Consider the following 72,089-nt stretch of genomic DNA (forward strand, 5'->3'; position numbering starts at 1 on the left):
ATTGCAAAATGGAGCTGGACACTGGCCAGCTAGTTCCCTGTAGTAAGAGCTATGCTCTGACAGAGAAAGAAAACGTACCTCTCAAAAAATACCTAGAGGTAAATATGGCTTAGGGGTTCATCAGTCACTCAGTCACCTGCTGCATTGTCTCTGGTCTGTGTGTCTGAAAAGGATGCAGCCTTGTGTACTTGTATCGCCTACAGGCCCTTGAATAAAATCACAATTAACATTCAATACTGTAAGGGGTCAAGATTAAGACTCGGACACAGTAGTCAGTTTGAATACAATTTTGATACGTCATTGGTATGAAAATAATAAGAGGGAATTCCCTGCCTCAACCAAACTAAGGATGTTAAACAAAAGAGCATCCTCAGTCCTGTGTCCAAAAACCCTAATCTGACCCCTGCGCTCTAAACTTAATACAATGTGTACAGGGAGGCTCTGGTGAGCTATATACTTGCTGCTTGCTTCGAAAGTTCTCAACATAAAGTTTTAAAGTGCAGAACAGAACAGTAGTAAAGGTTCAGCCGGGAAAGGGGTTCTTCCTTCCCTATGTTTTCTCCTCTGGTAATTTAAAAGAGTCTCCAGTACTCCTGGTCAATAATGTCCATACACAAAAAGATGGAGAGGGGTTTGGTTCCATCACCGGCATATTGTTCCACTCACAATATTTTATTTCACAGTTCAAAGGGGTGGGGGGGCAGTGAGAACTTCTCCCTTGAAGTTCCCAATTTTCTAACAATTCCATATTTTCAGGGAACTTATTTGTTTTCTTTTATGGAGTTCACTTTTAGCATTTAACACTCCAAGACCATTCCACTTAACAAGATGGGGATAAGCTTTCTCTTCCAGTTTCTTCACCTATATTTGATCCCAATTTAACGTTATTTCAGGGTTATGAACCTTCCCTTGGATTTGGTCAACCATGTAGTTCTTTACAAAGTTCAATTTCTTATGTTCGGTCATGTTTCTACCTCTGTTGCGCCTTTCTGGCAGGGTATTTGTGAATTTCTCTTTGGTTCTAAAGAAAAGTATGACTCTTCCCTTTTGGATCCACAATTTCAGGTTTTCTTATCTTCACACTCCTGGTTTATTCCCTTGACAGGATAGTTTCTTCACCTTTTTCTCATTCCGGACTTATTCCCTTGCCAGAATATTGTTTTGCTTTTCACTCCTGGTTTACTCCCTTGCCAGCATATTACTTCACTTCTCCCTCCTGGTTCACTCCTTTGCCAGGATACTGTTTCACTTTTTACTCCTGGTTTACTCTACTGCCAGGACACTGTTTCATCTCTCACTTCTGGTTTACTCTCCTGCCAGAATATATTTATTTCTTATTTTGATTGCCTGGTGCACTAATCTGCATGGGCTTTTCCTCTCTTCATGCACTCTCCCTCCTATCCACTTTATCACAGTACTCCAAAGTTGGATCACTGACTCCTTCTTGACAAGGTTCACATCAATATTATTTCCCTTTTTCAAGTATTGGGTCCTTGACCCCTTCTCAGCACTCTTCATATGTATTTCATTGGTTGGGCTTCTTACCCTCTTTCAGCCTTATTTATAGGTTTGCTAATTTCTCCTTTTAAACACTTGGCTTCTGCTCTACTTTCAATACTGTTCATATGTGTATCTCTTCCTTGTTTAACACATTGGGTCACCAACCCTTATTTCATAAAGTTCTCATTCATATCCATATTTTTAATATTCTCTCTTGGATTTCTGTACTTTTTCAATTTGATACAGCAAGCATTTGCAGACACTCTGGTAACCCATTCCCTTTTCATTGGGCTTACCGGGCGGCTCTAGCCGTCGCGTGTCCCTTTAGGCTTCTCCGCTGACTAGGCGTGCGTCCTGTGAGCCGATCCACCTTTCTTTTAGCTTCTTTTACTCCGGGCACCTTCCATGGTTCCTGGTCACCGGGAGACAGTGTGCTTTCGGCACAGTCTCTTCCCCCGCTGTCCTCTCTCGCCTCTGCGCTGCTGCTTACAGTTTGCATGTCTCTGGCATCTCATTCAGCGTTTTCACAAGCCGCCAACAGCCTCCGACTCTGCCACTCTCCCCCCTCTCCGGATCTGCTGTGGCTGTTTTAAACTTCTCGGCCAGAGTCTGCCTCCTCCAAAGACGAGAACGCAGTGTTGGCTTAACTCATCTAGTCATCTTCATTACTCAATCTCTCTTCTTCTGCTCAGTACTAAAATAGGGTAGGGGAGGCATATAGGGTAATTTATTGAAATACCTAGGTTTTCTTCTTCCACACTACAGTAAGTCATACAAGTGTGTTAAAAAGGTTTATGGAGATCAAGTGTGATTTTTACTGCCAGGGTATTTGGGTGTATGATTGTCCCATACCTCTGGAGTTTGTCTTCCCCTATTTGGTCCTCTCGTAGATAGTCACCCCTAGGGTCAGAGTCAGGTGGCTTCTGCCTTTCCCTGGCCAGATAAGAGAAGCTTCCCTCCAGAGAGTCTGTGGCGATATTGTCAAATTTGTCACAATACCCGCTTCCATTAATGTCTGTAATTTTGGACTGGATCGAAGGAGCAATAATATTCACCAAGCTAGATCTCCAGGGTTTATCATCTGGTGAGAGTTCAAGAAGGAGATGAATGGAAGACGTCTTTTAGGGCTACATACGGCCTCTGTAAGTATCAGGTTATGCCGTTTGGCCTCTGCAACTCGCCCACAGCTTCCTAGTCTTTTTATGAACTAAGTCCTTAGAGAATACCGGAATATGTTTGTGATGATGTATATCAATGACATCTTGATCTTCTGTAGAGACACAGAGCAACACGATGAACATGTCCAGCTGGTGCCTCAGAAATTGTATATGTCTTCTGGCTCGGGTTCCACATGACCGCCAAACAAACCCTGTCTTCAAAACCATCTGCTCATTGGATCATTATCCCTACTTGTCTTTTTATCTCTTCCCAAAAGTGTGTGATGGCCGGGCAGCTCCACCAAATAAGTTTCCAGTCTCTGTTGCAGCACACCCTTGCCAACATCTGTCGCTTGTAGCAGGAAACATTGCATGTAGTCTCTCCGGGGTCTAGTGTCATTGGAGAACCAATTTTCCGCCACATCTCTCTCAGCTGTATGGAGCATGTCAGCTTGGGAATTTTATTCCTAAGTCTTTCCACTGATTCCGTGTTATTGGTTCCCCCAGTGTCTTCTCCCACCTCTTCATGTATTTCCATTGGATTTCCTCTCCTTGTTCGTTTAAATGTTTGTATAGATTAGAGATCAGCTTGTGGGTACTCGTGTCCGTTGTTATGTATATTGCAAATGGGGTCAGTTGTCTAGTGGCAGCTTCTTTATTAGGTGGGTTCAATAGCCAGTGTCCTAGCTGTATGTATTGGTATTCCTGTGTGGGTTTTATCCCCACCTCTTGTGTACAGTTTTGGAGTGTCATAATGTCTTGGCATTTGTACATATCGCAGATTTTGGTGCACCCTGCTTGTATCCAGCTATGGTAAGCTTTTTGCTCCTTTTCAGGTAGGAAGTCTGGGTTCCCAAACATCGGGGTGAAGGGTGATGTGTATGTCGTAAGCACCCCTCTTTTGAATGCTGCGTCCCAAGCTTCGATTCCCTCTCTCATCACTTCACTTACTTTAGTGTTCAGATGCTTGTAGCATTTATGCAGCCATAACAGATTTGAAAGGGGGGCACCCACCATTGTTCTGTCATTTTGCGCCCAGATATGTTAGGTGGGGGGTTGCTGCACCCATTCCTTTAGGACTCGCAGTTGAGCTGCTTCATATTATCCTCTGAAGTTGGGGAGCGTGAGTCCTCCTTCGTTCTTCTGGGCTGTTGGGGTCGTCATTGCTATTCTTGGTGTTTTTGTGTGGCCATATGTCGGTGGACACCATTTTGTTGAGCGTCCTGAAGAATGTTCTTGGAATTTTTATCGAAAGCGTCTGGAAGTAATAGAGCAGTTTCTGGAGGACAGACATTTTTATGGCTGTCAGTCTGCCCCACCATGAAATGTTAAGGGGGTTCCACTTCACTAGCTCTGCCTTCAGCTTCGCTAGGAGCTTTGAGTAGTTGGCGGTGTATAGAAACCCTTGTGAGGGTGTTAGCCTTATCCCTAGGTATGTGATGCTGTCAATGGCTTTGTTCATTTGGGTTGTGCGAGCAAGATTCAGGATTTCCGATTTGTGCCTGTTGGTTGTTAGACCAGAGATGGACCCAAAGTGGTCTAGTTTCCTCTGAAGCACCGGGAGGGAATATTCTGGGCTCGACAGAGCTAAGAGAATGTCACCCGCGAAGGCCATTGTTTTGTGCACCTCTCCTCCCATTTGTATGCCTTTTTGCTGTGTCTCTCGTATTCTAATCATTAACTGTACCAGGAATATTGTATACAGAAGAGGTGAAAGTGGGCAACCCTGTTTCGTGCCTCTAGTCAGAGGTGCTTGGTTCGATAGGGTGCCATTCAGTGAAATCTGCATCAATGGTGTTTTATAATTAGCCTTGATCATCTAGAAGTAGGTCTGCCCGAAGCCCATACGTTACATTGTGTGGAGTAACTGCGTCCATTCTACTCGAGCACGCGCTTTCTCCACTTCTAATGAAACAAGAATCGCTGGGGTGCGGGTGTGTTCAGCATTTTCAATCAGTTGACTCACCCTACGTGTGTTATCTGCTGTTTGGCTCCTGGGGATGAATCCAGATTGGTCTGGGAGCACGATTGTCGGTAGCAGCGAGGTGAATCTTTCCACCAGAATCTTCCTGTAGAGCTTAGTGTCCAAATTAATTAAAGCTATTGGGCGGTATGAGCCCGTCAGGGTTTGGTCCTTTCCTGGTTTGTGGAATAGGACCCGTTTCGCTTCGTTCATTGAATTTGTTATGTTCCCTTGTGTTTTAAAGCTATTAAACAGGTTGGTCAGTCTTGGGGCCAGTATCTCTTGATATTTTTTGTAAAAAACCTCTGAATAGCCATCTGGGCCCGGTGCCTTATTTCGTGGGAGTTTCTTGATTGCTTGCTTGACCTCTTCTATTTGTATATTTCTATCCAGTATCTCTTTGTCTGCTTCTGATATCTGCGGTAGGGTGATATTGCCTAGGTAGGCCTCCTGCTTATCCGTCTCTGGGCGTTGATAGTAGGTTCTCATTATTTCCCTCCATTTCTTCATTGGTAGTTTTCATGTGACCTTCTGTGTCCCTTAATTTCCGAATGGCTGTCTTACGTCCCTTTTCGCAAAGTTGTCTCGCCAGGAGTTTGTCTGCCCTGTTGGTGCTGACATAGTACCTCTGTTTCGTTCTTAAGAGTGCTTAATCTGCTTTTTTGTTCTGTAGCATCCCTAATAGACTTGTATGTGCTTCAGGGGCTGTTTCGCTTTCCTGCTGGGGTTATTCACTAGTTTTTTTTGTACTCTCAACAGTTCCTCCTCTAGTTCTTCTTCCCATCTGATACGTTGTTTATCTCTTTGTGCCTTTAGGGATATTAGCTCTCCCCCCTGCCTTGAAAGCATCCCAAACCACACCCTGTGGGGTTGTACCAGTATCATTCTCTGCGAAGTAGAGTTCAATCTTTCCATTATTGATTTCACCAGTAGGTTGTCTTGGAGAATATCGGTTGGGAATCTCCAGGCCCACACCCCGCCACCCCCCGGGTTTGTTAATGTTGAAGGCTGCTGTTATCAGAGCATGATCCGAGAGGGTGATCGGAGCAATTTCTGTGTCTGCTGGTTTTTCCACTAATCCCGTGGATGCCCAGATGTAATCTATTCTAGATTGGGAATATGAGAGAAGTGGGTGAATCCTTGTGTGTCCCCTTTCCTGGCGCGCCAAATATCATTGAGCGCTACAGTCTCAAAGGCTTTCTTTAGTGCCTTAGAGGGCGCACCTGTGCCCATCTGAGTCTTAGAGCTTCTATCTAATCTGGGGTCCCAGGCTATATTCAAATGCCCCCCCCCCCCATGATAACCGTCCCTGTGGCGAATTCTTCTAGTGCCATGAGGGTTCCTCTCATGAATATGTCTTGCCCTGTTTTGGGTGTGTGTATTGATGCTAGAGGGAGATGTCTGCCTTCTATTTTTATGTTTAGAAAGAGGTAGCACCCCTCCTTGTCAGTCAGCGAGTTCTGAACATGTGCCTTCAGCCTATCTTGTATAGCTATGAGCACTCCCACTCTCTTCCCTTCCGCATAGGACAAACGCATTAATAAGTTTGACATCGCGATTCGCGATGACGAACGACTAATGAGAAAAAACTATTAGCGTTTAAGATAGCGGATGGCTCTGCCGAAGAGATGGCATGCAAGTATAAGGTTGTTAAGGGGGATTACAGGAATTGGTTAAAATGCGGGAGGTTATCAGTTAAGAATATCCATTGGCAACAGATGATGATGTCATGATTCACAGAACGGGCCCCTTTTGGACTTCCTGGTCCTTATCACAACGGGGCTTGCACTCATTGATACTCCCAACATGGACGTCTAACGTGGTATGCCTAGCACCAGACCCAACCCCGTGGTTGTGGACAATCAGCTGGAATATGAAGTATCCAGAATATGCGACTCCAGGTATAAATGGGGTCGAGTGGAAAGGATATCCTCCCAGTGAAATAACCTGGGAACCACTTTCTAATCTGAATACCCCTTCGATTGCTCAGAAGGTATCATCTCATACACCCGGGCAAACCTGGTGGAACAAGTTTTCGGAGGAGGCATGCTGTCATGATTCACAGAATGCGCCCCTTTTGGACTTCCTGGTCCTTATCACAACGGGGCTTGCACTCATTGATACTCCCAACATGGCCGTCTAACGTAGTACGCCTTTCACCAGCTTCCACGTCGGACGTAGCACATTGTACAAATAGACCATGCCCCTGCAGCCCCACACATCTCAACGCTATCGCTGGTAGTGACTAGACGTGTGCTCCGTAGTTCGCTGAACTAATCTCCTGTCCTTGGTTCCCGGACCTTCTATTTCCCAATTCCCTCCTCCCTCATCTCTTTACCTTGTTCCCGGATTCCGTGTACCGCTTTCGTGTACACTTCCTCGCTTCCTGGATGTCCTGAGCATCCGAGTATCCTGGAACGCGGAACGCACACTGGAGTCAGAGGAGACTCGCGCGGGCTTGTACAAAACCCGATCCGTGCGCAAGAAGACTTCCTCCAAGAAATCCTGCAAGGAGCGACCTCAGGTGAGAAGGGGGGAATTCCGTGACAGATGAGGGCCTTACATAGTCGTGACATCGGTGCTATTTGTCAGATTTGGGCAGCGGCCAAAGGTGAGAGGTCACAGACAATTGTAATCCCTATTAATCAAAGAACAATTCTGGATAAAGTATCTGAGGGATAAAGTCAGTACCCAGGCAAACGCACCAGCGCTGGAACGTTGTCAATCAGGCTGGCCACGACTAGCGACTCTGGACGATATTGAACTGACCATCTCAAAATTAAGAGTTCCAGGGCGCCGGGTCCAAATGGGCTAGCCAACATCAGGTTGAAACACGACCCACGGGTTTTAAAGGCTCTTTTTGACAAAGTGTGCCTTGCATAGAAAATCCCTACATCCTGGTAGCAACCAATTCTCGTCCCGGTGCACAAAAAAGATGACAGGCTGAGAACTACAAACTATTGTTATTACTAGATGTGACACGGAAAATCTTTGGGTCCTTCGTTTTGAAGGCCTTGCAGCCATGGGTGGGAGAAAACAATGTAATACAGTTTACCCACACAGGTTTTCAACCCGGATGTGCCACTAGACAGGTTGATCCAGTCGGCAGTAACTAAAGTAAGGCCTGCTCTGTATATTATATTTCTAGATTTTTTAACAACCTTTCACTGTGTCAACCGTGAAAAGCTGTGGCGTACGAAGGGTGGGGGTGGATGTCCGAAGTGGCTAATGTGCATCCTTAAGGGCCTGCATTCGAAGACTGTGAGGCGTGTGAGGCTTGATGATGTGGGCACCATGTCGGTGAAGGTGCTGATCAACACGGAAGTCAAGCAAGGTTGTGTGCTGGCTCCCCTGTTGTTTAACATCTACTTGGCAGACCTGCCGTTGTGTTTAGCTACCATGGCTGGATGCCATTCAAAAATTGGTGGGGTGGCAGTGCCTTGTATGTAATACGCGGACGGTTTGCTGTTGCTCAACCGTACCTATCGCGGTGCGAGGGAAATGTTTGAGGAGCTCATATCGTTTGCGACAGGCAGCGATTTATCGATTCATTTGGACAAAACCAGGGCAATGCTGGTTGGCTGCGAGGAAAGAGAACCGCCCCGTTTTCTTGATGAGTCTGGGGCCATTCGAGTACATAGAGAATTATGCCTACCTGGGTCTTGAAATGAGTGCTATTACTGATTACTTAGTCATTAAGGAGGCTACAAAAATGAAGGCCCATCAGTTAACATATATGATCGACTAATTTGCTAAACAAACTGCTGGCTACTCCCTGGAGGGCATAATTATTTTATATAAATGAAGTTTTTTTCCAATAGTGTTGTGTTGGTTTGAGGCAACATCTATGTGTGACTTGACCTGGTTTAAATCATTGGAGAGTTTTTTTGAGAAAAAGATTTTAAAATTGGCCCCTCAACTCTGGTTGAGTACTTGGAATTGGGCCTGTTATCATTGACAGGGAAGTCCATTCTGAGGTGAGGGCATTTACTTCTGAAATCCAAATCCAACCCCAAATATCCGCTGCTAGCAATGATGGGAAGAATTAGTTTGTAGGAATTGAGAGGATTGGACTGCAAATTCGTAGCACTGAACAAGAAGCTATTTGCAAAGTTGGGCAAAGGAACAAAAGAAGAACGAGGAACAAAGAAATTCTGAAGGCATCATGTAAGAGGAAGGTTGAGCAATACAACTGGGTTAATAATTATCAACATTTAGCAACTTTAGAGACATATAAGTATGTGTCAAATGTTACGCATCAGTATTTTAAAACACAATCTTACCTTTGCCAGAGTTCCAGCCCAGCCGTGCGTAACTTGATGATTAGATTGAGAATTAACCAACTTCCTATGTTAGTCTTAGGAGCCCAATCAAAGATGCCGTTAGAAAAAAAGGTTGTGTCACATCTGTAAAATACCACAATTGATAGACACTGCGAGACATGTTCTCACAGAATTCACACAACTGGGGGCAGCCTACATGAGTACACTCAGTCAATATGTGCATAGCTATGATTCCATGAAATCAGCAGCATTCTGGGACTATTGTCTTAATTCTGAATCAGAGAGTTTACACATTGCACTATATCGACTGGCGTACTATTATCAAATCTTTTACTTAAATCTGTAAATCACTCATACGTTTCATTTTACTTCTATTTCTAAAGGTGTTATAGAGTATTTTACTTCAGCTCATTTCAAGACTGTACATTTGTAATTTTATAACTTATTGGCTGTTCTACAAAAGAAGGTCTGCTCATGACATTTTAACAAATCTATTGGAAATTAAGTTATTTATTGATTATTGTTTGTGGTGTAATGTGATTTAATGTTAGGAAATGTATATGCATTTTAACGTTGTTTTTTTTGTGTAAAGTTTCTTTTAGAATCAAAACAAATCAATAATAATAAGTAATTTCATTTAAGAAGTGGGTTTTATACTGTGCCCTAAGGGTTAAATGGTCTAGTTCTTTCATCAGATTGAGTCTACATGCTAGTGCATTAGCAAATTCCGTAACATAAATACCTTGTCCTGGTTCCTCAATCGCTTGTCTATGTTTTGTGTCTTTAGTTACATAATAGTTAGCAGTTAATTCTTTTAATACCGGCTATCAGTCAACCATAACACTCATCAGTTAATATGTAAGGAACCCATGGTGACAACAGTAAAGACTGACACAAGTGATCACAATTCAAGGATGTTTATTGAACTTCATAATGGGTGTGATACCCGCCTAATCTAAACCTAAATCTATGATGGGAGCAAGCTACAACCATCAAATAAAAATAAGGCTGTCCTAGAGGCATCTTGTCAAACAAAAAAGAGCCTATACTAAAAAAGAACTATTGGCAATCCAAACCGCTAAATTACAAAATAGTGTGGGATAATGTTCACCAGAAAAGAAAGAAGTGTTCACAAAATGATAATTTAGGATGGTATAGCTGTGGTAACACACAGGTTCTTTGTTCATAAGTTCTTTCAATTCATATCATGATGCTGTTTGCAACCTTCGCTCAACACAGACTGGTTTACTATTGATTCTCCCCCCGGCACACGCGGGCTGTGCTAAACTCCTTGGCGTTTCTTGTCTCTGGAGTCGAGGATGGTACCATGGTAGTAAGCGCATCTCCCCACCTTGGTTATCAGTGCGGGAGGGCCCCAGGCACAGTTGACATCTTTTACACCACACGCGAGCTATAGTTCCCGGTTTTATGATTCCTTTCAAGGAAGCTTTGCAGGTCTGTGTGGAAAAGGGCAAGGGAACTAACCTCCTTGTCGTCCTTTCAAGTCTTGCCACCTTTCTCCTTCGTTTGAACTGCCGTCCTGCTGTTTCCTCATGCGTTTGGCCTTGCTCAAAGTGTGCTCTGCCTTTTATCCCTGTGGGGAAGAGAAAGGGCCTTCAGGTATGTGTAGTTATTGTCCATTGCCTGACTCTGCCTGACTCTTGTGTTGGGATATGTCAGGTAAACAGCTCTGGTTTTAGTCTGTTGTCTTTCACGGTGTGAGAAAGTGTTTGTGTCTGAAAGGAGCTTCTAAATATCCTACGGGGTAGGATGGGAAAAGGTGTTATAAGGAAGGGGATAACGCTTCCCACCCATCAGTGTCCCAATTCCACTCTCCAAAGACCCCCTATCCAGGTGATTCTCCCCCACTGGTCCACCACCAGGAACTGGATCCAATAGTGATTGCCATGTCCAGGCCACCTGGATGACAGATCTCTGGGGACTAGCTGGTGAGACACCTTCAGGTTTCACACAAATAGTATAGGTTTATCTTATCAAATGATTTCTATTATCTTTTGTTGCATAAATTGCTTATCCTGGTAGCGCACTGTGTCAAATGTCAATTGTCCTAAGAGTGGTCAGATATGTTCATAAGTAACATTTATGTCAATCCATGAATATAGAAAATCATTCAGTTGTATCACTGAGATGTTAGAAAAGTCACAAAAAATAATAAGTGATCGATGGGAGAATATTGTGCATGGGCCTAGAGTACATGGCGAATTCAAGCTCATTGATGACGTAGCTCATCCAAATGTCAACAAAATGCTAAGTTAATTGCTGGACTGGCTGGTTGGGTTTGACATATATGATTTGTATGTATGGTTGGCGTGTAGTCCTGGGCTAGATTCATGGCCACATTGATATGATGATATGATATGATAAGTAATTTATAACGTGCCTGTACACAAGTGTTTCTAGGCGAGACAAGACAAGGAAGGGGAAGACAAAGGGGAACAAAACAATCTTACTAGGCCATGTGACATTCAGATCATGCAAGTGCAAGGGGAAGGGAAGGGAAAGGAGAAGTACCAGGGGGAGGGAATGGGAGAGTTCAATAAGAAAAGCTCAAGTAAGTGCCGCCGGGGTGGCCGGCTCTAAGTAAGTCAAGGAAGCAGGGGACTGTAGGGTTGTAGATACAGTTCCTAGTGTGCGGTAGGCTTGGAGGCATTGCATGGACCTGCTGGTCGTGAAGGAGCCTGGTCCCCATGAGGTTCAGAGGGAGGCCAGGTAACCAGTTAGTGCAGCAAACAAGAACATCAGCAGGGGAGAGAGAGAGAGAGAGGAGAAGCGAAAAGGAAGGTCTTGAGTTGCTTCTGGAACCTGAGGTGGTCCTGGCCAAGTTTGAGAGAGGCAGCGAGGTTGTTCCAGAGGGAGGCCCCATCCAAGGAGAGAGATCTACCCCCGCTCTCTGCCTGGAGAAGCGTCTGACCCTCATTCGAAAGATTCTGCCTGACCCTCAGAGAGTTGGAGGTAGTTGAGCGGAGGGCTCGAGAAGGAAAGTGCTTAGGAAGAGAGAGTTGGATGTAGTGTGGACCCAGGCCCCAGAAAGCCTTGTGGACAAAGCAGAGGGTCTTGAAGTGGAACCTTGCAGCCACCGGGAGCCAGTGGAGAGATTTCAGGGCTGGAGAGATGCAATCCCTGGGCTTGAAGCAAAGGACATCCCATTCTGGATTAGTTGCAGAGGGCGAAGAGTAGAGACAGGAAGATTTAGAAACAGGCTGTTGCAGTAGTCCAGTCTATAGACAACCAGGGCTCTGGAGACAGTGAGCTTCTGTGGGAAAGTTAGAAAGGGGAGAATACCTCTGAGGAGGTGCAGCTGGTAGTAGGACTTCTTAGAGAGGTCTGTGATGTGAGGAGAGAAGGAGAGGGTGGAGTCGAAGATGACACCAAGGTTTTTTGCCTCGTAGGAAGGCGCAGGTAGAGGGCCCAAGGAGGGCGGCCAGAGTGAACGAGGGAAAGCGGAAGCAGGGTCCCAATTAGAAGGATCTCAGTCATACTGGCATTAAGGCAGATATCGTTGGAGGAACGCCATTCCCGAATCGCGGATAGTCAGTCAGGAATGAGTGAGAGTGGAGAGGAGGTAGAGGGAAGCCTGAAGGAGAGCTGAAAGTCATCCGCTGAAAGTTAGGAGAGAATGTAGAGATGAGGTTGGCCAGAGGTGCCAAGTAAAGGTTGAAGTGCCCAGGTGAGACCTAAGAGCCCTGGGGAAAACCACATGTGGAGAGAGAGAGGTGGTGGAGTGAAAGGACCCCAGTTGGTCCTGGGAGAGTCGATCGGGACCAGGCTAGGGTGTCATACGTGATGCACAGGTTGTCACATAGACAATTGATCAGGATGGCGTGGTGATCGTGTTGAAACTAGAGGAAAGGTCAAGGAGGATGAGGACAGAAGCAAGGCTAGAGTCGAGATTAGAGAGCAGGTTTTCACAGGTGTTCAGCAGAGCAGTTTCCAAGCTTGTGGCTGCTCTAAAGCCAGACTGATGGTCATGGAGAGAACCAACAGATTCAGTATGGAGAGTAACCTGGGAGATGGCCAACTTTTATTGGAGTTTGCCCAGGAAAGGAGTGATAGAGATCAGGCGGTAGTTTGCCGGAGAGGAAGGATCGACAAAAGGCTTAAGGAGGGGGTGCACAAAGGAGTGCTTTAGGGCAGAGGGGAAGTCCCAGTGGCAAAAGAGTGATTGAAGAGATTGGCAGGGCTGGAGCAAGGGTGTCAATGTGGTCCTAGATGGTTCTGGAAGAACAGAGGAGCACCTGCTTGGACGACACTTTCATAGATCAGTCTTGTCTAGAAATATCATTAGGAGTGAACACAGGGAAAGAGGAGAAAGGAGGTGGAGAGGATGAGGCGGCCATGAGAGATAGAGGGAGAGGAAGAGGAGAGAGAGGATGGGATGTCCTGAGCTTTAGTGGTGAAGTGAGAAGCCAGTGCTGTGCAAAGGGCCTGTGAGGCAACAGGAGAGGTGGTGACTGCAGCAGGATTGACCAGCTCCTTGCAGATTCTGAAGAGTTCAGCCGTGTTGTTAGAGGCTGCAGAGACGCAGGCTTGGATGTAGGCCCTCTTCTTGGACAGGACAGAGAGTCTGTATTGCCTTTGGAGCAGGCGGCAGGCTAGTTTGTCAGAGGATGCGCCTGATGCCGTCCACTTCCTCTCAGCCACCCTACACTTGCGTTTAAGGGTGGTGAGGTCAGAGTCATACCTAGAGTTGCATTTGCAGGTGGGCTTCAAATGGATTCTCATGACAGGGGTAAGGACAGCAAAAGTATTCGAGATAAGAGAGATGCACGTTAGAGAGGGCTGTGTCAGAGTGTGAGTCAGCCGCAGGCATAGTAGGAGTAGAGAAAGTGGCGGCGAAGGCCTCCACGGAAACACGTGACACACGCTTCATGGCTGGATGACCAAAAAGGTGGGTGGCAGTGCAGGGGTCAGCTTCACCTGGGGGACAGAGCGCGTCAAGTGGGAGGAGGGAAGAAAGTGGTCAGTCCAAGAGAGAGGAGTGGCGAGAGGGGAATGTCTGAAGAGATGATAACGTTCAGGGTGTGCCCGGCACAGTGTGTCGGGCTGGAGGGTAAAATAGAAAGAGAGAGAGAGTCGCAGAGATTGTGAAAGAACCCTGAGGACAGGTTAGAAGCATCCAAGTGGATATTAAGGTCTCTGAGGAGGAGAAGTTGGTAGGTAGAGGCAAGGAGAGAGGAGGAGGGGTCAGCCCACTCAGAGAGGAAGTGGGCGACCTGGTTAGGTGTCCTGTAAGTGGTGGCCACAGTAAGAGAAAGACCTGGAGAAATAGAGAGCCTGCAGACCAGGCATTCAAAGGAGGAATAGGCCTGCGTAGGAATGACAGAAGCAGGGATCCACTCCGGGAAGATCAGGGCTACGCCACCACCGGTACGGTTAGTTCTGGGTTCGGTGAGTATCTTGTAGCCATCAGGGAGGAGAGTGTCAAATCTTGTGACAGAGCTGGCAGTTAACCATGTCTCGCTGAGGCCAAGGACATCGAGACATCAAGTTCTTTGAGGAGTCCACAGATGTCTGAGGAGTGTTTGACAGCAGAGTTAAGAGTAGCGACGTGGAGCCGATTGCCACATTTGAAAGACTTCCGTGGAGGGGTGCAGGCATGAGGTGCACCTTGCACAGGTGGTAGGGGCCTGAGAGTGGACAGAGGAGGAAGAAGGAGATGGCAGAGTAGACAGAGAGGATGGAGAGGGTGCAAGAGAGGTGACAGAAGAGGGAGGTGGCGGAGGAGCCAGACGGGTGCAGGTTGGAGTAGCAGGACAAGGAAGGAAGTTGATACAACATTGGAAATGCCTATCGAAAACGAGGAGATTGGGCTGAGGGCCCTGGACCAAGACGGTGCCATTCAGATAGACATTAATGATGGCTTTGGAGGAGTGGAAGGGAGCCAGGAGGGCCTCCCAACGAGTGCCACCATTAATTGGAGAGGATAAAAAGGGGAGAGTACAGAGACCATATGAGGGGTCCATAGGCCTGGAGAAGAAACGACAAAGAGGATGTTGTTAAGAGACACAGGGCAAACCTTGAGACCACCCCAAGAGGGGGTGAGCGCAAACAAAGAATTAGGCGAGCTGAGAGACCACACAGCCCACTAGGGGCTGATCCAGAGAATAACCCAGAATTATCCAGGCAACTGAAGGGTCAGGCAGTCCACGCTGGACTAAAGGTTGCAAAAAGCCTGTAAAGGCTAAAAGACCCTGTAAGAGGGAACCAGAGTCTGAACATAAAATTAGAACCAACCAAACTCATAAATAATGTTGTTGCAGACAAGGACCAAGTTCAAAGAACCGCTGCTCCAATATGGAGAGGAACTTGTTGGGCTGATAAGAACGCTTGCATGGCATCCCACAAAGCCTCCTCTAAGAAGACAGGAGGACTTAAAGGCAGGACACTTGAAGTGTACCAGCATGCTGGAGCCTAAGAGAGAGAGAGAATCAAAGACACCATTGGGTGGGGGTCAGAGACCAGCCACCTACAGCCAAGTAGAGTGCGAGCAACCTTATTTAGGCCAAGTTTACACCATACTCTTTCATTTATTTGTGTTTGGGATAGAATCTCAATACCCTGATCTGCATCACCTCAGTGGACCCTGTCCCATGGACAGACCACTCCCTAATCCTATTCAGTGTTCCCCAAGACTCCACCACCACCAGCAAAGGGACTAAATAGTCCACCTTAACCTCCAGACACACTTGCAAACTCACTATGGAACAGCTAGAACCCACTATCCTGCCCTATTTCGCATCCCCACATGAAAGCAGCGATCCCTGATGCCATTATTTCCACATATAATGCGACTCTACTACACACTCTTAACCTCCATGCGCCTTTGAAAACCACCTTGCAGAAAAAAACTCCAGTAACAAATAGTTCTCTGAAACATTACTCACCCTTCGTAGACACAATGGCTGCCTTGAACACTTCTGGAGAAAGAACCCTTTTTTTTTGTATCTGGTTGGCTGATAAAATCAACCTTTCAAATACAATCACAAATAAACATTGACATTATTAAAGAACATATATCATTTTCATGTGCACAATTAACAAAAGAATAATTCATAATTATACAAAAACACATATATCATCACAAGAGAAATTACTATATAAAAAAGAAGAAAAAGAACAGATTGTATAATAATTAAGATAGGGCTACGCCAAAGTCCAAAATAGTGCTGATCAAATTGCTACACGGGTAATCACTCAAGTTCATTGTTGTCATTTGGTAAAACGGCATTTAGGTATTGTGTTATTGCAATCCTATTTACCAATTTCATGCTCCTGAATACTTTGATCCATATTTCATTTTCATCCATTGGAGTATACACGCATAACAGTTCACTAAAATAAGTTTTCATTGTTAAGGTTAAAAGAACCCTTCGCCAGCCAGGTGGGGACTGGGAGCCAAAAGAGGCCCTGGAAATAATGTTCAAAGTGGCCCCATATTATAGATTTTCAGCAAGCCTAGCCCTTTTCCTATGAGAACATTTGAAATAAAATAAGGTACATCACAAAAGAGGCCCAGAGTGCAGAGGCCTACTGGGAACTCTCCCGAGTTCCCTACAGGTCTGTCCACCCCTGTCTCCAGCTAACAAAGAAGCCTTCCTCTCTTCCACCAGACAATACAAAAAAGCTATGATCACAACCAAATCTAGTATGTCTAATGGTGTGCAGTCAAAATATCGAATGAATAATGTCGAAAGTCATAATATAGAAAACAATAATGTCGAAACAAAATGATTTTTTTAAAAAAATTTATATTTTTTTTTGGGGTCTGGGAATAAAATAAATGGGTAAAAAAAAAAAAAGGTGGGGTTGGGGGGAACCCCCCATTTCGAATAAAAAAACGTAATAAAAAAAAAATCGACTTTTTTGTTTTCGACATTTTTTTTTCTATATTATGACTTTCGACATTATGGTTTTCGATTTTTTGACTATAAACCCTACAATTTAAAATCCTGGAAGCCAGCTCCTATACAAAGGAACTATTCCAAATGTTCAAAGAGCTTGAAAACCTTAAGGTCCCGCTCAGCAGCATCCGTGACTTGGGAGAACTTGTCATCCTTCTCCTCCTTGACCTCTCGGCAGCTTTTGACTTGGTTGACCACAACATCCTCTATCAGAATCTCATCTCTACATTCAACCTCTCTGGAGAAGCCACCAGTTGGATAAAATCTTTCCTTAGTGAGTGTACCTCCAGGGTATTCAAAGGTACATAGGCTGCTGACCCCATCCCGGGTACCCTACGGCATACCTCAGGGCTCCTCCCTTTCCCCTACACTCTACAATATGTAAATGAGACACCTGTTTGACCACCTTGTCCAACTCGACTTACCATATGCTAACTTTGTGGATGACACGCAACTATGTCTGAAAATCACTGGGAACCACAGTTTAGACTCAGCCACCATCAACCGAGTCTACAGCATCATTCAGACCTGGATGGCCGAACGCCATCTTTGTCTCAATGATGATAAAACTGAGCTCCTTATAGTGGATTCCCCTCACCGGCTCAAACTACTGGACCCTGCCTGCGCATCTTTTTCCATCAACGGCATCACCTACCCCTGTCTCCAGCCATGTGAAAACACTGGGCATCTACCTCGACGCAGAACTATGCATGCAAAAGTACGCCAACGCCATGTCCTCATCTGTAGCGTACTCTACAAAACTAATCAATCAAAGCAGAACATTTCTTACATCGGACAACTGCTTCACCCTTGCCAGGGCCATTATTGGAAGCAAGCTGGACTATTATAATGTCCTCCTCTCTGGTACTTCCACCAGAAACCTCACTAAACTGCAACAGACCCAAATCAATGTTCTTCTTGCTGCCTGGGGTATGAAACGTGCAGACCACATCTCGCAAGCTAGGCGTCTTGCCCACTGGCTACCAGTCAAAGCCCAGATTGAGTTGAAGATCCTGTCAATCACACACCGCTGCACCCATAACGCTGCACCCCCCTTTCTCATCCAGCGCATATCCCAAAAATCTAGACTCCCGTGTCTTCGATCATCATCACACCCAGATACAACAGAAAACGAGCAGGGGGCGTGAGGCTCCCTGTCATTGCTCCCACCCCGTGGAACTCCCTCACGCCCTCTATCCTAGATTAACACTCTTATACCCTCTTTAGGAAACGACTGAAAACCTGATTGTTCAATAAATACGAATAAGGCTAATAACCGATATCTTGTAACTGCCAGCACTGTCCTTGTTTTTGACCAGAACCTTGCTTACTAAGTTACCTACTCTGTACTAGCGCCGTGATACCTCTGGGTCTGGGCGCTGCAAAGAAATGAAATAAATAAACACATAACTAAATGCATGTGGTCAGAGGACCCTAGTTTCGTGAGACACCCTGATGGTGCGCAGTAGTTTATTATTTTCTATAGTGTTTGGGGAACCCTTCAGCAGAGCTATAGGGTTAGTTGGGGTTCGTGGAACCATGTCTTCTGGCTCCAGGCACATAGTAACCACCGTTTCAGATGAGAGGAATTTCAGAAGTGAGCCCAAGCGTTGGCATCAAGACAGTTGAGATGGACTAATATTTTCAATGGAGCCAATCGCGGGTCTTTGGTATTTAAAACTTGATTTCTAGATATATATGCCAAAGGCACTCACCTGGCACTAATGTTGCTCACCCAGCAGATTGCATTTAGTTGCGCAGTTCCCATGGGCATCGCCGTCATGCATGCCAAGGGGGATCCAAATGAAGGGTTGATACTTAACAGAAATATATTTTTAAGCAGCTGTGTGCCAGGCATTAAGGGCTGGTCATTATGCCTGTCACATGATTGTTACAGACTGGGCTGCCCTGAGCTGGCACCCTGGGTGACTGCAGATGGGCTCCCCTGAGCTGGCACCTTGGCGGACTGCAGATGGGCTCCCCTGAGTTGACCCCCTGGGTGACTGCAGATGGGCTCCCCAGAGCTGGCACCCTGGGTGACTGCCGATGGGCTCCCCTGAGCTGGCACCCTGGGTGACTGCAGATGGGCTCCCCAGAGCTGGCACCCTGGGTGACTGCAGATGGGCTCCCCTGAGCTGGCACCTTGGGGGACTGCAGATGGGCTCCCCTGAGCTGGCACCCTGGGTGACTGCCGATGGGCTCCCCTGAGCTGGCACCCTGGGTGACTGCAGATGGGCTCCCCTGAGCTGGCACCCTGGGTGACTGACATTTCAATTATGCGGCTCATTTCATGAACTTAACTTTCTTCCACATTTTAAAACTGAACAGATTTTCTTCTGGTTTGGTCAAATTAATCACACTTAAGTCATGTTGATGCCAAATTATAATAGGCAGCACTGTCACGTGTAAGTAGTAATTTTTTTAAACTAGAAATGTGGCCAATATCGTCTGCTCTCACTACATTTCTAGGTTGTCTCCGGATTCTGTCCATCATTTTTATTGTGTTTCATGCAGGGACACAGCATGGAATTGTGGACTTTAGTGAAAACCCACCAGATGTGTGGAAGTTTCCAATGGTGGTCGAAGCCTTCCGTGCATCTGTAGCCTTGACGCCGTGCATTCTGGTACTTGATGGGGTTGACGAACTGCACGGAACCCATGGAGCTTCAGCACAACAGGTAATTTCCAAAAGTAACATTTTAAAAGGAATCTGTTTTATTCTTCCAAAGCTTTTATTCCAGGCGAGCGCGAGCGGTGGAGTCCCAAACGACTGGAGCAGGACTGGGGTACCCCGCATAACCCATAGAGGGTTTATAGACATAATTTCGAAATCAAAAATTTCGAAAGTCAAAAAGTCGAAAAAAAAATGTCGAAAAAAATAATGTCGAATTTATTTTTTATGACGTTTTTTTTTCGAAATGGGGGGGTTCCCCCCTAACCCGTTTTTTGTTTTTTTTTTGTTTTTACCTATTTTTTTTATATAAACTAGAGCCCAAAAAAAAATATCGAAAAAAAAAATAATTCGACATTTTTTTTTTCGACATTTTTGATTCGACATTCGAAATTTTGTATTCGATATTATGACTGGACACCCCCATAGAGCCCCCCTACTTGTAACCTATCGTAGTAGTAGTTTGTCATTTATAAAGCCCCTTTATCCCATTAGTATGGCCTCAATGCGCTTGTGGGGGTAATGCCCTTGGGAGACCGAAGTCCAAGGAATGGGAAAATTGTCAAAAGGGTTATAATGGGTGCGTGCGTTTGGCCAAATAGGAAATTGGCTGCGATGGCCGAGCCCCAGTAAGCTACCCATGATGGTCAGGCATGTGGATGGGTGCTGGGAGGTGGTCAGGAGAGTGCGCATGTGCAGGAGACTCGTTATATGTCCAGCTAGACTGAGTTTTTGTCGTGGGACTTAGCTGCATTCGTATATCAGATATGTTGTGCTTCATGGTTTTGTCTGTTGTATGGAGGCACATGCGTGCGGGTGTGAGGCCGTGCCTGCGGCTATTGTCCACTGATGTGGTGCATAACTACGAACCTTGAACTTCGGTTGGAATTTTGCTGTTGATGTGGCTGTGGAATCAGTTTGTCCTGTCTGCTCCAAAATGATACTTTACCTTGCTCTGGAGAATGTACTGGTGCGGGCCAAACACTGTCATGGCCCAGGTGTCATGAAGATAAACGTGAAGTGGGGAAGGTCCGTCGGGTCGCTGGAGGGAAGAGCCAGGTTTTGAGGGCTGTGCGGAACCAGGAGTGAGACGCAGACACAGAGACTCATGGTATCGGTTAAAGACTTTTATTGAACAGTAAAGGGGTTGGAAAATGCCTCACTGTCCCTGATCTAGGAGGTTTTTCTCTACCTCAATCCAAAACTAAGGGTCTGTCCTGTGTCAAGATGTCCAAATCAAACATTTCCTGTGTCTAAAATGCTATCTTAGCCCTCTCCTTCTAAATCTAACTCTAAGGTGCTTAGGGTATTGTATCTGGCTTTAAAAGTGCACACATGTTCAAGTTCAACAAAAAGATAATCCAACACAAGTTCCACATGGATAATGTTCACAGTTCCTGGGACTGGCTCCTTTCCCCAGGTTTCGCTCCACCAAAAACAAAAGTTCCAAAGAATACCCAAGTTCTTTCAGGCCCAAGAGGATGCCTCTCTCCTCCTGGTATTACAATCCATTGCAGGAGAAATAACACCCTTCCCCAAGTCTTTTCCACAAACACTGTAATTCAAAACCCCAAGGGCATGACTCTTGGGATTCTCTTCTCAAAGTAACACAATTTGGGTGCGGGTCCCACACTCGCAAGACACCTGGTATACTCTCCTGCCAGGCTCTCTCATTTAGCACCTTTACACAATTTGGGTGCAGGCCCCAGACTCTCCAGACACCTGGTATACTCTCCTGCCAGGTGAAGGCAAGTCCCTTTACGCTCATTCCAGAAATAATGCAACTTTTTAGGGAAAAAGGCCAAGAGATTGCTTGCAAGAATAACAAGTTTTAATTGTACAAAAGGTAAGGGGGCTAGCAGAGGACTCTGCTGCTGGCGAACGTTCTGCCTGAATTATCACAAACAGTACATTATAAGAGTCCACTAAGGACGTCATCCATAGGGTCAAAACCCGCTGATTGGTGAGACCACATAGAAGGTCCTGCTCCATAGGGGATGCCAGGCTGTGATTGGTTCTCATCTCTGCTATCTGTCTGGTTCCACGTAGGTCAGCTGGGCTCATCTCTCCACGGGCTGAAGCTCAGGCTCGTCACATGTGACTGGTCCAAGGCTACTATTGTGCGCTAATGCTACTACTACATCATTATGGCATGCACCTCGCAGGTGCATGGACTGGCACCAGGGGGGAGGGAAGGAACACAATCATGCTGACCCACACATTCTGTGCTATGTCTATATCGCACTTCTCGCACCCAAGGCTTCCACTCTCATGTTGATCTATAATGTATCCCTACCTGTACCTCGTACTACAAAGTGTGTCTTTATGGGAGGTGAAATGATCATGCATGTTCAAATCTTTTATGACTACTGGTTTTATCGCTGGCGGGCTGAGGTCACTCACTATCGTGGAATGCAGGGGTTTTTGGACTGGGTCAGTACTCCTGGTGGGCTGGGTGGGGGTTAGAGGTCTGCTGTTGGCCTGGCTGGGATGAATTGGCATTGCAAGGAGACTGGTGCTGTCTCATGGCCTTGCAGGGCGCATTCCTTTCTGCGATACTAAGTAATTTCAACAGTTGAGGGACAAGGGGAAGTTTCTGTGAGAATTAGCGGCGCAGGCTCATCTGTCCTCAGCGTTTGGGCCTGTTCAGGTTTCTCCGCCGGGCCTATGTTTACCGCGCAGCCACGTAGGGCGGAATGTGTCTCCCATAACTGTAAAATGGCGCCTCTTTATATGTGCGCACTAAGTCTATGCAGCAATAATTCCTGTGATATTGTGTCTGTGCCAGGTTTTTTGGCACAGCCCTTTCCCCCCTAGCACAGCGCGGGCTGCCTATGGAATTCACCTCACTCTAAAGCAACTAGCGGGTGGGACAGACTAATTTCCATCCCAACACAGGTTCTCTTGTAATCCCATTATGCAATTTGGGTGCAGGTCCCAGGCTCGCCAAACACCTGGTATACTCTCCTACCAGGCTCTCTCTTTATTCCTGTAGTTCTTGAATTCACAGACTTCCAATAGTCTGTATTGTTTTCATCAAAACGCAGGGTCTCAAACCCACTTTCATTCACTTTCTTTTTTAAATGTCCCAATGACCCAACCTCCTTGCTTGGGGTCACCCGACTCGTGTACCTGGCACTTATCGGTACTTGGTGGAGCTGCCGAAGCGCCCTGGTGACCCAGCTTCCCTTCTCAGGGCACACCGGCTTTCTTTGGCATTCTGCAGACCTCTTGCGGCAAATACACAAAAGCGCCCCGGCGTCCCTCCTCACTTCACTGGCTTACCAGCTTCATATGATAGCTTCCATGTCCTTTGCGGCTCCCTGTTAGGCCACTTACCTGGGGGGGGGGGGGGTCGAGACGCTGCTGGTCTTGGCGGGTCTATCCAAGGTTTCGGTTAGTGGGGAGAGGAGTCTCCCGACCTCCGAAACCTCGGATTGATTTCGGTGCGCGCATGCGTCGCAACACGCGGAGGCCGGCGGCTTGCGTTTCAAGCCTCGTTGTCGCTCCTGAGCTGGGTGGCTGCGCATGCGTGGTCCAGCCTGCGCTCCAGGCCTTGGCTTCATGCCGAAGGCCGTAAATAGCGGCTGAGTCAGTGAACGAATCGCGTCTTAACGCGGTTCATTCCTGACCAGCCGTAGCAGTGCTTGCCTCCAGTTTTGCCTTCCACTCCAGTTTTCTACCTTCCTGCCGGATTCCCTGGTTCTCTGGTTTCCTACCCTGTCTGCCTTGCCTGGTTCCAGACTTCCCCGGTCGGATCACTGGTCCTAGTCTCCCTTGGATCGCTTGTGGGGGTTCCCACCTGTGCTGTCTGACCTGGAATCAGCCATCCTTTGCCTACTTAGCTGGTCTCTGACCTTTTGCCTAGCCTTTTGGCTTCTCTCCCCTGTTTTCCCCTTGGTTCTCCAGTTGCCTGCTCCCCTCCTTCTCCAGTATCCTGATCACCACACTTCTGGTTTCCCCTTCGCCCTTCTCGCTGTGGCACCCAGACCCTGCAAGTACCACCTGTGCATTTCTCACTCCTTGGCTGAAGCATCACCTTGTTCTACCGAGAAGGATTGGTGTTGCTACCTTATAGACCTACAGCCAGTGACATTTCCACCAGTCTGGCCTCCCCAGTACGGATGCCTTCCAAGAGTCCTGCCTCCACAGGTGCTGCCCGATCCCAGGACACACACCTTAACAGATTAAGACGCCTACCCATCTGTACTGATCCAGGGATGGATGACATGGAGGATTTAAGGAGTGAGATCAGAGCTTTACGTGCCGAGATGACGGCACTTCATCAGGAGAATTTGGCATTAAGACAGATGGTGGCTCAAGGGGCCAGTGCTAATATTTCGCCAAAGACAGTGATGGTACAGACAAGCCCAGTGAAATTCGACGGAGATCACAGACGAGTGGCTGAATTTTGCAATCATTGCCGAATCCATTTCTTGTGTCGTCCAACCCATTTCAATCAGGATAAGGCCAAGATTGGATATATTTTGGGCAATCTGGTTGGGAATGCATTGGCCTGGGCTACGCCCCTTGAGCCCAATATTGGAGGATTTTGTAGCCTTTGAAAAGGCCTTTTTGGAAGTTTTCCAGTCACCAAACCTAGCAGCAACAGCTCAGAACCAACTAGTGGACTTAAAAAAAGGCTCCAGTGACATTATTACTTATATCAGTCGTTTCTGCCAGTTGGCCACAGATTCCCAATGGCCGGAAGTTACCCAGAAGACTCTCTTTCGTAGGGGATTAAGGGAGGAATACAAGGACGAATTGTTACATATTCCAGAACCTGAGACCTTGCAGGCACTTCAAGAACAAGTCCTACGTATCGACCATAGATTGACTGAGAGATGGAACGAGAGGCGTAGATCTGAAAAGACTTTTTCGAGAGTCCTACCAGAAATTCCTAAAGTCTCAAGTTCACAAGAATCAGCATCTGAACCCATGCAATTGGGAGCCCTGAGAGGACCCCTGTCTGACGCCGAAAGGAAAAGAAGGGGAGATCTCAGGTTGTGCCTGTACTGTGGGGCCTCCGGGCATTACCTCTCTAAGTGCCCTCAACGCCCTCTCCGTAAGTCGGAAAATGAAACGGCCTGTCTTATGTAGGGAAGGCAACGACAGGCCCCTCTTCCCTAATTACAGTCCTTCCCGAGGATAACCGGGAGAAACAGCCAATGCAGCCAGTGGTACTCATGGCCTTGAGAATCAAAGTTACGTGGGCAAGAAATGAACCTGTAGATGTCCTTGGTCTGTTGTATTGTGGAGCTTCCGGAAACTATATTGATGCTGACTTTGTATCCAAGAACGGGATCGCTTTGCTGCAGAAGAGATGTGCTTCCGTGGTAGAGGTTATCGATGGCAATCCTCTGTCTTCTGGACCGGTCCATCAGCATACTGGAACATTACAACTTCAAATAGAGGAGCATCAGGAACTGATTTCTCTTGATGTCATCAAGACACCTTCGTATCCAATTATCCTGGGTTTACCTTGGTTGTTGCATCACAATCCTAACATCAACTGGGAGACCAGGACACTAGAGTTTTGTTCAGCCCGTTGCAAGCAAGAGTGATTAGGCATCTATCATCCGGCAATGAAGAACACAACCTCAACCCAGACCGATGTAGGTAGTAGTACAAGCATTTACTCGGTCTCTACAATACCGTCAGAATACATAGAATTCCAGGAGGTTTTTTCTGATCCTAAGGATATCCCGTTGCCTCCGCACAGAAGCTTTGATTGTGCAATAGATCTTCTTCCAGACACTACTATACCACATGGCAAGGTCTACTCCCTAACAGCACAAGAAAAGGAAGTACTAGAGGAGTATCTACGGGATTGCCTACAAAAGGGATACATCGTACCCTCCATCTCTCCTGTGGGATTTCCTTTATTCTTTGTTAAGAAGAAGGAGGGCACCCTTCGGCAATGCATCGATTATCGTCAATTAAATGATATCACTAAGAAAGACCGGTATCCACTCCCCTTGATACGAACCATTATGGAGTCATTAAATGAAGCCCGGGTGTTCACCAAGCTAGACCTCCGAGGAGCTTATCATCTAGTGCGCATAAGATCTGGTAATGAGTGGAAGACCGCATTTAAGACTCCAATGGGCCATTACGAGTACCGCGTGATGCCCTTTGGCTTGTGCAACGCTCCCTCAGTTTTTCAACGTCTTATGGATCACATATTTGCTGATTTAATCGGAGTATCAGTCTGGGTTTACTTGGATGATATTCTTGTGTATTCCAAAGACCGCAATGAACACATAGTTCAAGTTAAAGAGGTTCTGAAGAGGTTACAGCAGAATCACTTATACGTCAAACCAGAAAAGAGTCTTTTCCATCAAGATCAAGTGGAGTTTCTGGGTTATGTCATCAGTGCTACAGGTATACATATGGATCCTGCTAAAGTCTGTGCCATCCTGGAGTGGAAGCCTCCCAGAGATCGGCGATCCCTACAGCGCTTCCTTGGATTCGTAAATTTTTATCGTCGATTCATTCCATCATTTTCCAAATGGGCAGCTCCTCTCTCTAACCTGACCAGTGTTAAGAGGGCCTTTTTATGGGGACCGGAGGCCGCTGCTTCCTTTCTACGGTTAAAAGAAGCTTTCAGCACCTCTCCCATTCTTCAACACCCACGGGAGGACAGACCCTTTATTGTTGAAGTGGATGTGTCGGACTATGCTGTGGGGGCTGTATTGTTACAACTTGATCCAGATTTGGAGACTGAGTTTCTCCTAGCATACTATTCCCGAAAACTCACCGCCAGTGAGCGGAACTATCCAATCATCGAGAAGGAGCTCCTAGCCATTAAGACTGCTTTCGAAGAATGGTGCCACCATCTATTAGGAGGGCGTTTCCCAGTAGAAGTGCGCACAGACCACCGAAACTTACAGTTTCTACATTCCTTACAATGTAGAACATCACGCCAAGCTTGGTGGGCCTTCTTCTTTTCACATTTCGATTTCCACATCACTTACATATCCAACAATAAGAATGTCAAAGCCGATGCTTTATCTCGCTCTCTGGAAGACGATATAGCGCAGGAAAACAAGGGAGAACCTGTGCTAGCCCCGAAACATTTCCTCCTAGCTCTAGTACCCTACTTACAGAGAGTAGCCCAGGAGACTGATGTGGACCCAAGACGTACCACCTTATTGAAGATTCCACAAATGAGTGAAAGAGATGGCCTACTGCTCTTTCGGAAAAGATTGTATTTACCAACTGAAGATCTCCGTAGAGCCGTATTACAAGGACTACATGATTCAAAAATAGGTGGACATCGTGGGGTCCGAGCTACACAGGAGGTGATTGCCCGTCAATTTTGGTGGCCTGGCTGGGCTACCCAAGTCAAGCAATATGTCGAGTCTTGTCCGATGTGTGCCCAGGTCAGGACTCTGAGACAGAGACCCGTAGGCCTATTGCATCCTTTAGAAATTCCACCTTACCCTTGGCACACACTTGCCACTGACTTTATTGAGGATCTTCCATGTTCCGAGGGCCAGACCTGCATCATGGTAGCAGTAGACTGATTTACTAAGATGGCCCATTTCATCCCTTTCCCGAAGATACCCACAGCTACTCAGATGGCACAGTCCTTTTTACAGAACATTTACCGTGTACATGGCTTGCCAGAGAAGATTATATCGGATAGGGGCTCTCAATTCGTTTCTGCCTTTTGGGGTCAACTCTGCCGACATTTGAGTATACATAGAGCTCTTAGCTCTGGTCATCACCCACAGACTAACGGGCAGACGGAGAGAACCAATCAGACCTTGGAACAGTATTTACGCTGTTTCACTAATGCTTCCCAGTCCAATTGGATGTCTCATCTAGCCCTGGCAGAAGTAGCTTACAACAACTCTGTGCACTCAGCTACTGGGTTTAGTCCCTTCTACTGTTCCTCTGGCCTACACCGCAAACTTCTAACTCTCTCTCCCGTAAAACCCAGTTCAGTTCCTTCGGGTGATCAGTTGATAGCCAATATACAAGGTTGTCATCGCCAGGCGACAGGTTCCTTGATTATGGCACAGGCTAGTATGAAAAAGGCTGCTGACAAGCATCAGAGTCTTGGTCCGGTTTTTCAAGTAGGAGACCTGGTGTGGTTATCTTCCAGAAATCTTCCAGCCCGAAATCTTCTGCTGAAATTGGCCCCTATGTTCCATGGTCCTTTCCGTATACTTAAGCAGGTGTCTCCGGTAGCCTTTAGACTGGCTTTGCCTACCTCATGTCGTGTTCACCCGGTCTTTCATGTTTCCCTGCTGAAACCCTGTCATCCCGACTCCTATGGTCGTTCCCATCCTCGACCTGCAGCCATTGATGTTCAGGGTACTCCAGAATTTGAGGCCCAGGAGATTTGTGATTCCCGTTTTTATAGGGGTAAATTACAATATTTAATGGACTGGAAGGTCTACCCCCCTGTGATTGCACCTGGAACCGGTTGTCAATGTTCATGCACCTCGTTTGGTTCGGGAGTTCTATGTCGCTCATCCCTGGAAGCCTGGTGCTCCTGGTCTTTCTGCGGGGGGTCATGGTGTTAGGCCACTTACCTTGGGGGGGGGCGAGACGCTGCCGGTCTTGGCGGGACTATCCGAGGTTTCGGTTAGCAGGGAGAGGAGTCTCCCGACCTCCGAAACCTCAGATTGATTTCGGCGCGCGCATGCATCGCAACACGCAGAGGCCGGCGGCTTGCGTTTCAAGCCTCGTTGTCGCTCCTGGGCTGGGTGGATGCGCATGCGCGGTCCAGCCTGCGCTCCAGGCCTCGGCTTCATGCCAAGGGCTGTAAATAGTGGCTGAGTCAGTGAACGAATCGCGTCTTAACGCGGTTCGTTCCTGACCAGCCGTAGCAGCGCTTGCCTCCAGTTTTGCCTTCCACTCCAGTTTTCTACCTTCCTGCCGGATTCCCTGGTTCTCTGGTTTCCTACCCTGTCTGCCTTGCCTGGTTCCAGACTTCCCCGGTCAGATCACTGGTCCTAGACTCCCTTGGATCTCTTGTGGGGGTTCCCACCTGTGCTGTCTGACCTGTAATCAGCCATCCTTTGCCTACTTAGCTGGTCTCTGACCTTTTGCCTCGCCTTTTGGCTTCTCTCCCCTGTTTTCCCCTTGGTTCTCCAGTTGCCTGCTCCCCTCCTTCTCCAGTATCCTGATCACCACACTTCTGGTTTCCCCTTCGCCCTTCTCGCTGTGGTACCCAGACCCTGCAAGTACCACCTGTGCATTTCTCACTCCTTGGCTGAAGCATCACCTTGTTCTACCGAGAAGGATTGGTGTTGCTACCTTATAGACCTACAGTGTAACGCTCACCTGATTCCCACGGAGGCGCGGGTCTTCGCAGGAAGGTGTCTGTAACACGAAACGTGATGTGCAGGATTCGGTTGGCTTCTGGGGTCGAACCTCACCGCACTGTGTGTCGGACTCGAAGGGTGAGGTTTCTGCAGGTGAAATAATATGGGGGTTAAAGGTCTGGGTTGTGAATGTCCCTATCTCTCTCCTCTCAGCCTGACTGTTGAGCCCCCCTCCCAGGTCAACGTGCTCACCTTAGATAGGTGAATGCTGGGCTCTCCATCTGCGTCTAGTGCAGGGTGCCATTGCCAGTTCCTTCACTGGTGAAACGTTGGCCTCTTGACTTCAGAGGATGGGTACCGTCGTTGTATGCACGACCGGTAAGCTTCTGGACACCTTTACTCTTTATAGTCTTTTTATGCGTGGTGGTGAAGCGCCTGGAATTGCGTAAGTATGGCAAGCGCTCTTACTGTCTCTTTCTTTGTCTTTGCAGGCGACGATGCAGAATGAAGAAATCCGGAATTCGCCGCGTGCCGGTAAGCGTAACACTGCTGTTTATCTTTGCAGGTGAAGATGCAGGTGAAGAATCCGGAATGCACAGCGTGCCGGTAAGTAGAATAATGCTGTTTCTCTTTGCAGGTGAAGATGCAGCGTGAAGAAGCCGGAATGCACAGCGTGCCAGTAAGTATGATAATGCTGTTTATCTTTGCAGGCGAAGGTGCAGCGTGAGACACGGCCGCTGCCGATGGATCAGGTAAATAAACACTGCGTGTTAAAGTTCGTGCTGCTAACCTGTTGTTTCTGGTCTTTTGCAGGTGCTGATGTTGATCGGGTACAGGAATGGTAAGTATAATTCTTGCAGGTTCAGGATCCAAAGAAGAAAGGCTGGAACAGACTCGGTGAGCGTTCTGCTGCAGATGCAGAATAACGCGAAGCACATTTCATCAATCGGGTGTGGTTTAAATTGCCTAGGAGTGATGAGGCATCTCCTTCCACGCCCCGCCTAGGTAAGAAAAGAGTTCCTGCTTCCAGAAGAGTTCCAGTGCTGTATCCAGGGAGTGGAGCTGCCCCACCCAGGTAAGGAAGTAGTCCCAGTTCACCGAGGACTTCTAAGAGTCTGGTAAGTAAGCAGCATGGTCTGCCACAGGTAAGTCCACCCAAGCACCTTCACACCAATGATGAGCCCGGCGCTTCCAGTGCCGGGACCGATGCTTCTGATGAGCCTGGTGCCACCGGCGCCAGGACAAGGTCCAAAAGGTCCCTGTGGGGACCGGCTGGTGCCTAGGATCAGGGTTAGGGGCCTGCTTCCAAGGACGTTGGGCTGGTCCTGACTCCTTGGAAGCAGTGATCATGACATACAGCCACTGACATTTCCCCCAGTCTGGCCTGCCCAGTACAGACGCCTTTCAAGAGCCCTGCCTCCACAGGTGCTGCCCGATCCCAGGACACACACCTTAACACTCCTGCCTCACTCCTGAGCCTTTCTCTGTGTTCGGGCAGCATAGGCACTGCTTATCGGTTCCCGTGGTTAACAGGAAGCCTCCTCTTCTATTCCTGCTGCGATCCCAGCCCACGAACCAGCTCCGGCAGTCCTTCCTTTCTTCTCTCTTCTCCGGCAGTAACTAGCTGGTTGCATCTCTTCGTTACCTTCAGCAGTTCCATCTTTAAACTCCTGCTTTGCCTGGAGCCAATTGCCTTCCTCCAAACACTAGTCTGCTCCTTCTGATTTTGCTTAGTATTCGACATTACTCAGCCCCTCGTCCTCGTCTTAGTCTTTATTATTCGGTTACAGAATATTGAAGGATACTATCAGTAGGCTTTAAGGGTTGTTGAAGGGGGTGATCACAGTTTGCCACTAAAGCCTGAGGAATGGAAGGGGTATCCCTAAAGGGGAAAGGGAATACCATGTCTCATCTGATGATCCCAGGAGTTTTACTGAGGGTGTTTGGCGTGGACTGGGTAAAGAGAGAGGTTTTTCCACAGATTAGGATTTCAGTTTTACCAGGATTAAGCAGGAGGTGGTTAGTCGTCATCCAGTGGTCGATTTCCGAGAGGCAGGACGCAAGGTCAGGATGGGAGGAAACTAGGATTTTGGGAATCTTGAAAATGATTTGAGTGTCATCGGCGTAGTTGTAGCAGGTTAGGTCATGTGAGCGGATGAGTACAGGGAGGGGGTTTAGGTAGAGGTTAAAGAGGTGCATGGATAGGGAAGCCCCTTGTGGGACCGCTTTGGAGAAAGGGCCGCGGGGAGAGCCCCTGCAGCCACCCACCATTGAATCCCTCCCACTATATCCCACCATGAGATGTATTACATAGGAGGTAATAAGGGGTCCCCTACTGTAGAGTTTCAGCGGTGGTGGAATGTGAGGGGACGGACCAACTAGCACATCAGTCTGACAGTGTATTAAGAAGGGATATTGTACATATGGTGACTATCTCAGTATAAAGGGTATACCCCAGTTGAGAATCACACATGATTAAAACATCTTTCTGATTTCAAACATCCATCACCACTTATGAGAACAATGGAAACTTTTGTGTTTTATAATAAGATACTCAAAGAGGTTGGGCCCTTAGAACTTCAAGAAAATATATGTTTCAAAAATATCAGTGAGACAGAAGACAAAGCCTTAAATGATTCAGCTAATAAGGAATCCACCATTATCCAGAAAGCCATCAAGATAGGAGAATCGTAATTCTAAACTGAGTAGATTATGTAAAGGAATGTTTGAGACAAATGGCAAACTTTGTAGGTATTTCAGAGAAGAAAGATCCAGCCCCTAATTTATATTACAGTCAAGGAATCATAACAGCTGTGGACGATGGATGGACATCTAGCCAGTTGGCAGATTTACTGATGCAATCTAATCTAAGGGTCCCAGAATTGTATACTAGCCCCAAAATATATTCAAGTAAAAATGTACCCCTGGGTCGATAAAAGGTTGGATGAATATCTGAAACAATACCTGCCAACTATGACATTATTATTGAACAGCACGACATTTGCCATATAACAACTGGAAAACCAACAGTTCAACAACCTTGGGAATATGCTGATAGGCGTAGATATTCTGTAGTATCACTCCATACTAAAATTCCCCAGCAAGGTACACTAAAGGTAATATGAGAACTTTGGAAAATTATCTTGGTTCACAATAGATTGATATATTGTGTATGTGTCAAGAATTGATTGTCGTGAAGATTAGAAAAACATCCGTCCACAAGTACCACACAGAGAGAATGCAAAATACTCTCTATGCAATCATTGAGCCCACAGGTGGGAGATGATCGAAGCCCGGAACCGCGGAACACTGGAACCCCAAGGCCACTGAAAAGCAAAATGCTGATTAGCACCAGATGATCACAATAAACATGAGAGTACGATAAGACTGGTAACAAGCTTACCTAATAGGGGTAGTGATGTGGCTCCTAACCCCCAAGGGCGTAGGGTGTAGTTCCGAGGGAACACATGAGCAGGATCCCAGATGGATGTGGAATGAGGAATATCAGCCGAGAGTACAGAGCCTGACTGGCCCACCTGTAGCTGAGTCGTGAGGAAAATCAGAGTCAATGGTAAGTATCCTGGAGGTGACAATGGAGGCCAAAAGGAAGTGCAGACGACGAAACGCCAAGACAAAAGAGTAATCCAATAGCAGTCCGTATAGCCAGTCCGAGATCAGGTAGTCCGTGGTATCAGAATAAAGAGTAACAGAGGCACAATCCCAAAGCAGGTCCGTAAGAGAGTTCTGAGGTCGTGATCCATGATGCAGGTAATATTCATAATTGCTGTACAGAGCCCCAAGGAACAGCTGTGAAGCAAGGAACCGCGGGCGATTTAGCGTTTATATAGTAAATGCTTCCGCGTCACGTGACCCGCAATTGTGGCACGTGACCGGGAGCGAAGCGGAACGCGACGCGGAAGCGATCGCCCGCGGATGCCTTCTCCCATGTACCATGGCAGACGCCATCGAAGAAAGGGAGTGGTCCAGGACCGGAACCTGCGCCCACCAGATCCCGAATAGGTGCGGCGGCTCAGAGGGAAATGGGGAGTCCGCTGCTCACGTGACCCTCGCCCTATGTGAGTGACAGAGGAGGGCAACAGAGGGACAGCGGGTGTTGTGGGTGCAATGGGACCAGTTACTGTTGTGGATGTATGTGTGTGGTGCGAAGCTGACTGGAGTGTGACAGTATGCTGGTGTGTAGAGATGTAAAAAACAGAGAATTATTTTCAAGTTTCTGGGAGGGAATGGCGATGGGGGTCATAGTTTACCCAAATGTAGCAAACATCTATATTAAGTATTTTGAGGAGTAGGTGCAATAGAATGATGATAATTGTTTTAAGACAAATATCCTCTGGAAATAGTTTATAGATGAGATAATAGTTATCTGGGAAGGATCCATAACACAACTGACATTTACATTCAATGGCTTAATTGACAAAATCAACATCTAAAATGTGTATCTACCATTATCAATTAACATATTGTTTTTTTAGACCTTGCTATATTTGACATGTCCACTATTAGCCCTTCACTGGATCGCCTCCTAGTTACGAGATCGCTTCATCCCCATCTCATGGATCACTGACTCTTCGCCATTGGCCCTTTGCTGGATGGACTCCTTGCTATGAGACCTCTGCGTTTCCATCTCTTGGATCACTGACACCTCCACGATTGGTCCTTCAATTGATCTCTTTGTCGTCTTCTCATGGGTCAGTGACTTCTCATTACCATCTGCCGGCCCGAGGAGAGAGGTTCTTGCGCGATCCAAGCAGCCACGTTCCCTGACGAAATGCAATTCATGCCGAGGAGAGGGAGGAGGGTGGCTGGGTTCCAAAATATTCTGAAAAGGAACGATATCGAGTAAAGTAACAAAAGATCCTGGAGAGGATAGCAGAGATATGAGACAAACAGAATGTAATACCCTATGAGGTTTTGAGAAAAAACAGAACCTAGAGAGATTATGCAATGAAGGGGAAACAAAGCCCTGTACTATCAGGCTCCGTCTTCAGTCCTGGTCCCTTTGGGATAGATGGAAATGGAAGACTCGTCTATTGCCAACCAGAAGACAAATGATCCACTTTACCAACATCCGCCAACCACAAGATGGCCCTGTTGTTCTGCACATCACACCATGTCTCACGGGGCAGGGCTTGACACCGTCCGCAATAAAAGCTGCATGAAACGGGTGAGCCGAGTGTCGCAACTTTCCTGGTTGCTATAGCCTCTGTTTCCTTCCTCCCTGTTCTTATGTTCCCTTCTTGCTTTGTGCACCCGTTTTTCTCTTGCTTCCTTCTTGTTTCTCCCATTCCTGATGTTTCTTGCTCTGTTTTGCCTGGCCCAGTTAGCTTCAATCCTCGCTCTTGCTGGCTACACTTGCTCCATTAAAGAAGCCTGAAACATCCTGCAAACCCCGGGAGGGTTCAGAAACCTAGCAGAAAGACGGCTGTGAGCCAATGGCACAAGCAGGGCCTCAAACCAAAGCCACGCGGAGAGGGTGGTAAACCAAAGCAATGCAGACCCTGAGCTAAAGTCTGCTGGTCCATATGGGACTCCATAAATCTATCACCTGCACAAATCAAGGGCACCCTGGAGGGGTGGAGAAGAGCCGCCATTTGGACTCTTGAAAAGTTTACAACTCCAAATAGCCTAAAGGAAATGTAATTAATCCATACTTCGCGGAGGGCGCAGGAATTTGCCCTTTTTGTCTATATCGGAAACTAAGGAACTTTTTTGTGAACTGTACGAGCAGGCAAAAGCCTGAGAACCCTTGAGGAATACTTCATGAGACAATTTGGGGACGGGGCTGTTCACCTGTCAGCACAAACCAAGGAAGGGGCAGTAAAGAGCACTTCTATAGTCTATGTATTGTGTTTTTGTTATTAGTTATAGGGCCAGATAGCACCATAGCATAGGTCTGGACAGAGGACCCATTATGATTTGTGTAAAGACATCCTGAGGATAACCGTTTTGTTATTTTTCTACAATTGGTAACTTTCATCATAGCAGTAGGGCTCAGTGAGGCATTACCTTTACTTTAATATCCAGTTGCCCGTCTCCTGTGTGTGACCTACCCACATATCCTTCACCCCTGATCTGTCCTGACATATGTTGATCTGTCCCTCTGCCATCCATAGTGAATGACACTTCAGTATCTAATTCAAACTCTTCCAAGACTGAAGCCATCTAGTTCCACCTCCCCCCGTCAACATCCTCTTGTTATCCTTGCCCCCTCTTTCATAGCAAACTAAAGTTTCAACGGGAGAACATCAAGTGGGAGAGCAGCAGCCGTTACTTGGGAGTGACCCTGGACAGCAAGCTCACCTGGAGGAGCCACATTGAAAACACCCAACAGAAAGCCTCTGGCAAGCTTGCAGCACTGTACCCCCTCTTGAAGTCAAGGTCCATGCCTATCCGGAGTAAAGTCAACATCTACAAGATGATTATTAGACCCACCCTGACTTATGTCTCTGGCATGGAGCACCTGTGCAGAAACCCACCATAGGACTCTTCATAAGGTGCAGAACATAGCCCTGAGGATAGCGGCTAGAGCCCCACTTTTTGTAAGAACAGCCGATCTGCACAGGGATCTGGTATTCGAATCGAGATGTTGGATGAACATCTAGCCAAGCCAGACAGGAATTTCTGCCAAGGACTGGATCAGAACGCAAACCCTCTGATCAAGAAACTTGCTAAGATTACTGCAAATCCTTTTGACCGCTACACGCTGCCCGTCACAGCACCAACCCTGTGAAACCATCTCTACTGTGACAAGAACACAGATCAAGAAGCATTTCAAACTGCGACTACACTCTCAACCAGAGAAATTGGAGTAATGAGGCACAGCCTCGGTATCCAACATCCCCCGCTGACAGATCAAAACTGTTAGCAAGACAAAGTTCTCTCTACAACAAAATGTCTTTCCTTGTAGTGAAACCTAATGCTGAAACATTGTAGCAAAAGGACTGCGTCCTGATTCTGAAATGTAATCACAGTTGGAGAGGCATTACAAAATGGCTCCCTGCAGAGACACATTGGCAAGTTCATTTTGTGGGGGCGGGGTGAGGAATAGAGATATTTGTATAAGCCTGTTACTGATCTCTGAGGTTCAACTCGTGGTGACTTCCAGTGCAATGTGAATACCTTTACTGTATGTTATATTCCACTCAAACGTGGACTTTGCGATCGCATGGTGGTGTAATCCAAGTGACACGTCCTAGTCACCCCTTTTTTTTGCAAATTGAGAGTCATAATTCAGTGGCCTTTTCCTTAACTACTTGACTTTGTTCCAAAAACCTTTGCACAACAATGAACAATTTTCAACTTTTTATGTGAAAAAGAGCAAGGTATTTTCCAATTAATGTGGGGTTCTCATTCTGTGCTAAGTCCTGCTGCTTACCTAAACCTCCAAGTGGGGTGCCACTCTGCAGCCCAGGTTTCCCTATTCCACCCCAATGTTTCCTCAGTCTCTGGTGACCCCTACTTCCTGGATCCATCCCTTTCCCTGAATGGAGACCTAAAGGCTGTGGCCTTCTCCATCTCTCGCCCTGAGGGGCTTCCTAGGGGCCCTGACTGGCTTTCCTGATGGCTTTGTCTCTTGCCTTCAAAATGGTCCACAGAGTCTCCTCGTTCTTTCCACACCCTTGTATCTCTCTCCACATTCCCTCCTTTGATCTTACTGGTCTACCCCACTTATCCTACCCCCACCCTTCAACTATTCTCTCCCCTCTTCCTATACGCCACTTCCTGGTTTTGCCTCTCTCCCTCTATCTCTCTCCCCACATTCCGACCCCAGGTCTTGCCACCCTCTTCACTCTCCGGTCTGCGTCCTCCAACTCCCTCCTGCTCTTCCATTCCTCCTACACTCCTCATTCCCATGACTGTACCTACCTCTGCTTTTCATACCCTCCTGCCTTTCACTTCCCTCTCTCTCTCACCTACACAAGGCAACCCTCCCCAATTGGCACCACCCTCTTAGACCCAACACCTTACCTTCACTCTCTCACAGCCCTCCAGCAACCGCTTCAGAATACTACTCCACCTGCCACACCCTCATTGCTGGCCTCTCGGTCCACCTCCTCTGCATCTTTCACCCTCTCCTGCACTTGCTGGACCTTTATAGCACAGACTTCCCTGCTGTGGCATTCCTCCTGGCTCCCATTGGCCCCCCATGTCACACCACTCCCCTTGACCAATCTCTGGCTAAGCTATTCTCCTGGAAGTTGGGCCATCCCCTAGAAGTCTTAAGAAATCTTCTAGCCTCAAGCCTGTTTCAGTCTCAATGTGTGTGGTTCAAGCATGTCCTCTGGCTGCTTATTTTCCCTGTGGTTCTCCTCATGTGCTGGTGAGTTTTGTTTCCAACTCAGTTTGGGGGGATTTCTGTCCCCCGCCCGCCACCCTGCAGTCTATCTGTCCCTCTCAGTCCATTTTCTGTTACCCCAACCATTCCCCTGGATCTGTCTGGGTTTGGTGGGTCTGGTGTTGGGTGTCTGATTTTATTTGGGCAGCGAACACCCCAATCCGTTCCGTTTTTGGCCTTGATTCCATTCCACTGGCTTTATTCCGGGGTTTCCTGTATGCACCAAGGTGCATTCTGGGAGTTGGGGCTCTGAAAAAGACAACGGGCCAGGGCAGAGGCTGATGGGTATTGCAGCACAGACAGTGGTTCCAACGTCCTTGCACATTTCCACACACTCTGGAGCTTAGTGACTAGACTCCCTCTTACCCCCTCCTTTTCACAGACCTCTGGCCCTGTCTCACTATTCAGAGGATTTGTTTTCTGATATTGTTTTGACCTGGTTGAAGACAACTTCTTCAGAACTGCAAAAAGCGTCAGAAAAACATTGCTTCTTTTTAACATAGTTGTATTGCTTTCTCTGCTTTATTTTAAGGTGAAAGATTTCTCTTGGCTGCCCAAGTCCCTGCCCCTCCATTGTAAACTCATCTTGACCACTGTGTCCTCCCAACTCTGCTTCAAATCACTGGCTGCCCGCGCTGATGTCCACGCGGCAAAGCTTGCCCCTGTATCAGACGAGGACACGCGAAGGCGCATCTTCCAGCAGCACCTGGCACTGCCATGCAAGCAGATCGCCCCACTACACCTGGGCAGGGTCCTGCGTAGCAGGCTCAGTGCCCTGCCCTTGCAGCTCTGTCTCTGGGCCAGTGAGCTGCGAGCCTGCGGAGGGTACGGGAACGAGACTCAGCGCACTGAAGAGTACCTCGAGGCGCAGTCCGTCCAGGACATGTGGGCCCTGGTGTTGAGACGCTGGGTTCAAGACTATGGGTGGACATGCGAGAGACCAAAGAACAGCAAAAGGAAAAAGAAGCCGGCTCCACAGACGCCTGATAGTGGTAAGCTGGGCACACATTATATATTTATTTTATTAATATCTAAACATGTCAAGTTTTGCAAAACAAGCAATTCTGAAGAGATTGGAATAATTTTACTCACACTGATAACAGTTTAATGTTTGAGCTTTTGTTGGTTTTGTAAACAGTCACATTAATGAATACAGTCTGGCCTCCAGGTGGTTGTATTTCCCTCTCCACTTCTGAATGTTAAAACTAATGTTGGTTTCTTGTAAAACACACCTTCTTTCCAACTAGTAGTGCATGTAAGTTAAGCAATGCATCTCTTTCATGTCTGATCCTGGAAGACTCTCTTCCACTAAAGCAGCGGCTACGGGGTCTCCTTGTGGCGAATCAGCGGGGCAGCTATGGTGGAAACCGATGGCAAATCTTCTTCTGGCACTCCCCAGATTATTTACGTAGAGCGGTAAAAAGGTGGGCGGTTGATATCATTGAGATGGGGAAGAGAACCAATCAGCAATTCTCAATAGCGGCGCTTGACGCCAAAAGGGCTTTCGACAGCCTAGATTGGGAATACCTAAAACTAGTCCTGGAGGGGTTCTGGTGCAGGGCAACATTCGTTAGGATGGTGTTAGCCAACTATCAGCTTCCCTCCACAAACTTCAAAGTAAATGGTCAAAGCTCAGCATAGTTCAATATAAGGATGTCGTGACAGGGATGCTCCCTCTCCCCTCTCATTTTCGCAATGGCAATGCAACCCTTTGCAGTACAGGTCAGAAGGGACCCGGGAATAAAAGGAGTGGAAGGAGGGGATATAACGCATAAAATCTCTTTATATGCGGACAATATTATGCTCTTTGAGAGACACCACAACCTCGATGCCCAGGGCAAACCGAAAACTCCAGGAATTTGCCAGTATTTCTGGTTTTGCCATAAATTACTCTAAGTCTAAGGCATTAAATATAACAGAGGAGAGAGAGGGGATCACAGTTCTAAAGGAAACATATCCCCTAATTTGGGAAAAAAAACACACTGGAATACCTGGTTATTAAACTGACAAGGGAACCAGAGAGCCTATACCGTGAGAAAATTACTCCCCTATGGAAGCAATTACAAGAGGATTTGCATAGGTGGGAGGCCCAGGAACTATCGTGGTTTGCGAGAATCGCAGCAGTGAAGATGACCCTCCTTCCCTGCCTTATTGTATGACGCAGGAGCGGTCCCAACGGACATTCCACCCAGCGCAACTCACGAAATGCAAAAAGCGATAAACACCTTTATCTGGCAAAAGCAGAGACCCAGGATCCAAAAACAGATCCTGACACGTCCACCTCTCCTGGGGGGCTTGGGAGTCCTGGACATTGGGAGATACGTACTGGTGGCACAACTAGCCCCAATGCTTAAATGGGGGGGTCAAGACATGCTGAATGGGTGGTGTAGGTTGGAACAAGCGGACACAGCAATCCCGCTGGGGGCACTGCAATTCCTCTCCATAGGAGCTCGGGAAACCCAGGGTAACCTAATGGAGGCCACCAGAGTGGCGCTACGCAGCTGGGATAGAGCGCTGGGCATGAACAAAATGCGCTGGGGACTAAGTCCGTTCACAAGGTTGGCCCATAACGCAGATTTCACGCCAGGCCTGCAGCAGAAATTCAGTGAGGGATGGAACGGGGGAGAAGCACTAATGCTAAAAGACATGTATCAAGAGGGGGTCCTCCCCATGTCCTTCACGGAATGTAAGGAAAAAATCGGACTAACGGAAAAAGAAAGATATAAGTATATGCAAGTAAGGCACTGGATCAAAAGGGTGGGATCCAGACCCCCCACTGGGCTAGAACTGACCATGTAGGAGGGATCCAGTTTGAAGGAGATAACAAGACTATAGGGACTTTTGCCCAACGCACAAGCAGGAGACAAATTCACGTACCAGGACAACTGGGAGAAGGATATAGGGGAAGCACTCACGGAAGAAGACTGGAGCCGGATCTGGCTGAGAGCACACAAAGCATCCAAATGTACGGCAGTTAAAGAGTCGGCCTACAAGAGAGGCTTTAGGTGGTATATGGCCCCCAACAGGCTGCACAAAATCAATGCAAAATGCCCCCCAGACTGCTGGAGACAATGTGGTGAGAGGGTGGACCTTTATCATGTGGTGGACATGCCCGAAGGCAGTAGCATACTGGAAGGAAATACTAGGTCATATACAGGAAATAACAGGAAAAGAATTGCTGATGTCACCCAAAATAATTTTATTGGGAGCAGTTTCGAAGGGCATCTATCCTGCCTCGGGGAATAGAGCCACCCTAATCACGCATTTATTGACAGCAGCGAGGATGTCCCTCGCCCAGAGATAGAAATCTGCAGATGGCCAAACAGCGCCCTGCTGGTGGGTTAAGGTTTGGAGGGTGATGGCTATGGAAAAGATAAGCGCGTTAAAGTAGGGAAACATTTAACATTTATGTCAGTGTGGGAACCCTTCCAGGACTTTGTAGAAGACAGAGAAGCCCACTTTCACAAACCTTTTATCCTCAAAAAATGTTCAGGTACGATAAGGGACTTCAGAAACCGAAAGCACATGGATACAAAGCTGAAGAGTCACAAAGCTGGGGGATTTTGGACTGGGGATCTGTGAGGGAGGGAAGGGGAGGTGGGGGAGATTTGTAGTTAAATGTTAAAACCTTCGAGGGCACCGGAACTATTGAAGTCGAGGAGTAAGCCGGCTCAACTGGTCATGTATCGGGGAGGGAAGCATTTGCCAGGCCTTACGTGCATGTATCTTGTTTAATCCTAGAAGTACAAATAAGTGTTTAAAAAAAAAAAGAGAGAACGTGAAGCAGAGATGGTAGACCAACAGCTGGTCCTCGAGACGCTAGTCCAGTGGTGGACCACCTGTGGCCCTCCAGATGTACTGCACTGCGACTTCCATGATTCCTCACTGTTGACTGTGCTGGCCAGGGTGGATAGGAGCTGTAGTCTCGACCAATTACAGAGCCTGGGCAGAGCTATTTTCCAGTTCATCAGTTGCTGCAATTTGAAGTTTTTTCAAAAACATTTCTTTATTGGAATTTGTCACACAACTCCCTCCCACCTACACCTCTCCCCCTCCCATCTCCATCCCCTCCCGCCTCAAGGGACCGCATAGTCTGGCTGTGAAGTATAGTGTACATGTAGTTTGTTGACAGCAATGGGGTTACCTCTGCGTCCCTTAATAGTCACTGTATGTCCAACACCCAAATATTTTATGGCCACCATTGTTGCACAAAGTCGCTTTTCAAAAAGACAATAACCTCTCCCCAGTCATTCTGGAATCTCTCTGCATCCCCTTGGATCCGGTATGTAATCCACTACATTGCTACTATATTCCACAGTTTGCGAAGCCAACATATTGCCGTGGGTGGACTTTTTTGTTTCCAGTTTTTTGCAATAACCAGCCAGGCCGATATTAGTAAGGTCACCATAGCTCGTTTCTGCGGCTTTGAAATGATATGTTGCTCTGGGTCTAATAGTCTACATAGGCTCTCGCCTAATCAGAGAGGTTGAACCTCTGGTATTATTTTCTGCAAATGGCCTGTAATCTCTTCCCAGATGCCCTTTATCTTGGGGCATCCCCACCATGTATGTCTCCAATCCCCGATCCCTTTGCACCCCCTCCAACATTCCTGAGAAGCAGAGTCATACATTGTATGTAGTCTACTAGGGTGTAGTGCCATTGTAGCATCATTTTGTATCATGCCTCTCATAACTGTAGGGACCTGGTCAATTTCGGGATGTTCCTCCACAGCCCTTCCCAATGTCCCTCTGGGCCGCCAAAAGGCGAAAAAAGGATAAACAAGGTTGTTTACACAAAACTAACAAGAAGGCAGAATGCGGAAGATACCCGGGAAAAACAGTCCGCGGAGGATCACCAGGAGGGCAGAAAAATAGCAGAGGAAGGGAAAAGGCAAGCTGGAAGTACGGACGAAGTATCCACCCGAACTGTAGCATTGGTAAACAGATACAACGCGTCGGTTTGTGGGAGGAGCCAGAATATAAAGAATCGTCCGCCATATTGGGTGAGGACTGGAACAAGCGTACGGCAATCAATGCCTCCAGCATTTCCAGACTTTCCAATCCGAGTTCCTGACAGTATACCCCCTTCTTCTCGGGGGACCCCCAGGTTTACCCGGATGAAGTCGGTGAAATCGTAACACTAGCCGTGGGGCATGGATATGGCTCACAGGTTCCCAAGTCCGTTCTTCCACCGGATACCCCTTCCAGTGAACCAGATAGTACAACCGACCCCTGTGGTATCTAGAATCCACTAGATGAGACACCTCATATTCTTCGGGTGTTGGGGATACTTGAGCACGCCCTCTGAATACTGGCCTCTTGAAAGGGTCCTCCTTATGCTCTTTCAGAAGGGAGACGTGGAAGACTGGGTGCACCTTTTTGAGATATTCCGGTAGTTTGAGCTTGAATGCAACAGGGTTAATCTGTTGTAGTACTGGAAATGGCCCAAGAAAGCGAGAAGAGAATTTGCCCTTATGAACCCATCTCGGCAGGAACCTGGTAGATAACCAGACCATTTGCCCTGTCTTCCATGCCGGATTGCCATTACGTCACTTGTCTGCCCATTTCTTTTGTGCGAGTTGACTTTCTTGGTGAGCTTCTTTAGCAAACCTGTGTACCTCATGTAGGTCCTGTAAAACTCAGTCTAGAGCTGGGATCTTGGTAGAGGGAGAACTGAGCCAGGGTAAGTGTTGGGGGTGGAACCCGTAAGTACAATAGAAAGGACTCATCTGGATAGAGGTATGGAGGGCGTTATTATAGGCAAACTCAGCCTGAGGAAGAAATCAATACCATTCTTCTTGTTGTGGACTGCAGAAACACCGGAGATATTGTTCTAGGCTGGCGTTTAATCTTTCCGTCTGTCCATTGCTCTGCGGATGATATCCTGAAGAGAAAGCCTTGTGCATTCCCAGAACTTGGCAGAGAGAAGTCCAAAATTTGGATTGAATTGGGGTCCCCTGTCAGACACGATGGTCCTGGGTAACCCATGTAAACGGACAATGTCTTGGAGAAAAGTTGCTGCCATCTCGGAGGCAGACGGGATCTGCTTGAAGGCTGAAAAATGGGCCAATTTGCTGAATGAGTCTATAGTCACCATGATTACTGTCATGCCATAGGATGAAGGGAGGTCTACTATAAAATCGGTAGAAATATGCACCCAAGGACGGGCCGGTAAGGCATGTTGCTGCAGTAATCCTAGAGGTCTTCCCGTTTGGTGTTTGTTAGAGGCACAAACAGAACAAGTAGAAACAAACTGGCATACATCTCTTCTTAGAGTCGGCCACCAGAAGCCCCTCCGTAGGAGATCATATGACTTCCTAATTCCAGAATGCCCGGTTAAGGGCGTATCATGACACCAGGAAAGTATCTGTTTCTGTAGCTTCTTGGTGGGGATATAGAGTGCACCTTCATGGTAATACAATCCGTCCTTTTCCTGGTTGACTGTTGATGGTAACTCGGTGCACGTCTGATACTGTGGAATCAGATCTTGTAGAAAGGAAACAGTGGATGCCAACGCTGTAAGGTTTGGGAAAATCAATTCGTGTCCCTTGTAGGAACCAGATTCTTCTCCAAGACTTCTTGACAAGGCATCTGCCTTCTTGTTTTCTGTACCGGGTATGTACGTAATCACAAAATCATACTGTAAAAAGAAATACGCCCATCTGGCATGTCTTGCATTGGAACATTCCAACTGTTGCAAAACCCGAAGGTTACGATGATCTGTTTGAATCGTAAATTGATGTGTAGCTCCCTGTAGAAGATGCCTCCACTCTTGGCAGGCCAATTTGATAGCCAATAGCTCCTTCTCGATTACTGAATAATTGCGTTCACTACAGGTAAGTGTCTTGGAGTAATAAGCAACAGGTTGTTCATAACCATCTTCCTGCCTTTGGAGTAGGACTGCCCCCACCGCTCCTATAGAGGCGTCCGTCTCCAGAATGTATGGTCTAGTCTGATCCGGTTGGACCATGATGGGCGCTGTGGAAAAACATTCCTTTAGGTACCGGAATGCCTTTTGGGGCTCATCATCAAATATGAATTTAACACCCTTCTTCGATAAAGAGGTCAGAGGGAGCACCTTGTTGGAAAAGTTGCGGGATGAACCTCCGATAAAAATTTGCCAACCCTAGGAAGCCCTGAAGCTCCTTGATGTTGACGGGATTCTTCCACTCTCTGATCGCCTTTACCTTGTTAGCATCCATTTCGATACCTTCCTTGGATAAAATGAATCCCAAATAGGACACAGATGTGGATTCGAAAAGGCATTTTTCCGGTTTAACCAACAGTTGGTTGGAGTGAAGACGCCTTAGAACTAGTCTGACCAGTGACCTGTGCTCTGACAGTGTCTTGGAGAAGATAAAAATATTATCCAGATACACTACTACAGACAAAAATAGCATATCCGAAAAAATCTTGTCCATGTATCTTTGAAAGATTGCAGGAGCATTTACTAGGCCAAACGGCATAACTCGATATTCGAAGAACCCAAAAGGGGTACGGAATGCTGTCTTCCATTCGTCCCCCTGCCTTATTCTCAAAAAGTGATAAGCCCCTCTCAAGTCAAGCTTTGTAAAGTATTCTGCTCCTTGTACTGCCTCCAAGATATCCCGAATCAAGGGCATGGGGTAGCTATCCCGTATGGTAACCTTGTTCAGACCTCTGTAATCAATACAAGGGCGTAGTTCTGCCGAGTCTTTCTTTGGAATGAAGAACAAGGAAGCCCCACAAGCAGATTTGGATTCTTGGATGAGTCCGTTCTGTAGGTTTGCGTCGAGGTAATCCTTCAGAGCCTTCCTTCCCGGTAACGACAATGGATACATCCTCCCAAAGGGAACTACAGCATCTGGAATTAGGTCTATGCTACAGTCCTCAGCTCTATGCGGCGGGAGTTGTCTGGGAATGGTATCCAGGAATGCCTCTGAGAATTCTTGATAATGGAGAGGTACCGAAGCCACAGTAATCGGTTCTGGGGTTCTGCTTATGGAAGACTCCGGGAACTTGGAGACTGAAGGTAAATCAATACAGTGTGATCTACAGAATGTGGAATCGAAGTTCACCTTGTTCGCTGCCCAGTCAATGTGAGGGTTGTGCCTCCTTAACCAGGGAATACCAATGACCAAAGGAAAATGTGCTGCCCGGATCTGATCAAACACTAGAAACTCCTCGTGATGGCCTAACCTCATTCTCAATGGGATAGTCTCCTTGGTTATAGGTCCAGAAGATAAGGGCCTCCCGTCTACCCCTTCCACTGGGATAGGTGTGGCCTTGGTTCTTGTGGAGACAAAATGTTCCGTTAACCAATTGGAGTCGATGAAGTTTCCTGCCGCACCGCAGTCAAGCATGGCTAATACCTCTGTGGGACCGGCCTCTGTTAGCCACAAGTGGACTCGAAACACCATCAAACTGTTATCCTCAGGAGTGCTTACTGCTCTTGTGTGGTTGCAAGGGTGTTTGGCACTTCCCCTGAAACCTCCCTTGCTGTAGATCGGGGGTTGAAGTTTCCCTGCCTTCGAGGAGTTACTTCGGGACAATCTCTCAATAAGTGCTTTGAGGAGCCGCAATACATACACAATCCGGCCTCTCTTCTCCTTCTTTCTTCCTGAGTTAGAGGACCTCGGCAGCCCCAATCTGCATAGGTTCATCAGTGAGATGGGAAGTTCTGGGTGGAGGAGTAGGAGAGGGTAGATTGGTTAGTTGAGAAGTGCCTCTGGTTCTTCTTCTTTCTGATCGTCTTTCTAGCAAACGAAACTCAATCTGAAGGGACAATGTCACCAATTCCTGAAAAGACGCAGGTCGGGCTACTCGAGCTAGCTCATCCTTAATCTCTTTGTGAAGGCCGCGTCTATAGATGGTCTGCTGGGCGGAATCCGGCCAATCTGCCTTGGCTGCCAGTCTCTGGAAACAGGTTAGATAGTTTTGGACGTCAGTGTTTCCTTGCTTGACATCTAAGATTGCTTCTAGAGATGAGTAGAATACTTCAGGTCTGTCGAATCGTTCCTTAAACACTTCCGTAAAACGATCAGTCATCCAAAATTGGATCGTTTCTGGTTACAAATGGTGTAGCCCACGAGAGAGCGTTTCCCATTAGATTGGCGATGATAAACCCAACCTTGGATCTAGCAGTCTCGTAGGCATGGGGTCGAAAGGCAAAATACACCTTACACGCATCAAGAAATTCCTTCATTCCTCCTGGGTGACCATCATATTTGCCAAAAGAGAGAGGCATTGTAGGCAGGTCTCCGTGGTCGTCACGATGCAACATAACCTGTTGTCGGAGGGCGATATTCTCCGTTCCCAGGGCCTGTACCTCCATTGTAAGGTTCTGCATAGCTGCCACCAGTTCTTGATACTGTTCTAATGACACCATGGTGGGTTCTGGGCATTGTATACTGTCAAGATTAGGGACTGCCTCCCCCTCCTCCTCACCTGAACCTTCCGAGGTAGAATCCTTAGGGACGCTCTCGGTCTGCATACGGTCCTTCCGCTTAGTTGGAGCCTTTTCCTTGAGTGTCTGAATCTTTCTTTCATTTCGGTAGGGTCTGGCCCCTCCGGAGGCCACCTTGGCAGAGAAGGAACCCTGTCCGCAGGGGACCCCAGAGGGCCAGCCCTACATTCAGGGAAAAAGCACAAAGGCGGAAAAAACCCTGTTTCCAGATGGGTTCAAATAGGTGTAAGTCTCTTCTTTGGCAAACCAGAAGACAGTCTATTTTTGGTCCAACAAGAGAAAGTCTGTTCTCGGCTCTATAGTTCCATAAGAGCCAGGACAGGAGTCTGGAGAGTTGTTGGTATGGAAAAACCCAAAATAATCAATGCAAATAGAAAAGGAAAGAAACAGGGAAGGGTGAAATACGAAAGGCAAAGAAAGGATAATGGAAGGAGACAACAGTCAGCGCCAAGAAGGATGGAACGAGCTGAAAGCGCCTAAGAGAGAGTAGGCAAGGCAAGATGCTTACAGTGCGGGAGACTGCTCTGTCAGTGAAATTGAGCAGCAGGCGCCGGGTTGCCGTAATACGCGAGGCGCCGTAGTATATAAAAAATAACGTTCAAGAAAAACAAAGGGAAAGAAGGCAGGAATTAGGGATGAAACTCAAAGTAGGGCACAAGAAGGGCTACAGGCTGAAAGGGAGGACGAGTAGAAGGTTGACACGGAAACAAGGAAGAATGATAGTCAGGAAGTAAGATGTAACAAAGGGCAGGGCAGCCAAAAGGCAAAAAAAGGATAAACAAGGTTGTTTACACGAAACTAACAAGAAGGCAGAATGCGGAAGATACCCGGGAAAAACAGCCCGTGGAGGATCACCAGGAGGGCAGAAAAATAGCAGAGGAAGGGAAAAGGCAAGCTGGAAGTACAGACGAAGTATCCACACGAACTGTAGCGTTGGTAAACAGATACAACGCGTCGGTTTGTGGGAGGAGCCAGAATATAAAGAATCGTCCGCCATATTGGGTGGGGACTGGAACGTGCGTACGGCAATCAATGCCTCCAGCGTTTCCAGACTTTCCAATCCGAGTTCCTGACAGAACATCCCGCCACCGCTCTATCCATCTGTGCCCAGACCCTGTCCCTACAATCAGAGAAACCATTTGCGCACTACTCTCAATTGAGCAGCCTCGTAGTAGCGATATAAGTCAGATAACCCCACTCCACCTCTCTGTTTTAGGGTCGTCAAGAGGTCTAAAGCAAATCTCTGGTGTTTGCCTTGCCAGACAAATCTAGAGATCACAGTATTCATTGGTTGAAAGAATGCCTTCGGGACCGCTATAGGGAGTGTTTGGAACTTATATAATAACCTGGGGAGAGTCATCATCTTTGCCATATTTATTCTCCCTAGCCACGAGATCGGCCTCGGGATCCACCTGGGGAAGTCTGCTTGTGTCTTCTTAATTAAGTCTGGGTAGTTCGCTTTATACAGCGCTGAAATTCTACTGGTTAGTTTTATCCCTCTGTATGTAATGCGCAGAACGAAAGGGGGAGAAACTCTGCAGGGTGGTGACCACATCTTTGGATAGGCCCACCTCCAACATTTCTGATTTACCCATGTTCATCTTTAGCTCTGACAGCCCTTCTTGTTCCCTTAATATTCCCACTAGGGCAGGGATGGACGAGACCGGTTCAACCAGTGTTACTAACATGTTGCTCGCATAGGCAGCCATTTTAGGCGTTTCCCTACCGAATGGGACTCTTTCAATATCTTGGTTTTGTCTGATTGAGGCCAGCAGAGGTTCCAGATATATGGCATACAGATGGGGAGATTTGGGAAAACCCTGCCTGGTCCCTCGCTCAATGCCTATTGGGTCCGAAAATGTGTGCATTAACTGCCAGCCTAATCAATGGGTTTCTGTAGTTAGCCTCCACCATTTGAATGTACTTCGGAGCAAATCTTATTTGGTCCATCACCTGAAATAAGTGCAGCCATTCCCCCCTGTCGAAAGCTTTTTCAGCATCTGGGGATATCAGGGTGGCCGGGATCTGTTTTATTTCCAATTTCTCTAATAGATGGATTACCCTTCTGGTATTGTCCCAGGTTTGCCTCCCCGAGGTAAAACCCGATTGATCCTGCCTTGGCAGCACTCCCTTTACTCTTTCCTCTAGAATCCCTGTATACATGTTTGCATCTATATTTAGTAGCGCAATGTACCTATACAATCCACAGCTTGTACGGTCTTTATTTGTTTTTTCAAACAGAATCACCTTCACCTCTGACATCGAGCAAGTCACTCCTTCCCCATTCCGAAAGGTGTTATATAATTTAGTGAGAAAGCATTTTAGTTCACTACAATGTGGTTTATAGAAGATCTCTGAGTAGCCATCCGCGCCTTGTTATTTGGGAGACTCTTTATCATCCTCTCCACCTCTTCCTCTGTAGTTTCCCTTTCTAAGATTTCCCTGTCTTCGCCTGATACCTTGGTCAACTTCACTCCTCCTAAAAATGCCTTTATCTTGTGGCTGCCCGGGCACTCCGAGGAGTAGAGCTGCTTATAGTATGTTATGAAAGCCTGCACTATCCCACCTGAATCTGTGACCATAGACCCATCTGGTTGCTTTATTCCCCCTACGTGGCGCTGACCTCTCTGTTGTTTCAGTGGCCTTGCGAGCATTTTATCTGTCTTATTGGCCCCATCATAATAGCTCTGCTTGAGACTTAAAAGAGCGCTCTCAGCCCTGGTGGTTCTAAGCAGCCTCAGTTGTCTTTGGGCCTCTTTCAATCTGTTGTAGGTCTCCCTGTTCAAGGGTTCTGACAGTTCTTTTTGGGCCTCTCCCAATTCGGCCTCCAAATCTTTTTCTAATCCGTCTTTCTCTTTCCGTCTTTGAGCCCGAGGGAAATTAACTACCCTCTCAGAACCTCCTTAAAGGCATCCCATACAGTGTCAATGCAAAATAATCTATGACTTTACCCCTCACAATCTCTCGTATTGCGTCGGCCCTAAGGAGTTCTCCAGGTATTCTCCAATTCCACAGCAGGTTACTCGGTTTCAGCCCATAGGATGGATCTTTATCAGTGCATGATCTGACAGAGAAATCGGATCTACCTCTATATCTATTACCATCTTTAATATACCGGGGGTACCCCAGACATAATCTATTCTGGAGAACGTTTGGTGGACCTGGGAGAAACATGTGTACCCCGTTTCCTGCCCATTTTTTATGCGCCAGAAGTCTCTTGTTGCCATTCCAGCCAATCTGTCCCACACTCTCTTAGATGGGTACTGACCTTTGTTGATAATTCGGCCACTCCTATCTCTTTCTGGGTCCCTCCCAAGCTATGTTAAAATCCCCTGTGAGGAGGATCTCCCCGTCCCCAAAGCATTCCAATTTCCCTAGAACCTGATATAAGAAAGTGTCCTGTCCAGAGTTTGGGGCATATATAGTGCCCATTGTCATCACACTATTCTCCAACAGAATATACAAAAAGAGGAACCTCCCATTCGACTCTGCTAAGGTTTTGATTACTTTCGCCGCCACTAATACTCCTGCTGTTCTATTCCGGGCATTTTCCTGGTAGATTTGTGTAAACTGATGTATGCGTAGCTTATGGCCTTCTTCTTTTTTGATGTGTGTTTCCTATAATAATCCACCTGCCCCTTTTTATCTGCGCTCTTAGCTTCTTCCTCTTCGCCGGGGTATTCAGGACCTGTACGTTATGTGAAAGAATTTGCAGCAGCCTCATCTTTACTGCGTCCCCCCCCAGACTTCTATTGTTACCCCTGAGTACCCCATCCCCCTGAGTGTTCTCATAGTCCCTCCATGCGGCCCCCACACCTCCACCTGTCTTCCTGTCCACCCTCTACCCTTTTCCCCACTCCCCCTGTACTCCCTCCTACCTCTATCTGGTCTAGACCCGGTATCCTAGGATTCTTCCAAGCCAATTTGGGAACCGGCCCACGTTATCACCTTCTAGGATTCCAAGTGGTGCCCCACTCCCTCCCCGTACAGGCCCGCTTATTCCTGCTGGATAGAAATTCATTGTTCCTCTTCTCTCCATCTATTCGCCCCCCATCCTTCGCTATCTTCCATTCGCCTCAGGCGTGTTTTATTGTCTCGTTTGTATACTTCTTGTGGGTCGAGTCTGTGTTATTTTTCATCCCCTCTTCGTCTTACAGGGGGGCCTTTCAATGTATCTCCTCCCTTCCCCTGTTCGATAGACCATTCCCATAGCCTGTATCTCTCTTTTGGGCCCAAGTCTTTGATCCCCTGGGTCCGCCTCCACATCCTCCATCGCCAGGATTGCTAAGCCTTCAGAGTATGTGTTGGCTCTCTGCTGTCTCCCATCCTAGGAGAATAGCAAGCCGAAGGGGAAGGTCCATTTGTAGGGGATTTTGTTCTCCCCCAGTGTTCTCGTCCCTGGCCCCATTGCTCTTCTTTTCTGAAGTGTGGTAGCAGCCAAGTCGTGGAACAGGCTCACCTGTGAGCCGTTGACCGTGATCGTGGTCCGGCCCCTTGATGCCCTCCGTCTCCGGCGGCCACCTTGGAATGCAATTTGCAGTTTTACACAGTGTGAACCGTTTACAGTTTGCAGAATTGTAAATATTTCCATTCTTCACACACAGTTTTTCATAGGGTATTCCAAGGGATAGAGTAGGGAGATTTTTCCACAACCCTCTAGTGGGGTGTGAAACCATTGTAGAGGAACAGTCAAAAACCCCTACCAAAAGCTCTGCCCACATGTTGCCTATATGTTGGGAACCGAAAATTGTAACAGGTGCAGTACCAGTGAGGATGCCTGTATCGCAGAGAATCCTGGAAACAAGGTATCCATTGAGAAAATCCTATATGCATTCACAAAGATATGATGGCCTTCTGGACAGAGTCCCGGAAGAAGTGTGAAAATGAGCAAGAAAGAAGACTGGTGACGTCATGCTGAGCAGAACTGACGCACCCTGAAAGACGAAAGAACACAGACATTCTATAAAATCTGAAGAGGAGGTGTCAAAGATGAGCAACATTATGGGCTTGAAATTAAGATGCTCATGTAAAGAAACGCTGAAGAAAATGCAGTCATTTTACACGTGTACAGATGCAGTAACGCAAGTAGACAAAGTGATCTTGAGGCTGGCTACATAGTGACTAGATTGCGGCGATGTGCCAAAGTATATACATAGAAATGTATAGAACCTGGGTGTTCCACGATGCACTTTAGCAAAGCTTGAACCCCGTTAATGGAAGGAGTTTCAGTGTGGCCAGTTGGAAAATAGCTAATGGTGAAGGAGAATTCAGGAAAGGCTTGGGTGGCCCAGCACCGAGACTCGTGGTCACTGTGAGCCTGTTTGTCTGTCAAGTAGCTACATGAACGTGAGAAAGAAACAAACTTCTGTTTGAGGTGGAATGAAAAAACACTGAAGGCGTCAAAGTTCCTCATTTAATAGTATTATATGCAGCAAAGAGCTTGTAAACCTGGTCTCCAGTAACATGGTCAGATTGAAATAGACTTTGGGTCGAGATACACCGAAACCAGAAGATAAAACCATGCCACACCCCCTTTTATTCTCAGACACAGAGAGCTTCTGCAAGACCAAGTTCAAAGCCTTAATTGAATGGTAGACTGCAAGAATGATGATAGATGTCAGGCTGATTAGGTGGGAAGCTATGGTCAAGAGCAGCCCACAGGCACCTGGGTTATCAGCCTGCGTGCTGCTAGCGTGTGGAATATTCCATAAGGGTACAAGTGTGTCAACCAATTGTAGAGGGCCACGTAACAGAGAGCCCTATAGTTAGTGTAACCAGTGGATCGTTGTATATTTTGTGACGATGAAGATGACTTGCACTAGAGGAGGACTTAGCTGTCCACCTGATGTTAGAGACCCAATCACAACCCCCGTCAGTATGGACCGTATACTTAGATGTTCCCTGTAATCCTATCACATCCTCAAGTAGGTTTTTGTAGTTTGCCACATAGTGTGACGTCACTGATGATGAATTTTGACTGAGTTGTGTTTTTTATGAAATTCACTGAGTTCGTGCTTTGCAACGTCCTTTGTAACTCCCTGTTTTAGATAATTGCAAATAAAACAGTACTATGTGTTGCCAACTTCCTGAGTCGGTTTGATTATTGATGTATGAGTAAGTTCTGCATCCCCATCCATCTCTAAGTATTGCTACCTCGTCTTAAAGGACCCAGGTCTATGGGTTCGCCATCTAACCTAAAGGGTACCCAGGTTTTCAACCCAAAGATATTGCAGACTCTGTAGCTTGGTAGCTATGGCAGAGCAGTCAAGCTTCACTCAAGGGAGGTAGAAAGGCTGGCACATAGTAGACACATCAACAGAGTGCATGCTAGGGGTTGGGGAACACAGGGGACCGCTGGACACCAGTAGCGCACATTACTAATTACAATCCAGGAGCAAACGCATGCTTGGAAGAATATTAGCACAACTGCTATTTAACTTCAGAAATATCATCAGCCATGGCCAATCATCCTCTCCAGGAGCCTCCAACACCACCACCACCACCACCACCAGCTGGAGGGCCTGGACAACAGAAAAAGCCGAATGATGCAGAAAAGAATCAAGAGGACCAGGAAGATGATACAGAGGAAAAGCCTACCTCCAGCACCGAGAGAGAATCATGGGTGTGGCGGTTCTTTACCACAATTGGGCGTGTACTGAAGGCTAAAGCTACCAAGTTTAAATGCACTGAATTGTACTCAGTCACGGACAACCTGGGCAGTACTCCTATGGGACCACCTTGATGCACCGTCACACCAAATCCAACCACTGCAATGCTCTCAGAAAGGCTGTTTGTTTCTCAAGAAGTAGCAGGGAGTCGTCCTGTACCTCATCTTCCTCAGCCAATACTTCCACCATACAGGCTACTCTTGTGGGGCACAAGATCCCACCAGCTACCTTGCAAGCTATAAAAGAGGCTTTAGATCCATATCTTTCGAAGACTACAGTACTCTGGAGCAGTTTCGAAATGCTGCCGAGGCTGAAATCAAGGAGCATCAGAAACACAGCCCCCTACCTTAAATTTAATGCACACCCAACATCTTCCCCTGTTCACCTGCCCCTCCATAGCTGTTCTTGCTGCCTCTTATCTGACTTCCCTACCCACCTTACTTCCTGGCCTCTATTGAAAAAAGAATTAAAATAAAAAAAACACCAGAACAAAAGTTTCCTTTAGGAACCACCTTTCACAGTTTAAAAATAGAAGTTAAAAAATATAAGATTATAGTGTCATGAACTACAGAACACGCCCCTTTGGACTTCCTGGTCCTTGTCTCAACGGGGCTTACACTCTCTTGTACTACCAACATGGCCGTCCACTGTGAAACACCTTCCCCGCTCTACACCTTGGACGTAGCGTGTTCTATTAATAGACCACGCCTCCCGCGGCTCCGCGCGTCTCAATGCTATTGCGATGTAGCGACCTGATGTGTGCTCCGTAGCTCGCCGTATTGTTTTCCTTACTTCTTTCCAACCAACCCCATTCCTAGTCCCTTTCCTTCCTTCCTTTCTTGATTCCTGGACTCTTGTGCTAGTAGCGCACTCTGTAAATTTCCCGGATTCCTGGATCTTTGCATCCCGGAACTTTGGACGCTGGAGTCGGAAGAGACTCGTGCAGCCTTATTCAAGACTCGATCCGTCCGCAAGAAGGCATTGATCAAGAAATCCAGCAAAGATCGAACTCAGGTGAGAAGAGGGGAACTCCTTGACAGTTTGAGACGCCACCCGACCAAACTCGATATGGACATGGAAGCAGCTGTCCAGGATTTGATGCGTGGCATGCAAGAGCTATCAACCGAGGTGCAGAATCTAAAGGCGGAAAACGCCGCTCTCAAACAATTAGTTCTATCCTGTGATTCTGCCACAAAAGAAAGTGTGTTGCTGGGCGGCATAGTAGACAAATACGATGGGTCGGCAAAAACCCTTCGCGGATTCATGTTTGGTCCACTTTACTTTTAAGCCCTACTACTTTTCAACTCCCAGGGCTAAGGTGGGGTTCATAATTTCCCACCTTTCAGGAAATGCCCCTCGTTAATTCCGGCGATACTCTCCTAGATGACTATGATGGCTTCATACAAGCCCTTAAGACCATGTTTGACCATCCAGAGCAGATCTATAGTGATATGATATGATATGATATGATATGGCATTTGAAACGCGCCTATACACAAGTATTTCAAGGCGCGATAAGTGCCCAGGAACGCCTGTTAGACTTTCAGCAAGGATCCCAGGATATGCTCAACGATGTTACCCGATTCAAGCAATTAGTCAAGGAAGCTGATTGGTCCCCTGAGGCGAGTTTTACCCTTTTCAGGAGAGGACTGAATGAGGAGATTAAGGATGAGTTGGCCAGAGTGGCTTGCCCAAACTCATTCCAGGCACTAATGGACCTTGCCATGCAAATAGATTTCCGTATCCAGGAAAGGAAGGCAGATAAGAAGAAATCCAGACATAATCCTCCGAAGCTGTCCTCTGAGAGTACCACCAAGACGGACACAAACCCAGGCTCAGTCTCTGAACCAGAACCCATGCAGATAGAAGCCTTCCGTGGACCTATATCCCCACAAGAAAGGATGAGAAGGATTCATACTGGGTTGTGCATGTATTGTGCCTCAGACAAACACTTGGTTAGGGAGTGTCCTCTAGCCCCTCCTCTGCATTCGGGAAACGCCAGCTCCTGATCCTAGATGGAGCAGAGCTTCAGGAGAGAGATGTTTGCTCCACATCAATTCCATCCTTGAACTCTCCTGGACAAAACAATTTGGTGATACTACAGGCCTTCCTGTCGCCCTCCAAGAATAAGACCTATCCCATTCTGGCCTTGGTAGACTGCGGAGCTATGGGAATTTTCATTGATCAAGACTGGGTTGTTAGTCATCATATTCCGTACGAGACACGAAGCACCATGCAGCCGGTGGAAGCAATCAACGGAAGACCCCTCACTTCAGGACCCATAAGCCTGCAGACAAAAGAGATCCAGCTTTCCATAAACCATCACCAAGAGCGGATTACATTCAACATCATTAAGTCAGCTCATTACCCCATGGTATTTGGTATGCCCTGGTTACAAAAGCACAATCCGTTTATCAATTGGACAGCAGGATCACTATTCCTAGGCTCAGAGTTTTGCATGTCCCACTGTTTATTTTATTTTGATTTATTTACATTTATAAAGCGCTCACACAGCCCACAGGCATCGAGTCGCTGTTACAGGAATTGTTTGTTTTTCTTAGTTGCGTAATTGTGTTTTTTTTGTTTGTTTTAGTTACGTATTTATAACGCGATTTAACACCCAGAGGTTTCTAAGCGCGGACCCGCGGATCGAACCTGTTGTTGCTTCGTGTCGTCTTGCTTCCAAGACGCGCACGCTGCCGCTGAGCTATCCTCCTGGGATCTATTCCTAGATCCCTCCTCGACACCCCCTAAAGAACCACTAAGAGTCCAGCAAACACCACTCATGGTTTCCAATATCATACAAGTCCCAGAGGCCTATCAGGGATATGCTGATGTATTTTCAACTGCCATAGTCCAGGCCTTACCCCCTCACAGACCTGTAGACTGTGCCATAGATACAGATCCCTCAGCAGTGATTCCCTTCGGCAGAATGTTCATCCTTTCTGAACTAGAGAAAAAGGCCCTCCGAGAAACCTGGATACCACCCTTTAAAACGTCACCATAAGACCCTCAAAATCTCTAGCGGGTGCTTCGTTGTTCTTTGTTCCCAGGAAGGACACCAAGGAACTCAGACCTTGCCTCGGCTATCGTGGCTTAAATCAGTGCACCCTCAAAGATCGGTACACACTGCCCCTGATCTCGGATATCCTGGAAGCTGTGAGAGGCGCCGTAATATTCACCAAGTTGGATCTCCGGGGTGCCTATCATTTGATCTGTGTCCGGGAAGGAGACGAATGGAAAACAGCCTTTAGAACACCATTTGGTCACAATGAATATCTAGTCATGCCCTTTGGACTAGCTAATGCCCCCGCAGTTTTTCAACGTTTTATGGATAGGGTGTTTTCTGACATGTTATTCCTCTTCGTCATTGTCTATCTGGATGACATATTGATCTTTTCCAAGGATCGTCTAAAGCATGAAGAACATGTAAAGGCAGTATTACAACAACTCAGTGAACACAAACTTTTAGCCAAACCCGAAAAATGCTTGTTTCACGTTACTTCTGTTCACTACCTAGGATTCATCCTTAGCCCAGAAGCAATTGGTATGGACCCTTCAAAGGTAAAGGCCATATTGGCATGGCCCGCTCCCACATCCGTGAAACAAGTTCAATCCTTCCTGGGGCTTGCCAACTTCTACCGGAAGTTCATTTCTACCTTTTCGGAGATCGTTCAGCCGATCGTTGCCCTCTTGAAGAAAGACACCCCTTTATCTGGTCTACACCGCAAGATAAGGCATTCCAATGTTTAAAGACAGATTTCACGCAAGTCCCCATCTTGGCCCAACCCGACATAAATCGGCCATTCCTAGTGGAAACGGATGCCTCTAACTACGCCATAGGAGGGGTCTTGAAGCAGGAACTTGAGGATAAACTGGAACACCCCATTGCTTACCTCTCACGACCTCTGACTCGCAGTGAGACACATTACTCCATCCTGGAAAAGGAACTGTTAGCCATCCGCCAAGCCTTCACTGAATGGCCACATCTACTTCTGGGTGCTAGATATCCAGTTCAGGTCTGCACGGACCATCGGAATCTTCAAATTCTACAGTCCTTGGAGTGCAGGAACAGTCGTCAGGCGCGTTGGGCCTACTTCTTTGCCCAGTACCAATTCCAAATCACTCATGTTCCCGGATCACAAAACCTGATTGCTGACGCCTTATCTCGATGTCCTGACTATGTAACTACTGAAGATAGGGCCTATCCTAAGATGTTTCCCCACACGATCTTTGTAGCTCAAGCAGTCAACCTCCTGGAAGAAATTCAAGTGCAAACCCAATCCTCTGACCTCTGGAAGGATATTTCAAGGAAGAATCCATGGAACCTAAGAGTTAAGGAAGGATATTTATTCAAGGACAATGCACTGGTCATTCCTACACAGAAATTACAACAAAGAATAATAAACCTCTGTTATGATACCCTTCACTCCGGACATCGTGGCATAACCAACACCCTCCGTCTCATACAAAGACAGTTTTGGTGGCCTGGAATGAAGACCAACGTACAGCAGTACATCCAAGCTTGTACTATCTGCAGTCAAAATAAACATGATAACAAGAGGCCGGCGGGTCTTCTACTGCAACCTACACTGCCAACAAGGCCATGGGAATTCATTGCTACAGACTTCATTGTGGAATTACCACCTTCTCGAGGATACACGACCATCATGGTTACCATAGACTTGTTCACTCATTTGGCTCATTTTACACCCCTGTGTAAGCTACCATCCTCATCCGAGCTTGCTGGAATCTTCCTGGAACACATATTCCGTTTACATGGACTTCCTTCCAAGATCATATCTGATTGAGGACCTCAATACATCTCTTAATTCTGGAAACATCTCTGTTGCATTTTGGGAATCCAACGCGCCCTCTCATCTGGTTATCATCCCCAAACCAACGGGGCCACAGAACGTGCTAATCAGACCTTGGAGCAGTATCTTCGATGTTTCGCCACCAAGGTTCAGGATGACTGGTCGCTCCTGATACCCGTGGCTGAATTCGCCTACAACAATTCTGATCATTCAGCACTTAAGACCAGTCCCTTTTATTGTAGCCAAGGTTTCCATCCATCGGTTCTACCCTCTGTTCTCCTTCATCCTACACCAGTACCTACTGTCGACTCCTGGATAGAAACCCTCATCAACGTACACCAGGAGGCCAAAGAAAACTTAGAGAGGACCAGAACACAGGCTAAGAGGTATGCGGATTCCAAAAGAAGACCAGGTCCTTCTTATGCAATTGGTGATCAAGTCTGGTTGTCCTCGAAATTACTACCCCGGCATCTACGGCCAAACAAGTTGGCCCCTCGGTACTATGGTCCATTTACCATCAAGGAAATTATCAATCCAGTTTCATACCGGATCAGACTACCAGACTCCTGGAAGAAAATTCACCCAGTATTTCACACATCCTTATTAAAACTCCAAAACACCCAATCCTCCCGGAAATCCTGCCGACCTACTCCTCTGCTGGTCGACAACCAATTGGAATATGAAGTATCCCGAATATATGACTCCAGGTATAAACGGTCAGCTTCAATACCTGGTTGAATGGAAAGGATATCCTCCTAGTGAAAGAACCTGGGAACCACTTTCTAATCTCAAGGCCCCTCGACTGCTCAGAAGATTTCACCTTATACACCCGGGCAAACCCAGAGGAACGGGTCTTCGGAGGAGGCATGCTGTCATGAACTACAGAACATGCCCCTTTTGGACTTCCGGGTCCTTGTCTCAACGGGGCTTACACTCCCTTGTACTCCCAACATGGTCGTCCACTGTGAAACACCTTCCTCGCTCTACACCTTGGACGTAGCGTGTTCTATTAATAGACCACGCCTCCCGCGGCTCTGCGCGTCTCAATGCTATTGCGATGTAGCGACCGGACGTGTGCTCCATAGCTTGCGGTATTGTTTTCCTTGCTTCTTTCCAACCAACCCCATTCCTAGTCCCTTTCCTTCCTTTCTTGATTCCTGGACTCGTGTGCTAGTAGCGCACTCTGTAAATTTCCCGGATTCCTGGATCTTTGCATCCCGGAACTTTGAACGCACGCTGGAGTCGGAAGAGACTCGTGCAGCCTTATTCAAGACTCGATCTGTCCGCAAGAAGGCATCGATCAAAAAGTCCAGCAAAGATCGAACTGAGGTGAGAAGGGGGGAACTCCTTGCCATATAGGGCCTCATTACACGGTAGGCGGTAGGGATTTAACGTTAACGGTAATGGAATACCGGTAACGTTAAATCCCCATGCTAATTACGACCCGGCTCACCGCTATTAGCGGCACCGCTAAGTACGGTGCCACTAATAGCGGGCAGTCCGCGTGCGCGCGACCCTCCATCCCATAAATAACGCCATGCCGCTAATAGCACAGCATCACAAGGCAAGCGGACATGCCAATAGCGGCATGGTAAAGCCCCCCAAAACCCCTTACCGCCATGGCGCTAATACCGCCATCGCGAACCACCCGTTAAGAGAACTGAGCACAGGTGGACACAATCAGCACAGGTGGAGGCAATGGAGACTGTGGCAGCTCAAAAGGAGCACACCACACCCCTTCCCACACCCCTTCCCACACCAAGATGGTTCCAATACTTGCAGCATTACATGGGCTGGAGAACACGATTGCAGTGCAGCAGCAACAACAACAGGCAGCACAGAGGAGACACAGAAGGAGGAGGAGGAGGGCAAGACAGGCACAGCAAGCACCACCACGGCACCTAATCGTACCACAGAGGCACCCACCAATTCCCAGGATCAGAGCCAGTCCATTTAACCTAACCCCAAAGCAGATACACACCCTGTACCGTCTGGACCGGGATACCATCACCAGCATCGTGGACATGATACACAACGACATTGTGAGCCTCATAGACATTCTAACTGCCATCCCCCCTCTACTCAAGGTGGTGACTGTGCTCCACTTCCTGGCCACAGGCACCTACCAGCATACAGTGGGACAGATGCATGGCATCTCACAACCAGTATTCTCACGCACGCTGAACCAGGTACTTGATGCCCTCCTGAAGCATGCACCTGAACACATATTCATGCCACGGACTGCCCAGGAGATTGCAAACACCAAAGTTGGCTTCTATTCACTGGCAGGCATCCCAAGTTGCATCGGGGCCATCGACTGTACCCATGTGGAATTGGTTGTACCACATCACAATGAAGTAGTTTACCGAAACAGGAAGCAATTCCACTCCATCAATGTCCAAATGGTATGTGACGCCAACAAGGTAATCACACATTGTTGTACCCGTTTCCCGGATCAACTCATGATTCCAAGGTCCTGCGGAACTCAACTATCCCACGCTACATGGAGCGACAAGCCGGACAACATTTGTGGCTACTTGGTGAGTTGCAGGGCAAGCACATGGCAGTGTGATGGGGGAGGGGGGAGATACATACTCCAACTGGGTGTGATTGGGGGGGGGAGAGATACATACTCGAAATGGCTGTAGCTTGTCGTCCGTCGGACGAATGCACATACAGATGTACGGCAATGTCCATCTGGGAAGCCCGCAACGTATTTGAGATGAACGGACATGCAAGTATAAGCTACACAACATAGATGACAATCCAGGTCTAGAAACCTTAAACATCCATCCACATCCACATTGCACAACATTCCACGCCACAAAATACACAAATATCATACATGCCGTCAAGATAGTCATATAGAATTAGTCCAGCACAACAACAATAATGCAATGTGCCCTTGAAAGCATGCAAAGGGATCACCCCTAGCCATAGCATTGCACCACGCACCTATAGCACCACTGAAGTGATGCATCTCAGCATGGGAACATCAATGTTGGAATGGCATAACACCAGCAGTGTGGTACCAAATCTGCCTGGGCCCAGGGACACCTAAGACCCAGCCTCACCCAGGACATGTCAATTACTGTTGGAGGCATTAATGGGGCATGTCTACTTGCAGGGTCGAGCTCACCTTTGCACATTGCAGTCACACAGACCATCTGCATGTATGCTGTTAATTGTGTACTTCAATCAAAATGCAAAGTCAATTTGTGTGATATGAACAGGCCGCTCTTGAGGTGAACAGTAACAGGACCCCATTCGTCCCCCCATACAGGTGATGCCGGCTATCCCCTGAAGAGGTGGCTCCTCACCCCTGTACGGAACCCACAGAACAGGCACAAAGAGGAATACAATCGTGCACATACCCGTACCCGCATTGTGATCGAGCAGACTTTTGGCCTTTTGAAGACACGGTTTAGGTGCATTAGCAGGTCTGGTGGCGCTCTGTTGTATGGCCATGAGAAGGTGGCCAAGATCACCATGGCATGTGTCATGCTGCACAATATGTGTATCAGACGGAATGTGCCACTGCCCCCTGACGTTGAAATAGAAGCACCGGATGAGGATGATGATGGTGATGAGGACGGAGGTGAAGGGGATGCAGGTCATGCAAGAGGGAAAGGCCAGGAGGGACGTGCTGTGAGACAGCATCTGATCAACCAAATATTCTGAGTAACATGGTTTCGTACTGTCACATGGATATGGGTAGTAATGCACTGGTGTCTGTTTGGAAGCGCACAATGGACCATGGCGTCAATAAAGTACACATACACAATGAAGAAGTCCAAGCCTGTGTTTTGTTCAAACACCAGTGTATTAAGGAACGTAAAGAAGAAAATGTGCATGTCCCCAAACATCCCACCACCCTTCCCCCCACCCCCCACAACAGTCCCATAACACCCTTCCCCCCACCCCCCACAACAGTCCCATAACAGCCTTCCCCCCACCCCCCACAACAGTCCCTTAACACCCTTGCCCCCACCCCCCACAACAGTCCCATAACACCCTTTCCCCCACCCCCCACAACAGTTCCCATGTGTCTGCCACAATGTTTCCCTCCAGCCATGCACGCGGAGGTTTCACCATGCACTCCCTATTGGCCATTGCCAACACCAGCATTGGAAGGCTGCGTAGACGTGCGCCTGGTGGTGCGTGAGGAGCGGCGGAGGGGGCTTGTCTGCCTCGAACTGGCGGATGAGGATGTGGCAGACTGTCCTGGTGGTGGTGGTGGTGGTGGGAATTGGCGGTCCAATGCTTCCGCTATCTGTGTGAGGACCTCTCTGACTCGGATGATCCCCCCACACAGCCTGTCTGTACATGCCTCCATCCCCTCCCTGGAGTGCCTTGCTGTCTCCGTAATCTCTGCCCTGAGACGGGCAGCCTCCTCCACATGCTGCCCAACCAGCACAATTATTTCTTGTTGCCGCTGGCTGATGCTGGCTTGGTCGAGGGCAGTGTTGGGTACTGGTGGTGTGGCTGCTGTGGCCTGTGATGGTACCAGGTCAACAGATGAATCCACTGGGGGGCTACTAAAAGCTCCCATGTTCTCATCGCCAGTGACATTGGACCCAGGTGTGTGCTGTGGTGATGGCTCTGAGGTTCCAGTGGGGGTTGGGGTGTGCATCTCCATGTGGAAGTCGGTTGGGTCGGGGACAAGAAGGGGGATGTCATTGGTTACGGTTCGATGTACTTAATGCAGTATACATCAATAATGCAGTTGTGGCCATTTTGACTACATTGTAAAGGATGCAGGTGATGTGTCAGTTCAGTGGCTCATCCATGCATGGTTGTGTGTGGCACTTGTCTCTGGTGATGTGTGCATGTGTGTGTGTTTGGGTCTGACACTGACATGGCCAGAGTATGATGCATGTGTGGATGTTTGGCCATCCATGAGGTGATTCTGGGCTCACATTTGGGGGGACCAGTAGATTCACATTGCATGCTTTCATGTGTACACTCACCTCCATCTGAAGTGGTTGCCATGCCATGCTCCATCGTGCCGACTCCCTCTATGCATTCCACTCCAATGAGGTTGGCGCATGTCTCCTCCCATTCTTTAAGTTTTATGGGCGACCCAGATCCACCTGCTGTGGCAATGTTGTGGTTTTCAGCAAGGATGCTTCTCACCCGGAGTCTCGCGTCATCCCAACTCTTTCGGCACTCACGCACATTGCGGGTGGTGGTGCCCACAGCACTGACTTTCAATGCAACCTCAGCCCAGATTGCCTTTTTTTTCATGAGTGTCTCCCGCCGCATGTCGCTGGCAAAGACCACGGCGGCATTGTCAGCTAGGGTCTGGGTCAGCATTATTAGCTCCTCTGAGGTAGATTTTTCTTTCCGCTGCCGGTCGGTGGTTTTTTTCAATGCCTTGGGCATGTTGAGGGTGTCCCTGATGATTTCCAACTGCAAGCTACTCCAAACAGGTCCAGGGGGCAGAGGATGGCAATGGATTGTGTTTTTAAAGATGGCCGCCGTGCTCTTTCCCGTTCCTGTGCGATGACGATATTTCCGGTTCCGCAATTTAACGGTCATCGCTAATAGCGGTGACCGCTATTTGCATGCAGCGTGAGGGCGGAGGTGCTATCTGCACTTTCGTCGAAGGCGGTAAGAGACTTTTTGGGGTCATTACTCGTAATGGTACGCTATTAGCGCCCTCTTGCGAGGGCGGACACGTTAAGAGCGCCATGCCGGTAATTTGAGATTTTTAGCGCACAATGTGTAATGAGCCCCATAGACAACTACTTTACATTTTTCAGTAAAGTAGTTAGTCACTAACATTCTCCAACATTCCAATTCTCATTTTCTACTATGCTAATGGACATAATGAGCAATAGTATACAAGAGAAAAAGAACAAAACACTGAAACTATTTTCTGTACCAAATGCTTTTCTCTAGCATAGAATAAGTACCATAATCCATGGCCCTCCGTGACTATCTGTGGTCTCTGCAGTCCGCTCTCTGAGCCATGCTTTATTAAAAAAAACAGATTGCACGTGCACGCCATCGCATAAGACAGCCCTTCTACCCTTTTTTACTGTTATGATTGTGACACGCCCTCATTGCTTGCTTTGAAACAGTCACACATATATCCAACAATTAGTTAAAAAAACTCTACAGATAACCCTATCAGCATATTAAACTTCCACACACCAACTGCCACTTAAAAATGTTGTACAAATCTTTTACAAATCCATTTCCCTTGCTCATCCAAGAAAAGTGTACACATTGCTGCTATAAATGCATGTATGGATTGTGCAGTAAAAGAAGTGCATGAATGGAAAGAGGAGTAGGGACTGCCAAGTGCAATAGAAGCCCAGAAGGAAAGTGCCAAGAGATGCCAAGGTGGGAGGCCACTGGCTAACTGCTGGGACAAAGGACCCCCAAAGGTGTGGTACACAGCCGCCAGGCGCTAGACCCGCAACAGTAGTGCTGAAAGGTGGAGGGGTCTACCGGTGTCGACTAGATATAGGGCCCGGAACCTGTAAGGTTTATGAGGGACCAAGCCACCAGTGTCAGTGGCAGTGTTATGAGTTAGCAAGGAAGGAATTAAGTAAAATAGGAACACAAAAGCACAGTTTTGAGAGGTTTTCAGAACTTAATGAAGCGCAGCTCAAGTATAAAAGGAGCAAGAAGACTGTTCCAAAGAGAGGCACCGGCCGAAGACAGAGACATGCCTCCCGCTCTCTGTTTCAAAAAGCATTTTGCAAGCAGAGTATTTTCGTAACAGCTGCAGAGGGCTCTAGCAGGGCAGTATTTAGGGAAACAAAGTTGGACATCCTCGCAATGAGCAGAACTCAATGTACACATTTTTGTGCTGCAGCGATACCACCCCTGTGCTTCAGGCCAAGGATAAGTCTTGCAGCCCTAATCTAGATTAGCCGAAGGTGGTATAGACAACAAATGGGGAGGTTAAGGAAGAGGCTGTTACAGTAGTCCTACCTACACAGTACCAGGGCTCTACAGACGTTGACCTGGTAAGGAACGATACAATGCTGGTAAAGAGGTCAATCTCAAACCATAGGCTTTCTGTACAAGCTCCAAAATGTAAGGAGTAAAAGAGAGAAAAGAGTTAAAGATAACCCCAATGATTTTGGCGCACAGAATGGTAAGAGTAGACAGCCCAAAGACAGCAGCCACAGGGTAAGAGAAAAACAGGGTACAGGTGTCATAATTACAGAGACCTCTGAAGAAAGGCATCAGGTGAGCCAGAGGGAGGACATAGATATGTAATTGCCACAATTATATGATAAAACCCTGGGTTACTCTACAGTTACACAATGAGGTGGTGGAGTACAAACAGCTGTAAGAAACCTGAAGGTGTCTCACCCGCTAGTCCCTGGGGATCTGTCATCTAGGTGGCCAGGACACGACCATCGCTTTTGGATCCAGTTCATGGATTTGACCAGTGTGGGAGGATCATCTGGATGGGGGGTCTTCGGGGAGTGGGAGTGGGACACCGGATGGTGATCCCCTTTCCTGCAACACCTTTTCCCCATTCTACCTGGTAGGATACTTAGGAACTCAACCCCCCCACACCACCTTTCCCGACGCAAACACTTTCTCACTGAAACCTCAAAACAGACTAACACCCGAGCCATATATCTGACATGTCCCAACACAATGGTCAGGCACAGTCAGGCAATTACCGATCATTACACACACCTGACTTCATCACACTTTCCCATACGGATAAAAGGCAGAGCACGAAAGCACACTCTGAGCAAGGCAAAGCACACAAGGAAGCAGCAGTTCCAAGGTGGCCTATTAATACAAGGAGAAAGCCGGCAAGACCAGAGAGGGCTGCAAGGAGGGAAGTACTCTTGACCTTTTCAGAGGAAAACCGTTACTTTCACAAGTCTTCGAGAAAAAGAAACATAAGACCTGGAGTTAAAGCTGAAGAAACCTACATTGTGTGACGGAGGTGCCTGAGGCTCTCCCGCGTTGATAGCCAAGGTGGGGAGGAGTGATTGCGCTGTGGTACTCTCCTTGGCTCCTACAACAAAGCAGTGCCAGTAAAGTTAGCACAGCCGGTGAGTCTGGGAGACTGACAGCAGACCGGTCTGTGTTCGGACCAAGGTTGCAAGCGGCAACATTGTAGGAAGAAATATGAAGAGAACAGTGTGTGAAGCGTATGTGACGAGCGATGCAAATATATAATTGAACATTAAAGGAGTGACCGTATACAGAGTGGTCCGGTGCCACGTGGGTGCTCATTCAAAGGTCTCTATTAGGTATCCAACTGAGAGGTGGTAGATGTAAAAGGAATTGTGAAATCAAAGTGATCCTGCAACGGGTCAAGCTAAACCCTGTGCACATCCGAAAGCCTTCAATAGTTAATGCAAACTGAAATTGGCCTGAGGCCGGCTTAAATTGTGACACCCCTGGAGTATCTCACAACCTCACAACTCCTTCCTAACCACAGAAGCCAAATGTAGTTGACCCCTCCCATCTTGGTTGACACGGGGGTCCTGATCTGGTTATACACAGACACAACCAGGCAGCCAAAGGCGGGAAGGGGATTAGGGGGAGGTTGTGGATAGGTAGGGGGTGTTAGGGACACCAGAAAGAGGTTTAGGAAGATTGCATGTGGATAGGGTAGGGAATCATGGGGAAAACATATTGATAACCTGAAGCAACCTGTATCACTCAGGACTCAATCTACTGGGCCCTTCTTAATTAGGACCCTACCTCTCTCCTGTAAATCCTAAAACCGCCTACTTATAGCAACAAACACAAGCACATGAAGCATTATTGATGGCCATGAATAACGTGCAGCAACAATACACGATATAACATGCAACACATAATCAACATTGGTTTTGGCATATTCCTGGTACTGATTCCTAGAATCTCTGGCTGTATCAGTCAGCCCGTATTTCCCCACATGAGCATGTAATTCTGGAAGACAAACAGGAACTTAAATGTGGCAGCCACAAACAACAAATACCAAGTCCCTATGTGGCCTATTAGTATTATTATAGTTCTTGAGCGCTTTCTCTCTGTGTGCCGAAGCATGCCCCCATGCAAATGTTCAAGGCTCCAGGCCGGAGCATGCCCCTGTTTTCCACCCCCACCTGACACACTCCTTTCAATGGGACCTGAAAGAACGCTTTGCAAATCAAGAATGGCGTGTCCGCCCCCAAACAAGAATAACTTGCACGCTTGCATATGAAACGAATGTTGAAATACTTAACTGATGCCTGGGGGGGGGGGCTTTCCAGTACCTCCCCAGGCAATTTAGAACTCTGCGTTGGCGGCCACGCCGCTGCTTGTGCGCCAGAAGGGCAGAGCATGCTTCAGCCGTCCTCATCACCCGGGCCGGATCATCCGAAAAGAAGCTTAAGCCGCTCCCATCCCTTCTGAGGGTCAGAGCGCTGCCAATCACCCCGGGCCTGGGTGCTGCTAACACAGGAACCATCAGGACAGCCTGTCTCCTCCGACCAGTGCCTGCCTACTGCAATCACCAACAAGCAGCACGGGTAGGGCAGGGTCTTAAGAGTCTTACCATTAACTTGCCACACCTGCTCCAACTGCCAGACGTTTCATGGGAAACATAGTCTTTTGCTCGTTTTCCTTGAAACAGCTTTATTAAGCTGCTTTCTTCCGTGTAAAGGCCCTTTATTCCTCACAGACGGAGACTAATTGGGTAAGAGGAAGGATCTGAGCCAGGCTGAGGGGGATCTGGGGTGAACCGTGAGTCACCCGAGAAAGAACATTCTCTGAACATTGGAGAAGGGTATCTGAGCCCGGAAGAGAGGGATCAGAAGAAACGATTGTTGTATAAAAGGGATCTGAGCCCGACTGACGCGGATCCAGGGTGAAAAGTGAATCATCTGAATTAAGTACTTGTGAAAAGAAAGGAACTTTGTGTTTGTTTTGGTACATCAGACCCACTGAATCAAAAGACTTTGATAAATAAAGAGACTTGGGTGCAGAAGGCCCTGATGCTGGTTATGGAACTGTATTCTCGTGCCGAAGAAGCCAGATAGTATGCTACGCTTGAGTGAACCGCCTTGTCCCATGCTGAAAACGTGGGGAAGGGAGGTTAATGGCCTGAACATCCTGACATATCATTTTTGTGAACACTTCTTTCCTTTTCATAAACACTACTCCACACTATTTGTATTTAGATATAAGGATTGGCGAATGTTTTTATTAGTATAGGCCCTTTTGTTTTTACAAGATTCCACTAGGACTGCGTTATTCTTATTTGATGGTCGTAGCTTGCTCCCATCTGTAGATTTAGGATTGGATAGGCGTTTATCACACCCTTGTTGAAGTTCAATAAACACCCTTGAACTGTGGTCACTTGTGTCTGTCTTACTGTTGATACCATGCCTTCCTTACACAGCCCAGTTGCAGCTGGGAAGGGCGGTTAGTGAGGAAAACAGATCAGCCAGTCCAGTGCCCGGTCCATGATGCTAAGGGTATCATATAACCGTTTAATAAGGATACAAAGGTTCACCGTATGAATGGTGGACGAGACATCAAGGAGTACTTTCCTCAATTGTAGTACAATCATAAATACCATATACACTTTAATTATATCATCCCACCATATTACAAATACTGTATACTCCCCCATGCATAACTTATAATTACTGTACACATACTAATATACTATGTGTTGCCAGTGGGCAGATTTCTGGTGGAATGGCCTATGGCCATGCCCCCAAGAATCTGGTCACTGGCCACAACCACAACCATATAATGAAACCATATAACAAGTACGTACAATACACCTTCAAATAACAAAACTCACACTGAACCCCCTGCAATTGGAATGATGTCTGCGAACACTAAAATTGACCATGGACTCAGCGGCATCTGTAAACCCTTTTTTCTCACCTATACAAACAGATATTCCACTCCCCTACCCTTGCGACGCCTCTTTCAGCCATTAAATAACCCCAAATGTGTTTTCCAAACTGTTTGTTCATGTCGCTGTCCGCGGACTACCGCGATGTCTGCGGACTATCGTGATACCTGAACTGCATTTTTTCAACTATAAAAACAACCCCATATTATCTTTATTCCACCCCAGCACTCTTTCGACCAGCAAAAAAACACAAATGTGTTTTCCAGACTTTTTCTCCACCGTGCTATCCACGGACACCGGCCACTGTCCGCGGATCGAACATTGCGACCATTCCCCAAAATATGACTCACCTCACGCTTTTTACCATCCAATCAGCGGGCGCGTCTGATGTCGGAGGACATCACGCCGGATCCTGATTGGTCCAGGTGGGTGTCCGCGGACCGAATAGGGAAGTGAGTCTGCAGACCAGACACAGATATCGCCAATTCTTTTTTACCTAATTTTTGGCCATTTTTAAAACAAAATACTGGACAGATTTACACCAAATCTACAAAAGCACGCTTTCAGGACTAAGCCGCTGCTGCTGGTGCTAATTTGGTGAAAATCCATCCAGTGGTTTGGGGTGGTGGCTTAAGCAAAAATGTTTCTCCATTGCATCAATGAGGATTTCCACAAATTTTGGGATCCCCTACAATCTTACCCCCTTGACGAAACAGCACCAAACATCTGTGGTCACCCTCTCTTAGTCCCCGTTTTACGGCAGGGGAGGGACATTCACAGGACACCCAGTGAGATGCTGGCACTTCAAGAACTTAAAATGGGGAACTAAAAGAAAGCTAACAAGCATCCCAATGTCTAATTTCAATACCCCGGGGTCATGAAGATACTTATTCTCCTATTGTCATGCTTACTTATAACCCTGTCCCTTTTGAGTGAGAATGTGCTGCAAGGCATCCAAGATAGCTAATGTACAATCATTACAATCTCTGGCATCTTGCCAGAACACTCAATTGGCAATCGTGGCCCTTTTCCATTTTCAAGGCGTCCTACTTAGAAAGCTTGCACAGATATGGCGAATCCTCTTTCTTTCCACGTGGCTTACTGAGCAGGTTCACATACTCAACTCAACGCATTATCCCAATCTGGAAGTTTCATGGACCACAAGCATCATCCGTGCAGTCCTCACGGATCAAAGGAAAGCACTGTGACACTTTCACCAACCCAATGAGATGCCCCAGAAAGAGAAATACCTGTCCAAACCTCTCATAACTTACCTAAGGCCAGAAGCAGTCAGATGAACAACCTCCCCAACCCCCATGCCCATTAGTGGAGTCAGATGTGTCCATTACCCACAACCAATCACATGGCCATTCTAATGTGGGTTTAAAAATACAGATATTCTTCCAGAGTTGGGTCACCACGTTTATAACCCATAGAACCAAGTCAGGAAGTGCAGGAATGTGGAGAAAAAGGTTGTGGCAGACTATTGGAGCACGTTGGCAGGTTCTACAGGGATTGGTGAGGAGAGGAGGTAGGAGAGTAGAGGGGGAGAAGGAGGCGAGCAAGGAGGATGTTGGGTGGTGAGAGCCTGAGGAGGGCTGGTGATAGGCAGGAGGAGGTCAGGGCCAAGTCCCACAAGCAGTTTGGCCGTAGTAAGGAGGTAGTTGGAAAAGCTGAGAGGAAGAATTTCAGGAGGAGGTGGATCAAATAAACTGATAGATCAGGAAGGTATGAGAGGCCCCTGTTGGCCCAAGGCAGGTGATAGAGCTGGGGGAGGAAAAGGCTAATGGTATGGCAATGAGGAGGGAGATCAGTGTAGGAGTAGAGGGGGGTTTAAAGAGGGGAGGTGCCAAGATCCCAGGTAGAAAGGTGGGCCGTGAAGATAGCTAAGCCCAGCAGGGAAGTTACTACTGGACAGACCCAGTGGAGTATGTCAGAGACACAGCAGGGAGGAGGACTGAACAGGGGTCAAGGACCCTTTCAGACCTGCAGTGGACAGCTAGGAAGAAGGTTGTGTGGAAACCTAAAGTCCAAGACTAAGACTGAGAGAAGAAGGGTTCAGAAACCTCTGAAACCTTCAGCCAACCCTACCGAGAAGCTTTAAGGTGAGACTGTAACCAGTTTTAATTGAACAGCCTTTGCTATATTTGTCCCCTGTTTTCTTCAGTTTGTGCTATGAAATATATGAAATAATATTCAGTGTATAGTTCTTCGGGTGTCAAGTCTCTTTTTTGTGTTCCGAGTTACACAGAATATCACTAACCTTATAAAAAATGGAAACACAGCACTAGAATGCCTGCAATACTATAGCAAACCTGTGCATCTCTGTATCACATACTCTTAGTGTCTTCACAACTGGTCTCCAATAAGAACGTGCCACCTTATTCTACTCTTGAAAAGTTGCATAGATTTCCCAACCAGGTTTCTACAGAACTCTTCTTCTATTAAATTCCCAGACCTCGCGCTTGCAAGAACCGCAGCTGTGTCTGTCCCCAGCACCACTCTGGTAGATAAATAGCTACCATGAGACCAGCATACTCTAGTATGGGCAGGCTGTGCACAGAAGACTTCTCTTGCTGTGGTTGTTTCCGTTGTAAGTTCCTTTACCTTCTCCATTGACAGGGATGAAGGGCTGGATCGCAGATGTCTTGAGTCTTCTGAGCGTCTCTCGCTGCGGTCTCGCTGAATCTGAAATATTCCAGCTGCTAAACACCATCGGATACAGAGATGAGTATGAAGTGACCCCCGTCCATTGGGCTGTGTTTCGCTCTGGTACCTTCACCTGGGTACAGGAGAAACCTGACGGCCTATTGCACTTCAGTCATTGGTCAATACGAGATGCCGTAGAGAGGAAAATTCTAGGTAAGGACTGGAAAAATAATTCCTTAAATGCTTTTCAAATTCAATTCTCAAATGTGTAGTCTGTGTAGGAACCAACACTACTGTGTTTTGTTATGGTATAGGCGTTTGTACTTCACTCAGATGCCATTTGCATGGTCTGCAGGTACTCTGACGGATCTGAAAGTGGCTTGGTGGTGGGTGAGGTTAGTTGCGAGAGAAGAGGAATGCAAGATAGCTTTGCTGTTGCCTTAATGCGTGTAGACCGGAAGTACCCTGAGCTATGGTGTCAAGAGCATAGAGGTGTTTTGTCTGAAGCGTTCCCTTGTGGGCCCTGCGTGGGAGGATGCACTAACCTGAG

This window comes from Ambystoma mexicanum, chromosome 12, assembly GCF_040938575.1.
Source record: "Ambystoma mexicanum isolate Mex_15411 chromosome 12, UKY_AmexF1_1, whole genome shotgun sequence".
Taxonomy (NCBI): Eukaryota; Metazoa; Chordata; class Amphibia; order Caudata; family Ambystomatidae; genus Ambystoma; species Ambystoma mexicanum.